Here is a 72,089-nt window from a genome sequence, read left to right on the forward strand (position 1 = left end):
GGTATCTTATTAGTGCTGATGGAGTACTAGTAGATCCGTCAAAGATAGAAGCGGTGTCGAAATGGAGCCCTCCAAGAAATCCCTCGGAAATCCGAAGCTTTTTAGGGCTTGCGGGATATTATCGGAGATTCATACAGGATTTCTCCAAAATTGCCTTACCCTTGACCAAATTAACTCGTAAGGAGGAAAAGTTCGTGTGGGGCATTAAGCAAGAGGAAGCTTTCCAAACACTCAAGGAAAAGTTGACCCACGCTCCGGTACTGACCTTACCGGAAGGGACTGAAGACATGGGGGTTTACTCGGACGCTTCTCAATTGGGGCTCGGATGCGTGTTAATGCAACGAGGCAAGGTCATCGCCTACGCCTCGAGGCAATTGAAGATTCATGAAAATAAATATCCGGTACACGACTTAGAATTGGCAGCGGTGGTGTTTGCCTTAAAGATATGGAGACATTACTTGTACGGAGTAAAGTTTACAATCTTTACCGACCATAAAAGCTTGAAATATTTCTTCGACCAGAAGGAATTAAACATGCGACAAAGGCGGTGGTTAGAAACCGTCAAGGACTTTGATTGCGAAATACATTACCACCCCGGTAAGGCCAATGTAGTTGCCGATGCGCTGAGTCGCAAAACAGATTATGCCCCGATACGGGTACGATCAATGCAACTGGTTGTGACTTCAAGTTTACTAGAACGAATTCGAGAAGCACAAGATGAAGCTGTAAAGGCGGAAAACTGGAAAACTGGAAAAAGGAAAGAATTATTGGTCAAGTTAAAGACCTTGAAGTGGACAGTCACGCCCTAAGAACTCGTTTTAATAGAATCTGGGTTCCTAACACATGTGGTGTTAAGAAGCTTCTACTTGATGAAGCTCATAAATCCCGTTATTCCATTCACCCGGGAGCGACCAAAATGTATCATGACTTGAAGCAAAACTATTGGTGGCCCGGAATGAAGCGAGACACTGTGAAATACGTGGAAAAATGCTTGACATGCCTACAAGTCAAGGCGGAACACCAAAAGCCGTATGGTAAACTCCAACCGTTAGAAATTCCGGTTTGGAAATGGGAGCAAATCACGATGGACCTATTGACTAAACTACCTAAAACAAGTCGTGGTTTTGATGCTATTTGGGTAGTCGTGGATAGGTTAACTAAAAGCGCCCACTTTATTCCGATTCGTGAAACTTATACATCTGAGAAAATGTCGGAGGTATACACCAATGAAATCATAGCAAGGCACGGGGTACCGATATCCATTGTATCAGACAGAGATACTCGGTTTACCTCGAAATTCTGGCGTGAATTCCAAGAACAGATGGGAACTAAATTGTTCCTTAGCACTGCTTATCATCCACAAACGGATGGGCAGAGCGAAAGAACAATACAAACATTGGGTGATATGCTACGGGCTTGCATTATTGACTTTGGGGGTAGTTGGGATGTCCATTTACCCTTGGTCGAATTCGCATATAACAGTAGCTATCACGCGAGCATTAAAATGGCCCCGTATGAGCTATTATATGGCAGAAAGTGTCGGACTCCGGTATGTTGGGGAGAGGTGGGCCCGCGAGGGCTAGCACTAACTGATATAATCCGAACTACAAATGCGAAAATCGACATAGTTCGGACGCACTTGAAGGCGGCTCAAGACCGGCAAAAGGCATACGCAGATAAAAGAAATAGGCCAATTGAGTTTCAGGTTGGCGATATGGTCATGCTAAAGGTTTCCCCATGGAAAGGTATTATCAGATTCAGAAAAAGGGGCAAGTTAAGCCCGAGATTCATTGGGCCATTTAGAATCATTGAACGAGTTGGTAAGGTAGCTTATCGACTTGAATTACCCGAAGAGTTGAGTGGGATTCATAACACATTCCACGTATCACATCTCCGGAAATGCTTGGCCGACGAGACCGCTCATGTCCACTACGATGACATCGAAGTGGATAACAGTCTCAACTATGCAGTAAAACCGATTGCGATTTTAGATCGTAAAGGGAAAAACTTGAGGAACAAAGTGATACATCAAGTCAAGGTCAAATGGGACCACAGAAAAGGGTCAGACACTACTTGGGAACCCGAAGAGGAGATGCGGCGTCTCTACCCTACATTATTTGGTACGTAATTCGGTTTCGGGGACGAAACCCTTTTTAAGGGGGGTGGACTTGTAACACCCCAAAAACGTAAACCCGTATATTATCAAGTTCAAAGAATAGATAAACAAGAGTTTACCAACTAGGAATTTAACCTAGTTAAATTCCAAGTCTTGAATTAATGCATGTTACGGTTAAAATAATTAAAACTAAAGAAAAATCATAGTAAAGGGGCTAAACTTGTCAAAAACCCAAAGATATGTCACTAGTAGTAACAAAACTGAACCAAACACACCAAATTGGTGGTCTGGTCGACAGAAGCAAGAGAAGGGGCGACCCCCATTGTTCCAAAACCCTAACATCACAATTTCTTGCAAATTGAAGGCTCAAATCCTAACCAAAACGAAATCCGAGCTTAGAATTGTGTTCCTCATCGCAAGAGGATTAAGAGGTATGTAAAATTTTGTGAGAATTCACTACTTGAAATTCTCATGAATCTAGCAAATCTGAAATTTTGTTGATGCATGATAGTAATTAGTTAGATTAAAGATGATGTAGTGTCTAGGATTAAAACCTAGACAACTATATATGAAATCATGCCCTAATTCAGGAAAATTCCATGAATCTATAGATGTTAAGTTATGGGTTTTGTGTGTTGATGATGAATATTAGGATTTTGAGTGTAATCCTAGTATAAATTTCATCATAAGAAGTAATTCCAGTGATATTGATACTAAATGTATGCAAAAATTGCTATTATAGTGATATTTGATGTCAAATCATAAAGTCATGAACTTGGTAACAATTGTAGGAAAATCTGACCCGCTAGGTGTTTGTTGAAATGCCTAAGTGAGGACTTAAATGTTAAAATTTGGATAAAAACGCAGATTTGATAATGGTCCATAATGATGTGATTATGGTCATGAAAAGAGTTCTAAACATGTTGTGAAAACTGAATTTTCTAGGCAAAGAGTCCGGTTCATCTAGCGGACAAGCCGAGGGGAATTCACGAGGAAAAGGCGCGCTCTAAAGGTACGAAATTTATTGTTTCGTTACATTATACCTTATTGTTCGTTTTATGTAGTAAATTTTGAAACATGACAACCAAGATTTACTAATACATCATGAATATGACTAGTGTCTCAAACAAGTAAATGGGTCAAAACAAGTGAAAATGCATGAAACCTTACATATCCATCGTGGTGTGTGAGTTTAACACCCAAACGGGTCAAACAAGTTCTGGAAATAAACACGAAGCATGGCTTATTATATTGTGCGAATATTATTTGAAGTGTAGGCCATGTTGCGAATACCATAGACAAACTCATAAACCTTGTTCTTATTATAGATGCTACGTTTTGGTTTGGATGCATGATCATAGTACGAAAGATCAATTAGAAATCTTGCAATTTAGCGTGAATGTTAACTCCCGTTACATGCCCAATTAAGTTATAATTGAGTAATGTGATAACCGAACTACAAATACGAAGAACTAGCCCAGTCGTTTAATGATTTATGCGAAAGTATGCTGTTTCGACTCATAAAGAACCAGCAAAATCCTGCATTTTTAACAAGGGAGTTATGTGCAGAGTCTACCGTAAATTACGGTGGTACCGTAATTTACGGTGACCTGCAATTTTGTTACGGTGGATTCCTACTGAGTTACGGTAGGCCCCCAAATGTCCAGAAGCCACCGTAATTTACGGTGGCACCGTAAATTACGGTGAAGCCCTGTTTGATGAAATTTATTTCTTGTCTTGAATAAGTTTTCGAATCTAATCAAATTTCGGGATCTACCATGGTTATTAATACTAATGCTTGTTAAACACGTTAGCTTTCAGGTACCCAAGTGATGGATGGTGATTAAGCATGACAATCCGAACCGAACACTCTAGCAATACGCTTCCGCATAAGATCTTTGTTCTAAAAACCATGTAAACTATTGTAGTTAATGTCTTGGTTATAATTTTGTAAGAATTGTACATGTTTGTGATGTCTAGTTTGGATTAAAATGATGAAAGTTTTTGTAATGTCAATATTTGACATTAAATGCAAGGTTTTTATGTATATAAATCTGGTTTTATAAGCTGGGTCTTACATGTGTGGGGTAATTCACCTCATGTGGCTTTAATTGTCGCGAAGCATAAGCGATAACTCTCCCTCTCTGCATTAGAACACAACCCAATCCCTGGTGTGAAGCGTCTGAATAGACCACCAGGTCTTCGGTTCCGTCTGGTAATGTTAAGATCGGGGGACTTGACAGTTTCTCTTTTAACATTTGAAAAGCCTCCTTCTGTTCTTTTTCCCATACAAACTTCTATTTCTTTCTTGTCAATTTTGTTAAGGGTAAGGCTATCTTGGAAAAATCCTGTATGAACCTTCGGTAGTATCCAGCAAGACCCAGAAAACTTCTTATCTCTGTTGGGTTTTTCGGAGGAACCCACTTCATTACAGCATCGATCTTTGAAGGATCGACCAAAACACCCTCCGAATTTATCACGTGCCCCAGAAACTGTACCTCCCTAAGCCAAAAGGCGCACTTTGAAAATTTTGCGTAGAGCTTCTCCTTACGGAGAGTTTCAAGTACTTCACGCAAATGTACAGCATGTTCGTCTTTGCTTCGTGAATAAACCAAAATGTCATCTATGAATACAATTACCGATCTATCCAACATGGGTCGGCATACACGGTTCATAAGGTCCATAAATGCCGCCGGCGCATTAGTTAACCCGAAAGACATTACTAAAAACTCATAATGTCCGTAACGGGTTCTAAATGCGGTCTTTGGAATGTCTTCTTCTCGTACTCTAACCTGATGGTACCCCGATCGCAGATCTATCTTGGAGAACCAACTCGCCCCTTGTAACTGATCAAAAAGGTCGTCAATTCTAGGTAAAGGGTAGCGGTTCTTTATGGTTAGCTTATTTAACTCCCTATAGTCGATGCACATGCGCATCGACCCGTCTTTCTTCTTAACAAATAAGACGGGCGCTCCCCAAGGCGACACACTTGGGCGTATAAAGCCCTTGTCTAGGAGGTCTTGTATTTGTGTCATTAATTCCCGCATTTCCGTGGGAGCTAATCTATAGGGAGCCTTCGCGACCGGTTTCGCACCCGGATTCAATTCGATATTGAATTCCACTTCTCGCTCGGGAGGGAGTCCCGGCAATTCCTCCGGGAATACATCCGGAAATTCGTTCACAACTTCAACATCTTCGAGCTTTGGGGAGCTTTGTTGAGTATTTATTACGTAAGCTAAGTATGCTCTACTCCCATTGAGCATGTACTTAGTAGCTTGAACGAGAGTACATAGCTTCGCTTCCATCTTTCTTTCGCCTTGTATATTTAATCGTCTCCCACTTGGAGTTTGGAGAAGTATGGATTTGGTTTCACATTTTATCTCCGCGTGGTTTTGAGACATCCAATCCATACCCACTATTACTTTGAATTCCCCCAAGATCATGGGTATAAGATCAATAGCAAACTCCTCACCCTCAACGGTCAATTTACAATTTTTACATATTTCGTGCAATAAATAACTTTTACTATCTGCTATCTCTACTTCTAAGGGCATCGACATTCGTTCAATCTTAAAGGATGGATGTTGAACAATTTCACTAGAGATAAACGACATAGTGGCTCCGGTGTCAAACAAAACGTAAACCGGTATAGAATTTATTAGAAAAATACCTGAGACCACATTTGGCTGGGACTTGGCTTCTTCAGATGTGATCTGAAACATTCTCCCCTTTGCCCTAGAACCCTCTTGCTTCTTATCTTCTTTCTTTGACTCTTGTTGAAGCTTTGGACATTCCGACTTGATATGCCCTTTTTCGAAACAATTGAAACAAGTCTTTGGGTTGTTTGGGCATTGATAAGACGAGTGCCCCTCCTTACCACATTTAAAGCACCCCTTCTTACCTAACAAACACTCTCCGGTATGGAGCTTTCCACACGTCTTGCATGGTGTAATTCCACCTTTCGACTTACCCTTTCTTCCTTGATCCTGGAACTTCCCCTTCTTGGATGGACTAAAGCTTGCACCTTTTTCACTCGGTCTCTTTTCACCTCGCTCCTCTTGCCTTTTAATTTCGATCTCTCTATCCCGCGCTAAGTTAATAAGCTCCTCGAGGGTTTCACATTTCGAGGGGGTGATGAACTCTCTAATTTCTGCCTTTAGCACGCCATAGAAACGATTTATCTTCATTCTTTCGGTTGTCACTAAATCCCCACAGAATTTCATCTTGTCCATCAAGGTGTTTGCTATTTCATTTACTGATTCGTTCTTCTGTCGGAGGCGTAAGAAATCCTCCTGGATCTTGTCAATAGCCGACTGAGGGCAATGATACTTCATGAAGGGCCCCTTAAACTCTTGCCAAGACATAACTTGCAGTCTGTCTTCGCCTACCTCCTTGCTGTGAGCATCCCACCAATCCTTCGCCTGATGGGTTAGTAACCCAGTAGCGAACATCACTTGATCCTCCTTATCGCATCGACTTCGTATAAAGACCGCCTCTATGTTTGAGATCCATCTTTGACATTCAACAGGATCTATTTTACCGTCATACGTCGTCGGATGGCATGCCATAAAATCTTTATAAGTGCACCTTCGTTCCTTACCTCTACCCTTGGATCCTTCGATCAATTCTTTCAATTCCTCGAACCTACTGGTCATCATAGCATCCACAACCCCCAGAACTCTACTTTCTACTTCTTGAGCCAATCGTGGAAGATTGGCTTGTATAACCCCTTCCGTTACCTCTGTAACTTTGTTCTCGAATGCTTCTTGTCTAGCCGCTTCATTGTTATCATCATTATCATCATTAACATTTCTTGCATCAGCCATCTACACAAAATCATGGTTACACTTATTACGAATCATAGACTTTAGCCTTTCATAATTCATCATTCCGTGTCACTTATACTTGTTCTTACATTTCGAATTTTATTTCATACATTCGCCGTTTATCTCATACCTTCACATACATTTCGTTCAACGTTTGATGGTTTTATACCCTTACCGTTATCTATCTATTTACTTACACGCTTATTCTGCCCCATATTGATCCGACAAGATTATGAATCCGGCTCCCGGGAAGTTCCGTTAAATAAAAATATAAAAATTCAAAGAAAATTGTGGGCTGGATCAGACAAGCCGTCGGCGACGGCTCACCAACCCGTCGGCGACGGGCCTTGCAAATGGCCGTCGGCCATTTTACCCCGTCGGCAGACGGTTAACGCGTCGGGAAAAGGGGTGGCGTCGGCGACGGGAGGGTACCCGTCGGCGACGGCCCTCCGTCTTGCAAAACGCTGCAGTTTAGTTTTTTGGCTGTTCCGACTGTTTTCCGGGTCTGTTTTCAGCTTCCCGGGTCCCGGTATTCCTCATTTAACCCATCTTAACATTTCTTAACATAATAAACCTCAATTCTTTAACCGTAGCGCATAATACATGATCATATTAAACAAACGTTTAAAAATTTTACCTCCTTGGCGATCTTGGAGCGAGCACATTTGCACGAGCCATCGGTTTGAGTTCGGACACTAAGACTCTTGCCGAATCTCTCAAACCTTGGCTCTGATACCAACTTGTTAGGACCGCTTTTTCTAAAATACTAGATTACATGCTAAGCAAGATCTTTCGGACATTGTAATACAATTTTGACACTTAATAGAAATTTTTACAAAATTTGGGCATGACCCGTTTGTAAAACGGGCATACCCCCTGTTTTGACATAACTTACAACGTTTACAATACGACCCATTTTACATAAAACCATCCCAACAAAAACGACAAGTTTTCAATTCTAAAACATTTCAACAAAGTTTAACAAGTAACAAACACGACCCAAAAGCATGCATATAAGTTGCGGAAGCGCTTGGTATCATAAGGCTTGAACATGTGCTCGTTCCATATCCCCAAATCGCCTATAGAGGTGCTTTACCTACAATAACATTCACAATTTAAAAAGGTTAGTTATCACCATAGAAAATCATGACCCTTCGTTTTAGCTTAATCCATACAAACGTTCTTACTCCTACGCATACAACAACCCAATAATTGGGTTAGGCATAACCACTCTCGTAGAGAGTTGACATACACATTCGACCCATGTAATTGGGTTTAGCATAAACACTCTCGTGGAGAGTTAAGCATACACATTCAACCCGTTTAATTGGGTTTATTGGCTTACACATCACTCTTTCTTCTATCCGTAAATCGGATTAAAGCTTTCATCTTTACTATAGCATTCATGCTATCCGTTAGGACGGATGGCGTTCATCTTCACTTGACTCGATTGGATTTCAACCGATCAAATTGCATAGCTTATCACTTCCTTCGTTAACTTACCCAAATCCACAAGGGATTTGTCGCTTACTTACTACAATGTCGCATTCGTTATACAAGGATAGCTTTTACACCGAAGTTTATGTAAATAGGAAGTATAATAAAGACTTGTATAAAACGAAACATACGTCGATCTTGTGCTCCTTCCGCTTGCTTAGTGCTTGTACCTTCTTCTTTTACGCCTACATTAGAACATTCATTCCTTCACTTAGTTTGTCAATACTTTCTACTATTTTCATGTACATTCATCTTTTATGCATTTCATCGAACACTTGGTAGGCGTCATATTTAAGGTACAAGGTACAAGTCTATTAAGCATGTTCCTACTAACTCATTACAACACAAGAATCATCTTCCCCTAATTTCACATAATTTCCATTCTAAAATTAGTTTACCTAGCATTCAAGCATCACAACAATTTCACATATCAACTAAAACATGATCATAATCCTTATGAATTTCCTATTAGTAACATAATCTTAACGAAGTGGGTTTTTCACTACATTTTTCATACAACCTAAAATCAAGCATAATTCTTGCCCTAGAAGGTAATTTACAACTCAGATTTCCCTATTTTAATTCAAGAAATCGAGATTGGGATTTATCCCCTCATTCTACAATTCAAGATTTTTCAGAAATTGAACTTACCACTTAAGAGATTAGGGTTAGCTAATCACAATTTAGGGAACATGCACCAGATTGGCTCATGAATTTGGACTGAATCACTTGATTCTTTGAACTAGGGTTTCCCCCTTCCTTTTGCCTTGTTTGATCGCAGAGAACTCCCACACACGTACTGTGTGTGGGTTTTTTCTTAATTGTTATTTTTAACTATCAAATTTTGATAGTTACAACCTTGACCCCTCTATTTTCATCTTAATTAAATTTAGGCATCATTTCTTTACTATTAGATTTAACTTATGTTTATTCAATATTTTTGGGGTGTTACACGCGGGGGGGAGAGACTCGTCGCTTACCATTACTCCGTTTACTCCTCTTGTACCCCGTGCAACTGCACCTGAAGTCACTGCACAAACTCCATCTCCACAATCAGAACCCATTATACCTCATAACGAAGGCACATCAAACGCTCAAAACCAAGACAACGCTGAACCCGATAATCAACTCAGGAGGTCATCTAGGCAAAGAAGGCCTACTAATTGGGATGATTATGTTACCTACCTGACTGAAATGGATGCTGGAAAGCTCAATGATCCTATCTCTTATAATGAAGCCATTAGCAGTGATCAGTCTTCTAAATGGAACAAAGCAATGATTGATGAGCTTGAATCCATGAAGAAAAATGACGTTTGGGATTTGGTAGAATTACCCAATGGTGTCAAACCTGTAGGTTGTAAATGGGTGTTCAAAACAAAACTGGATCCGAATGGGAACGTTGAACGCTACAAAGCGAGATTGGTTGCAAAGGGCTACACTCAGAAAGAGGGAATTGACTATCAAGAGACGTTTTCACCTGTCTCTCGTAAAGATTCATTAAGGATCGTTATGGCCCTAGTAGCTCATTTTGATTTGGAGCTGCATCAGATGGACGTCAAAACTGCTTTCCTTAACGGAGACTTAGACGAAGATGTTGACATGAAACAACCTGAAGGCTTTAAACCTGAAGGTCAGGAGCATCTAGTCTGTAAGTTGAATAAATCCATTTATGGGTTAAAACAAGCATCATGTCAATGGTACCTCAAGTTTGATGAAGTCATGAAGAGGCAAGGTTTTATGAAGAATCAAGTTGATCAATGCACCTACCTCAAGATGAGTGGGAGTAACTTTACTATACTTGTCCTTCACGTAGATGATATTCTATTGGCAAGTAATAGTTTAGACATGTTGCATGAGTCGAAGCGGTTACTCTCGCATAACTTCGACATGAAGGATCTCGGAGATGCTTCTTACGTCATTGGCATCGAAATTCACCGAGATAGACACAAAGGGATCTTTGGATTGTCTCAAAAGACTTACATAGATCGTGTCCTTACACGTTACAACATGCAGCAGTGCAAACCCTCCGTCGATCCAGTAGTTATGGGAGATGTTTTCGGTTCATTCCAGTGTCCGACAATAGAGGTTGAAAAGGAGCAAATGAGCCAGATACCTTACGCGTCAGTAGTCGGGAGCCTGATGTATGCTCAAGTCTGTACTCGCCCAGATATCGCTTATATTGCTGGAATGCTAGGCCGTTATCAGACTAATCCTGGCCTAGATCACTGGAAAGCAGCTAAGAAGGTCCTTAGATATCTGCAAGGGACGAAAGACTATAAACTGACTTATAGAAGAAGTGATCACTTAGAAGTGGTAGGTTATTCTAATTCTGACTTTGCCAAGTGCAAAGATGACAAGAAATCCACTTCGGGCTACATCTTTATGTTAGCAAGCGGACCTATCTCATGGAAGAGTCATAAACAACAGTTAACTACAACTTCCACAATGATGGCAGAATACATTGCTGTTTACAACGCAACCTGTCATGGAATGTTGCTTAGAAATCTGATCACTGGACTCAAAATCGTTAATTCCATTTCTAGACCATTGAAGCTTTACTGTGATAACTCAGCTGCCGTTAGTTTCTCGAACAGTAACAGTTCGACTGGAGCTGGTTTATATCTCGATACAAAATATTTGTTCGTACGTGAACGAGTTGAGGAAAATAATCTTTGTATTGAGTATATTAGTACTAAAGATATGCTTGCGGATCCGCTGACTAAAGGTCTCCCACCTAAAGTTTTCGAAGAACATGTATCGAATATGGGACTTACTAAAGACCTTATTTAATGGCATATTGTACTAGCTTATGTTTTAAATAATGAAATTTCCTCAGTTTGTTTTGTATGTCTCTAACATATGTTATGCCGGTGTAATGACATATAGACAAATATAAATACAAATCAAACGCTAAAGGGCTTATACATATTTTGATCGTAACTATTAGGTTTTAAATTGAGGCTATAGTATGATTAATGGGGGTCCTGAGTCGAATGATGATTCAACGGCTGTATTTCTCTGCTATAGTTCTTGGTTTAAGACTAAAATGAGTGTTAACTCCTGGCCAGGCTCATCTAATACTCATGATAAATGATTACTCGGCTAGGTGGGAGAATGTGAGATTAAATATATTATTAATATAATATTTAATCTTTTAGCCATTATAATCATTTATATTATATTAGATCAAAATATATTAATAACCTATTAATAATTAGTTGGTAATTGTTGATGGACCATATTACCCTTATTAACTAATTAGGTTTATTTTTGGGTGTATATATAAGGAGATCATTAGAGAGTTTAAGGGTTAGACAATTACACAATTCACACAACCCTCATAACATCAAATCGGCTCTCTCTCCCAACCGTAACCTCCCTTGTTTCGGTTCATCACCATCATAACTTTACATCCTAAGGAGGAACCAGATCATCCTGACAAGTATGTCGAACTCAATGGCTGCATCTCTGACTGGATTCTCTGCTGGCCTGTCTGCTGTAACAGGTATGTCATTCATGTTTTCCATAATGTTTAAACAGAACTGTTCCAAGACTAAAAACCATGCCAGTAAGATTATGGAAGAAATCTTCTATAAACAGAAGTTATATGGATCACATATCAAAGTCAAATATTTCAAATAAGAAGTGCCAACAAATTTATAAGAAAACAAGAGGTTTCATTGTTGTAAGAAAGAACACAACTATTTTCCTCAAGTCACTTTAGCCTAATTTTGTTGGTGCTTAACCTCCAAGACAAATAAAAAACTAAGTTACTAACCTATTACAACATATTAATTATCCGGACGGATAATGGTCATATTATTCACAAATTAAATGTAGCATCCGACAAATTTACATTAGATAACACTTTCTATGCTGGGGTATTTACATATCAGATATTCTAGCGGTTTTTTGGTCAAGCTTTGATAAACCTTTGGTAAAGTTTTTAGACTCTTTGTAGCAAAACAAAACAGTGACCTAATTGAAACAAAACAAGCCATTTGAATGTGTTGTTTCGTTTTGATTTTACAATTTGAGCTTATTAATCTAATTGGAAGAAAAGTTACTACAAAATGGTTGTATAAAGACTACGTGGATTATAATTAAAAGGGTTTTTTTTTTTTTTTTTTTTTTTTTTTTTTTTTTTTTTTTTTTTTTTTACATCTATGAAGTGAAAGAATCAATCGAATTCCTAATATATTTTCATTAGTAAAGAATCAATTCACAATTGAATTCGTAATATATTTTCATTGGTTTCATAGAACGACCATAAATTCATACAATGGACATTTGATTAATTTAATTAGTTTCACATACCAAATAAAACTCCATTTCATTAGTTTCATGGCACCACATTTATCATATGCGCATTTTAATTAGTTTAACGTACATATATTAATGCTATGTCAAAACCCAACTAATTGTAAAGGACACTTTTGTCGAGCCCAACCCCTAAGAAAAGGGCCTCATGGTCTAATTACAAATTTGAGTTTTTTTTTTCTTTTTTCGAAATTGCATACCAAACCATATTGGAATAGTTTATTTTAGGACATATATTGGATGACTTATACCCATGATCATCGGCTACACCATGGTCAACGATGATACTCAAAAAACCAAAACCGATGGTGAGGCCATCGATCCTACATCTCCCTACTATCTACACGCTTCCGAATATCCTATGGCAGATGCAAGTTATAATCCTATACTGGGGATTAGCGACGAAGAATATTAATCTTTTTTAAGATTGTTTGCTAGAAACGAAGAAGGTGTTAAAACACCTAATGTTGCTAATATTGCAGGAAGATTAAATGAGTATCGTGATTGGATCATGGACTCAGGTGCAACTACTCATATTACATAACAAGAAAACTTGCTTGAAAATGTAAATGTTAAAGCACTTGAGGAACCGGTCACGAAACCCAAGGGGAAACCATTCCCGTAAAAGGGAAATGTGGTCTTGTCCATACTTGAAGACAGTGACTTTCAAGGGTCACGCCCGAGCTTGTTCCCAATGGAACAAAACTTGAAACTTTACAAAGTGGATGAAGAAGACAAGATTGATACAAATCAATATAGGAGACTCGTTGGTTGTTTACTTTACTTACAAACCACGCGACCTGACATAGCCAACTCAGTGAGCGTGCTTAGTCAATTCATGTCGGATCCTAAATAGAATCATTTGAAGGTCGTTCATAGGGTTTTACGGTACTTGAAGACCTCCCCGGGACAGGGAATTCTATTGCCTAACAAAGGGGAATGCAACTCATCACATACTGCGATACAGATTGGCTTGGATGTCCTTTTAGCAGACGCTCAATAACCGAGTATTTACTCTTACTATGGGGAGCACGCATCTCTTGTAAGTCAAAGAAACAGTTTGCCATTTCCCGATCATTAGCTAAAGTAGAATATAGGGCTATGGAACGACAATTAGTGAAATATTATGGATTCGTTGGTTGCTTAAGGAGTTGGAAGTCCCACACGATACTCCAACCCAATTATTCTGTGATAATGAAGCCGCACGACACCTAGCAAACAATCCAGTGTTTCATGAACGAACGAAACACATTGAAATGAATTGCTATTTTGTTAAAAAACATGTCGAGTCAAAAGAGATTGTTCCCATGCATGTTGATTAAAAACTACAAATTGTGGACTTACTTACTACACCGCTTGGTTCTCATCAGTTGCAAACATTATTGGGCAAGTTGGGCATTCGCAACTTACACGCACCAACTTGGGGGGGGGGGATTGGGATAGTTTATTTTAGTGCATATATTGGGTGAGTTATACCCATGATCTTTTTTTTAGATTGTTATTTTATTTTTTCTTGTTTTATTCTGTATACAAATATCGATTGAATTAATTGAAGAAATCAACCTTTGGTACCAATTTCTTTAAACCATCCGCTGCGGTTTGATATATTATAAACAGCCAATCAATTATTAAAACCTTATAAATAAGTAACTACTTTAGGCTTAAGATGGTTGTATTCTTGATTTTGGGAGTTTAAAAAAAAATTGAATTTTTTATTTTCAACTCTAAAATTTTCATATTTGACAATTTAAGTCTAAAGTTTAATCTTTAGTCATTTAAACCTTTGATTAATTTGGTTTTTCACTTTTAGTTTATGTCTTTTGCAATTTAACCCCTTTGATTTTGTTGCTTTTAATCCAAAGCTTTTTATCTTTTGCAAATTTAACCCCAACACTTTTTTACTTTCAATTTTGATACCTTATACTTTTCATCTTTCGCAAACTTTTTGTTTAACGTTTCGTTCTAAATTTTCCGAGTTAACACGCCGCAACGTGCGTGTGAGGTTCAACGTTTTTTCATTTACTTTTCCCGTTTGACAGACCCATCGCAGCACATTTATTTTTCCCTGTTTGATAGGTCTGCTGCAACGCGCGGGTCAGAGATCGACTTGGTTATTATTTTATATGTTTTATACATAGGCTCGCGGTCATGTAAGAAACATTTGCATTTCATGTAATACGATATACAAGTAATGAATCCTCGCCGCATTGCGGCGGATGGTAGTTCTAGTTTTAACAAAAAAAGCTAATGTGAACTCAAATCGATGACCGATTTGGATGGTTTTACTATTTCAAACCAAACAACGAACATCTCTACCTCCATTTAAGTTCAATCTTTCCAAGACTTTAACATGTATCATACACTACAATCTCACAACATACTTAAATCATTCTTAACATCGATCGTGAGTCACTATACATCTTGTGCTAGTGTGGCGACTTTTTATAGCTTTATTACTTTCTTAACAAATATTCTCTTGAATTGTTGGAAAATCTAACGATAAGTTTTAGAAATGTTTTTTTTTCTAATACGCAATGCCCTGAAAACACAAAAAAGTGTTTTTTTTTTTTTAAAACGCAATGAACGAAAAACACATAAAAATGTGTTTTACCTAAAACGCAATGAACTAAAAACACTTCAAAATGTGTTTTTTTCTAAAACGCGTTGGACCAAAAAACACATAAAAATGTGTTTTCCTAAAATGCAATAGATAAAAACACAAAAAAATGTTTTTTTTTTCTAAAACGCAATAGACTAAAAACACATAAAATGTATTTGACCTAAAACGCAATGAACTAAAAACACAATAAAATGTGTTGTTTCTAAAACCCAATAAACTGAAAATACAAAAAACGGTGTTTTTTCATTACTTTGTATTAATGACTCAATTCAAAAACCTATATCGTAAAAATGCAATTCAAAAATTTCTTACATAGATCGAAGCCGATTTCTTCAACGATTGACGAAATTTGAATGTTAGAAACACTTATCAGCGATTGAATCGAACGAATCGAGTGATTCGCTTGAAAATCACGGGAAAAAAATGAGATATTGTATGAAATTAAACTGAGTTTCTTCAAAAAAGTTGAAGAACACGTTGATTGGGTGTTTGAATCATTGATTGGTGATGAAAATCGCATTATAGTGTAGGATGAGCAAAGGGTATAAAATACCGTCCCGATCCCGATCCTGAAATCCCGATCCCGATCCGTTTTCGGTACCGGAAACGGTATCCACTTTTGTGATTTTTCGGTATCGGTATGGTACGGTATCGGTAAAATACCAACTTTTACCCTTAAAATACTGATACCGTACCGATACCGTCCCGAACCGACGTATTTCGATACCGGTATCGGTACCAAGTTTACACAAAATTCAGGATCGGTATTGGTCGGGATCGGGACAGTATCGGTATTTGCTCTTCCCTACTATAGTGTAGTGATTATTGAGACGGAAAGTGAAAAAAAAGTTGAAAATTGTGGGTTTTGAAGTTACAGAGAGAAGAAGGGGGAATATTGGATGAAATTGACTAAAATACCCTTCCTCTTTATTTTAAATTTCGCCACATATCATAATTCTATTGCTTCCTATCATTTATAGTCAAAATAAACTTACTATTTGATCCTCACCCTCTATGTGATATGATAATATTTCAAATTTTATCTCCACTTAAGAAACTAATGATTTACTCACAACCTTTTATTGTTATATAACTTATTTTTATCCATAATGGTAACTAGCGTTGACAATGGTTGTTAGAGAAGGCGGCGTGGGGACCTCACCATCTTTGGCGTTCCTCCCCCATTTTCTGGGGGGGGGGGAAGGGGAGTGTATAGGCAATTTCGTTAACTCTTTGGCGAGCGTTCTAGGGATGGTGATGGGGGCCCACCTTTATTTAACCAATCAAATTCATTTTCTTTGTAATTTCTTTTAATTTTATACCTTTTTATATATAAAGGGCTTTAAAGAGGGTGTTATTTAGGGATTGAGCATTTGGTACCGGGTATCGGTACCGTACTGGTACCGAATCGTACCAGGTATATTCGGTACCGGTTCCCATTTTCCTCTTTTTTCGGTATCGATATTTACGGGTAAAACACCGGTAAGTACCGGTACTGAACCGGTGTATTCGGTACCGGCACCACTTTTCCTCGTTTTTCAGTACCGAACGGGTACTGTGCTCATCTCTAGTGTTACTCCACACATGCAAATTAATAATAAAGCCCATTACCTATGTGGTGCTCATGTAACATAAATAAACTCATAAGAGCTTTATATCAAACTACACAATCTTATGTTACAACTTACAAGACACATTTACATTTACATTTACAACCTAATGAATTTCAAAACATAACCTTAAGAAAAGCAAAAGGAACATACATACATACATAGATACGTGTAACCTACCCCGAAATAAATTGGTCCTCCACCGCCAAAATACGTTTCTCCGTTATCTTCAAACCCGGACTTGAAAAGTGGAACAAACTCTAATTTATGGGTGTCATTCAGTTACATCAAACACCCACCCGTCACCATAACCCCCAATTCCATTTTCATTTATTTTCTCTCTCTCTCTCTCTCTCTCTCTCTCTCTGAGCTTATCAACTTATCTCTCTCTCTCTCTCTCTCTCTTGACATTTTCTAGACGCATAGAAACTTCAGGTTAAAGTTTACCTTCTTCTCCCTCCATGCGCCGTTTCACCAATTTCAAACCCTAATTTCCACCACTCTTTAATGCCTTCACAATTTTCAATTTAATTCGTTTCTTGCCCTAACGTGGATGCGCTTTTGGATTTTTTCAATTCATTCTGTTTTCAGCGATTAATCGGTTGATTGATCGGTTTTTTTTCACTGATTGATGCCGCCGGAACCGTTGCCAATCGACCGCAAGGACTTTTTGAAGGACCGGAAACCGTCCGCATCGGAACCGGTGGAAGTTCTTCCCGCACGATGGAGAGACTCGCCTACAACTCCCTCGTCTCACTATCACACCCGTGGATCTCCGTCCCCCTGTCGTTGGGCCGGTGGTGGTGATTTTCGCCGGCCGTTTTCCGGTTAGTTTATGACTTACTTTTACTTTTAGGTTTAGGTTTTTTTTTTTGTTTGGCTTTTTTAGGGTTTGGAAATTGGAAATCTGGTTGCTTTTTGATTAAGTGTAGCGAATAGATCTTAGTTTTTTAGGTTATTGTTTAGGTTATAAGGTATTTTTTTGTTGATTTTTGGATTCTTTTCCCTATATTTGTTCTAACGCGTGCACACGCGTTACAGGCGTATAGAATTAGGCCCAGATCTGAGAGGATAAGTTTTTTCACCGGTATGTACTTCATTTATATCTTTCAAAAGGTTAAACCACAGGGGCACATGGGTAGTAATTGTATAGATCTGATGCTTTTTCTTGTTTTTTGACTGGATGAGATCTGGATTTGGGAGGGAGCTTGCTTGTTTTCAAGATATTATAAACATGACATAGGGTTTTTTTTTTTTTTAATTTTAATTTTATTTGTTTTTGCACTGATTGATTTGGTAAAAGTTTTTTTCTTTTATGGATTTGTTTGCAGGTCATGGTAGATCAGTTGGTGGCTGGCACACTACATCGGTTGAATCAGGGTTACCGGTATCTGTGGAATCCGGTAACCCGAAAGATCCAAAAAGAGGAAACTCTAGGGAGGCAAGTGCGTCGCCGAACGGTAATTCTCATCCCCAAACAGACTTTGTAAACCCTTGTGATCAACTTCAGTTGAATGACCAACATGGTAAGAGCAGTGGTGATGGAGTCGGTACGGCAGGCGACCAGAGGCTTGAGAAAGCAGTTTCGTTGGGATCTTCACTTGATTGGAAACCGCTTAAGTGGATACGTTCTGGGAGCTTGACTTCAAGAGGTTCTGGTTTTAGTCATTTAAGTAGTTGTAAGGTTATTGGGGTGGACCCGCTTGATACCAAGATGGAGGTTCAACCGGGTGCTGTCACTCTTCTTCAGTCGCCTTCTGGGGATGCTTCCACTTGTGCGACACCTAATACTCCAGACGAAGCTAACTCGCGCAAAAAACCCCGTCTTGGATGGGGCGAGGGCCTGGCTAAGTATGAGAAGAAGAAGGTTGACCCTGATGATATCGTTGATAAAGAGAATGGATCTAGAAATGAAATGGTTAATGGTGTCAGCAGCTCAGAATCTTTGCTTCCTACATCTTCTAGTTTTCCTGGTAAAAGCCCGAGCCTTACTGGTAACTCAGAAAGTGCATCTCCTGTCACGTCTTGCTCGTTTGCTTGCAGTTTGTCTCCGGGTAATTTATATGCCCTTTTTACAATTTTCAGATGTTTTTTTGTCCTAACATCGTATGTCGTTAACTCACTGCTTACGTTAGTTTCCAAGGTTTTTGGCAAATGGCTGCTTTTAATTTTTCGTGTTTGTTAAAGACTTTTAATTTCTCGTGTTTGCTAAAGACTCTTTGTGCACACTATTTAAAAAAACGGAACAAAACAAAAGCAAGTTTCTTTAGGCTACACAATGATCTCAATTTCGCTTTTCTTAATCATCAATGTTGCTATTTGTGGCTGATAGAAATGTTGTTTGCTTAATTGGCACACAACACGGGGAGTTGTACTTTGATCACCAATAACAATGCTTATTCATATTTTTGGCCAAGGCTTTTATATCAAACCAATTGGGTTTGGATGACAATGAAGTAACGGACTTGCAATTTGTTACTTTAAACATATAGTTTATTTGTTCTAGCTATCTTAAGGTACGTAATAAATATAGCAAAGTACGTAATAAGTGTATTATAGAAATCATTGTTGGATAGTCCTAGAGACATCTAGAAGGTTTAGTATATAATAAACTACATAGCAAGTGTATTGCTTTAAGATCGAAGTTTGTTCTTACAAATAAAGAGTTTAATCTAGCCATATAATGCAGTGGAGACAAGAAAGTAAGGATTAGAGAAAATATGTTATTAAAGTCAAATTAGTGGAGAATCCTAGGGACGTCTATAAGGTTTAGGATCGTAAAATATGTAAAAGTGTGTTGAATCAAGATCACAGTTTGTTCTTACGAAAAAAGAGTTTATTTTTTCCATATAATGCAGTAGAGACAAGAAAGTAATGATCAAAAGTTTTAAGAATATTTGTTTTGTTTGTCGTCGTCAATTGAACTGTTCTCATTAAAGCTGTAATTTTATCCTATTATGGTTAAATTCTCGATATTTATATAATATATCTGATACAAAATTATTAAATATGTTAAAAAGACCAACTGCGCTTACAGTCTTGTCTTTGTTCAACTATTGATGTTTAAACATAGCTCTTCATGTTTTTCCTTCTAATTTTCATTGTACGTAAGGTTGATTTAAAACCCTGTTTGCTACTTCGGCATGGCAGGTCTAGAAGAGAAGACAGAGAAGGCATCTATTGTGGAAACTACAGTGGATAATGATACTTGTAATCCCGGTGTTGCTTTGTCTCAGAATCTCACACATGGATTAACATTCAATCTGGAAAATTTCGATCTTGCTGAAGACTTTAACTTGAGCTCTTCACTCGATCAACTCCTGCAGACCGATGCCATAACTCCAGGGTCCGGTTTTGCTATGGAGAAGTTGCAGGTATGGAAAGCAGATATTTCAAGAACAATTGAAATCGCAGAATCTGAAATTGATTCCCTTGAGCATGAATTGAAGTCGTTGATATCTGATGAAGGTTCATGTTTTGTTCCGGTTATAAAACGGTGCAACAATAGTAATACTGTGGATTTAAGAAACAAATCTTCAGTAGATATTCCGAAAGCTGAACACTTTAAAGATCACAATTGCAGGGATGGTAGTCAGGTCTCAACAGGCAGTATTTGTACAGTTTCGGTTGGTAGTGCTGTATATTTAGGTAGAGATGGTAAGTTATATGATTCGATATTGGCCACAAACAAAGTTATAGCAAGTAGAACATCCGATGAGCTTAGTAAGTTATTACCAAAAACAAATTCGTGTACTGATATAGTGAGATCTACGTCTACCGATGATTCACTGATTAAGAAAAGAATCTCTATGAGGAAGCGTTTCTTAAAGTTCAAAGAACGGGCCATCACTCTTAAGTTTAAAGCATTTCAGTATTCCTGGAAGGAATCTCTCCGCTTGCTCTCCGTAAGATCCGGTGCAAAGTCGCAGAAGAAGTTTGAATCGAGCTCTCGCTTGGGATATATCGATTCTCAAAAGCACCGTATATCTAACCATTCTCGTTCGTCTACTCCTGGTAAGAAATGATTTGATATACTCATACGGATATACCAACTTCAGGTTATTATAATATTAAGTTTTGCAAGTTCTAAAATTTTACTTTCTATGTAGGTGGATGTTTGCGTCTGGTTCCAACGAAAGAGGTAGTTGAGTATGTGAACAAGCTGCTTTTAGATTCACGTGTCAAGACCTACAGGAACGTACAGAAGATGCCGACGTTTATATTAAACAAGAGGGAACGAATGGGCTCTAGGTTTATTTCGGACAATGGATTAGTGGAGGACCCTATTGATGTTGAAAAGCAAAGGGCCGTTGTCAATCTATGGACCGAAGAAGATAAACAAATGTTCTTAGATAATTATGCTTTGTTTGGCAAAAACTTCAAAAAGATTGCTTCTTTTTTTCAACACAAAACAGTTGCTGACTGTGTTGAGTTCTATTACAAGAATCACAAGTCTGAGAGTTTCCAAAAAACAAAGAAGAATTCAAAATTTGCGAAAGGGAAGTCGTGTGATATTAATACTAACAGTACGTATTTGGTGACTCATGGGAAAAGACCAAATCGGGAAACGGGGGCCACTTCTCTCGACATGCTCGGTGCTGCTTCAGCAATGGTTGCTAATGTGAATGAACGGTCGAATGATTTTACTATCTATTGTAACGAGCAGGAAACCGTTGCAGCCGATGTGTTGGCTGGGATTTGCGGGTCGATATCATCAGAAGCTTTGGGTTCTTGCATTACCAGTTCAGTTGACCACCCGAAATTGGGTCGTTCTTCGCTAAACGATGTTGATGAGGAGACTTGTTCGGATGACAGTTGTGGGGAAGATACGAATATGAATTCTTCTATTTGGACAGACGAAGAGAGGTCTAGTTTCATAAAAGCAGTGAAATCTTACGGTAAGGATTTTTCAATGATCTCACGATGCCTGGGAACAAGATCAAGTGACCAGTGCAAAGCGTTTTTTAGCAAGGTTAAGAAACGTTTTGGGTTGGATGCGATGAATCGCGGGGTTGGCGGTGAAGGTACAACAGGACCCGATCTAGGTGGTGGTGATCAAGATGATACTTTGATGGTGGACAGTGGGTCCGGTATCTCTAATGATAAGTCGTCAATGGAATGTAAGATGGATGCTGAAGACCTGCACTCGTCTGATCTCAGAGAAGAACATGCTGAATCTGACCGAAATGCAGCCCCTGGCTGCACGGAATCCGAGCTTGTGATCGAGGATAAGGTTGAAGGTAATTTGGAAGGAGCCGCTGACAGCGAAGCTGCCAACTTGGAGGAATCCGTACAAAATACGTGTTCCGATTCCGCATCAGGTGCCAAGGTTGAAGAACATGAAACAGTTGCCAAGACTTGTCCATCTGAGGACCTCAATTCTGTTTCGTTTTACTCGAGAGGTAGTAGTTTGAATTTAACGATTGATCACGGAAGCACGTTGGACTTAAACACAGCTTCAGAAAACGTCACTTGTCAGGAAACAGGTAACGGCTTTGTCATGTCAAACCTGTTTCCGCAAGATCCTATTCCGCAGAGGAAGACTGTTAGCTGCCAGGATGACGTATCATCTAGACTCACTTTCCGGAGAAGTGGTCAAAGATCTTCGAGTATAGACGGTTATCAATTGAATCTTCACAAACGCTCTCTAAGTTCTAACGAACCACAAAGCAACCTCAAGTTGGACGAGAGTCTTTTACTGCCGATAGATGGCTGTATACAAATGGGCACTGATTTGACACCTGTGTCTCAACAACAGAGACGAAGTTCGTCTTTAGAAATTGAAAAGACGAATAAAAGTGGTGATGTGAAACTGTTCGGTCAGATTATTACTAATCACTCGTTGCCGAAGTCAAACGGTAGTGCGCAAGAGAACAAAAAACCAGATGCTGGAAAGTCGTATAACTTGAAATTTGATCAGAGTAATACCAAAGAGTATTCAAACGATCTTCAGTTGAAAAGAAATTATGGGTTTTGGGAGGGGAACAGAATACAAACAGGGTACTCTTCTTTGCCGGGCTCCGCTATGTTGCTGGCGAAATATCCTGCTGCGTTTAGTAACGTTTCTACGTTACCCAAGTTAGATCAGCATCAGCATAATCGAGGTCCCGGTTACCATGCGTACAGTCAGCCTTTTACAGTAGATAAGTTGTTACCTGAGATGCCAAGAAGGAAAGAGTTTGAAGCTTTATCTACCAGTGTAGGGGGGATGAACGTGGTCGGTGGGGCTTGTAATGGAGTTTCGGATCCGGTTGCAGCCATTAGAATGCACTATGCGAAAACCGAACAGTACAAGAACGGTGGAGCGGAGTCATGGAGAAGCAATGTTAGTGATATCGGAAGCAGATGAGATAGACGACGACTTGAATGATGGTAACTTTGACCTTTTCTTTTTATCACCTCTGTGTAATATATGTTATTTGTAAGGAGTTGAGCAGCAGTAGGACATGATGGCTCTCGTATACTATCGCCGTCTGTTTTGGTTAAGGTTAATTTAGGTTGTTTTGTAATATTTGGAGTTTTTTTTTCTTCTTTCTTTTTTTGTTGTTTTTGTCAAATGCACAAAATAATTATGTTAAGTTAGGAAGCCAGGCCAGATGTTTATTTTTGTTTATCTTTCTTTCTAAATCAATAGCTTAAAGCATTGTATTTGATTAATGATTGTTGTGATTTGAGCAATGAAAGTGATGGTTGTTTGATATTGAAGCTAAGGTAAAAATCTTTAAGGTGTCATATATGTTTTGTATTCAAGTGTATTATTATATTATTAAACTGAAATCAATACTTGATCATAAAATCATGCATCTGATATTATGGGTAGAAAGGTGTCGATATGTTTTGACATGACCTGACCATACAAATTATAATAAAAAATGTCGAGTTAATTATTATTTTCGTCCATGTGGTTTGTCAAAAATCACTATTACAGTCCATTAGTTTAAAAATTGCGATTTCAGTCCCTATGGTTTCACTTTCGTAACCATTTCAGTTCACCTCGTAACCATTTCAGTTCACCTCGTAACCATTTCAGTTCCTGTACTTACAGAATAAATGGACTGAAATGGTTATGAAAGTGAAGCTATAGGGACTGAAATCGTAATTTTTAAACTAATGGACTGAAATAGTGATTTTTGACAAACCACAGGGACGAAAACAGTAATTAACTCAAAAATGGCACTTTCGAGGTTTTTAATATAGTTGGATAATAAGTGACAAGTGGGGGTGTCACCATCTGTTATGTGGTGGTGGTTTATGATAAGTGGAGTCAAAAGCAATAATGGTTGCTGGTAGGTAAGATTTCCACATCATGACAGCTTCTTGACGCTTTCCATCCTTCACTAGTATTAAAAAGAATATGCTTATGAGTTGAGATATTTTCTAATCATGCCTGCAGTTACTTTTGACTTATCAAGTCAAATATTAAATCCAACAAATTCATTCACAAAACCAACAAAGATGCAGGCCAGCATAGATATTAGTTTTGTCAGTTGAGGAACTTGCTTTAAATTCAACACAAAACAATGATTTCAAATGAGTTCCATCATGATTAACAGTTTGCATCAAGATTCATTACTAAGCAAAAAATGTTTTGGCTCACTCATCTTGCCAGTTTCTGATCCCACTACATATTCAAATACCAGAAGCAGAAAGCTTGACTAGATTGGCAAAGCGAAACCTCACATGTAAGTTTAGCAGTGTCGGAATGTTGTGGGGTTTAAACAGGGACTGAATCAGTGTTTTGACTACTTGAATTCTGCTTCCTCTCTGCTTGAAGTGATCTGCATAACGATTCGAGTTTTTCTTTTTGATTCTTGGTTTTCTCCAGTTGCTTTTTCATGTGTTCGCGCTGCTCACAACCAATAATTTTGTATATGTAAAGTTTCTCATAAATAATGACTAATAATTTATTTATTGAAAAAGACCGGCGAAAGTTCAATTTATTTAATTTGCCTCATGATATAGACGCCCAAAAGCAATTGTAACAAAGGTAAAAATGAACATTCACCTCCTCCACTAGTTTCACGAGAGTGAAGTCCGACTTTTCGGTTTTGCCCTTTAGAAAGGAGTTTTCCTTTTTGAGTTCCTTTATTGATTTCGTCATCTGCAACCACGCATATATTGCTCATAATAAATATGAAAGAAGTTATAAATATAACGAGTATACCTTTTCAATTTCTTGCTTAAACGTTTCAAAAACCTCATTGCTCTTCACTAATGCATCCTGCAAAAAAAAAAAAAAAAAAAAAAAAAAAAAAAAAAAAAAACTTGTTTAGCCATAGTTCAGTATTAATTATATAAAAGATGGCAGAGTGGATATGGCTGCATAGGGTTAACCTGGAATTGCTGGAACTTTTCACCGTCAGCAGTTAACTGTAACCGTAAATTCTTTTCTGTTGCCAACAACTGTGACACTTGTTCTGCATACATCTTCATCTGTGACTGTTCCTTAGCTAAATTTTCTTCATGTTGCTGGATCTTCAGATCTGCAATTTGGAGTTCTAGAGTTTTCTGCTTCAACTGCACGTTATATTTTCTTAACGATAAAAACACATAATTTCCACACAAGTTCACATCACCAGTCTGAATATACAATTGAGTTACCTGGTGAGCATGCTGTTGCTCAGTAAGCGCGATTTGAGCTTCCTTTTGCTTTAATTGGTTTCTTAACCTGTAAACGATTTTGTAAGTTAATATTCAATACCAACCAAATAGAACAGATTATTTCTATATGTTAAGAAGATTGAGACTGAAATATTAAATATTTAATATTCACATTTCATTCTCCTTCAGTTGAGTCAAACTGTCGTCCCTTTGCTCTTCCAGCTTACTGGTAACATCCTAAAACACAGGAAGAAAAAAAAAAAACTCGTTAGAAGCAACATGATGCATATAACCATGCCATAAAAAGATACTATTAGGAGTGTGGTGTCCCACAAATGCTATTTTTCCTGCATATACATATGTTTTATATATATATATATATATATATATAGAGAGAGAGAGACCTTTATTGCTTTCTGAAACTTGTTGGATAGCTCTAGTCTTAAGTTTTGACTTTCTGATGATACTCTTTTGCACTCATCCTGCCAAAGTGCCAAACAACAATAAACTTGTATATATTTTCATCAAAGGCATGCTTAAAAATTAACATATTCGATGAACTTTGCTGTTCAATCATAAATGGAAAGCACATAATATGAGAATAAGTGAGATTAATGCTTACGTATAATTGAAACATACCATTAACATCTTGTTTTGATGTTGTAGCTCCCTACACAATGACTCAAGTTTATCTCTCATTGAAATTGCTGAAAAAAGAGAGTAACCATACTAACGTAAAAACATAATAGATCTACTATTCATTATAAACAGATGCATGCAAGACTATATAAACTCAAACACGGATAGAGAAAGAATATCTAACATCAATACATCCATGTGATCCCTGAATCACATGTCATCGACATAAATAACAGTATAACACACCTGCATCTCTTTCGGAAAGAACTTTCTGATAACACAAAGTGAACTCGAAAAATTCCTTTTCTGTCTTGAATGTACGCTTTGCACTTTTACGTTTTATTTCAGATGTTCCTTGTACACGGGCAGCTTGCGTTGCCACTCCTTGCTCAGTTGCTGAAACATAGATGTAGTTAAAGTTATTGTAATCAAAGCGAAGTCATTGTAATATAAATTCATATTACAAGAAAAAGGAATATTACGTTTTTCCGCATGCTTTTTTCCATCAGTTGAAGGAGCCATTTTAGGTTCTGATTTCCGTACCACATTTTCTAAAACAGAATCTGGTGATCCCGAATGACTCACATCTTTACAAACCTCTACAGGCGTTTTTAACAACTTCGGTGCATCACAACTAGCATCTTCGATTAGTTCTACAGGGAATGTTCTTGTTCGGTCAGCATTTCCATTGTCACCTTCACATGACTGAAAGTCATCCACTATCAAATTGGGCCTTGAATCAACTTCGATTAGTTTTTCCTCTTTATAATCAGCGACTTCACTTTCTTGATTTGGTGTTGCGGGCGAAGAGGTCAGCGGTTCTGCGGAGCTATCAACAAATCCATCAGGCAATGAATCTGCTTCTGGCAGTTGATTTGCTACAGGGTTCTCCATTTCACCTAAAGTCAAAGTTACAACCTTACTTATTCACCAAATGCCTCATAACACCCATCAACGACAGACACTTAAAATAGGCAGTAAAATCAAACCAATCAATTTCACCAAACAACCCTGCATCACAGCTTATACATCCAGATTCATTCATTCCACCTCATGACACCAAAAAATCAATTAAAATCAACTCAATATTCTGAATAAGTTCCTTAAAAAACAACTACAATAACAGTTAAAACCTATGTTGTCAAAAGCCCTTCGAGTATGCGCCTAGGCCTTCAGACGAGACGCAAAGAAGACGCCTTGTTGACATCCAGGCGCTCTGGCGATATTCAGGCATGATTTCGGCCAGATTCTGGTCAGATTCCAGCCAAATCCTGAAAATTTCGGTAACATTCTACAAATTCCGGGCAAACTGTCTGCAAAAATGTGTCCTGGAACCAGCCAAAACTAGCCTCAAACAAGCCCAAAACATGCCTAAAACCCCAAAAATTGGTATGTAAGTAGTTAATGCGGTAAAATATCGGATATCGGTCAAGGACCGATATTTGAGATATCGGTTATCACAGTGGTAATTTTAATATCATGCTAAATTTATATATATATAGCAATTTAACACTAACAATTCAGTATACTCTCCTACCATTAACAAATTAACCTTTTGCAACTTGCAAAACACTAACGATTGTAGCAAGTAGGAACTGACTAAAACTTAAAACACTAACACTTAACAAACAACTAACAATTAAGACTAAAAAGACTAATAGCAGCAATAAGAAGAAAGACGAATGGTAGAAATAAGAAGAAAGGTACTGATATCGGGAAAATCGGTGATATATTGGTCAAATATCGGTCCAATATCCCCGATATTATCGGTACCAAGACTCTGACCGACATTTTGCACCATTATCTCATTAAGGGACCGATAACCGACATATCACTAATATATCAGTGAGATATCGGGATATTAACTACAACTATGCTTATGCCATGCCCCTTTCTTATCTCGGGTTCTTGCCTTTTAAGCACCACACACCTAGGCCCAAGGCTCACCCTTTGTGCTTTGAGTGCGCCTTGCACCTTTGACAACAATGGTTTAAACATATGTTGTCAAAAGCCCTTCGGGAGCCTAGGCCCCTCAGGTGAGGTGAACCACAAGGAAAGCACCTCGCGGCCAAGTTTCGTGAACTCTGACAAAAAGCTACACATTCCGGGCAAACTAGTATGAAACATCTTAAAATGGCCTAGAACAGCCTAAACTAACTTCTAAAGAACCTAGAAAATGTAAAATCCCTAAAACGGTATGTATACGTTATGCGCCTTGCTTATCTAAGGCCCTCGCTTTTTAAGCTCACCTACTGCGCCTTGTGCTTTCGACAACAACTATGGTTTAAATTAAAAATCACACATTTAAGAAATAACTAACATATATACTACACTCATGAACATAATCAGAATCCTTGTACTGTCAAATAGGTCATACCTAAAATCCTCAAAACAACACTAAAAAAAACCTAATTTGCAAAGCAAAGAGGAATCTTAGGGTTGTAAGTTGAACATAAAATGACGTTAAAAACTAGTTAGTTAATCATGTAAACAATCGGACGTGAAAATGAGGTATAAACTAGTTAGTTAAAACAAGCAATGAATGAAAAAACGATAAACCTAATCGTAATTTGTGCATTCGAAAGGGTTTTATCGTACCGGAAAGCGAATAACCGGATGAGGTCTGTTAACGAACTCAAGGTTTGCAGATCGACGAGTATGTGTGTGCAGGTGTAAGAGAATAAGAAATGAGACCTAACCGTAGTTTCAACGATAGTCGACGGTGAAGCAGGTTTGCTAACTTTTCCTTTTTGGCTAAATTACACTTTTCGTCCTTTTATCTTTCTATCGAATTTCAATAGGTAGCTTTTAACTTTAATAATTACCGTCACAATCCTTTAGTCCTAACCTAGTTAAAATTTTAAGTTAATTTAATGTGCATTGCACAGAAGGGTAAATTCGTCTTTTTTCTATTTTAAGGACTATTTGTGTAATAAATATGTTTTGCCACACACCACCATCACACCACACCGCCGCGTCCATCCAGATCCGCCACACCACACCGCTTCCGCCTCAACCCTCTGTATCTCTCTCTAACAAAAAAACCCCTAACAATGTTCAAATCACCCCCTTCAATCACAGGAAACACTCAAAATTCCCCAAATCACTCTTAACAGCTCTAGGGTTCTTCATCTTCAAAACATAATCGACCTCTTTAACAATTATAGGTTGAAAAAAACCCTAAATTTTTATCCTACCCACCATTGGCTCCCAAGTAGCCCCCGCTGCCATTTGCCTCGGCTGGAAAATCAAAGATCGAAAAACATAACCTACCTCCGTCGCCATCATTGGCCGTCTATTTGGAGAACCACTGAATTCTGAAACAGCCGCTGCAATTTCTGGAACTAAGGCCTGTAGATCTGTGAATGGAGGACCACATCGTTCAACCCCCACTACCTCCTACCCGCTGCCGGAATCGCCTCCCTCCCCACTCCCCCACCACCGACGACGACGACAACTTCGGGTTATCCGACTCTGACGCGTCGTCGTCGTCAGCGCGTGTGGACTCCGAATGCGGTTCTTCTGGAGTCTTCTCGTATAATCACAACCGAATTGAGTCTTCTTCGGATGAGATTGATCTGGAGAGTGGTGAGTTGGAGATGAAGGTGCATTCTTTAGGAAAAAATGAGAAGCTGTGTTGGATTTGTCACCTGAATTTTGAGATTTGCGGTGGTGATATGGTGAGAATCTTAGTTACAGGGGTTTTAGAGACAGAGAGTGAGAGTGATAGTTGAAAGTGTGTGAATGTGACTGTTTGGTTTATAAACATATTTTATTGTTTTTCCCTTTTCTATTTAATATATTTTTTAAGTAAAAAGGTAAAATTACAAAACTACCCTCATGTCAATAAACTTAACTTAAAATTTTAACTAGGTTAAGGCTAAAGGACGTAAGGTGTAATGAGTTTTGCAAATAAAGGATTGTGACTGTAATTATTGAAGTTAAAGGCTATTCATTGCAATTCGATACAAACATAAAGGACGAAAAATGTAATTTACCCTTTCCTTTTTTTACATTTTTGTTTTCATATTTAGAGGGTGTTTAAGATTACGTTTTGAAGTGATTATTTGATTATTGTGTTTGTAAAACATAAATAATCTAAAAAAGTGCTTGGATGAAAATGTGATTATCTGCCTCCAAAATGCAGTTTTGGAGAATCATGTACCTACATGCTTTTTCAAAACTTAGTTTTGAAAACGCAAAATCTATTTTGAAAACGCAACACCAAACACCCCTTAATATGTGCTCATTTGGATCAATAACAGATCACTGGAGTATTATTGTGTCACCAACGAAACCACTTTTGACATGTTTGGATAAACTTTTCTATTTCTTCTTATTGACATTTTAACCTCCTTATCCCTTTTTTAAAAAGTCACAACCAAGTGACTTTTTCATTTATCCTTTTCAATGACTAAAAAGCTCATTTTCACTTTATTACCTAAACACTATTTCACAAAAACTCTTTTTTTTTTTTTTTTTTTTTTTTTTTTTTTAAGTCAATAAGTCATAAGAAAATAAAATAAGCTCATCCAAATAAGGCCTTTGTACACTAAAAAAATGATTTCTAAGTCTTATCCCAGCATTATTCCTAAGCCCTAAGGGCATCCATTTTCAAATTTATTATATCTCTTTTCCTTTAAGTTAGGTATTTTATGGATAAATATGAAAACTCATATGTTAGGCTATGAGTTATGGCCTCAAACGGTGTGTCATGCGCATCAAATTTTTTCGGATTCATCTAAATGTACTCCTCCCCTAACTAATTATACCCTCTTGTGAGAGAAAAAGTACCGGTCCCACACGGACCCCACCCATAAGTAGGGGTGTGCAATAACCGAACCGTTAACCGAAACCAAATCGAAAACCGACAAAACCGAACCGAAATTAACCGAAAGTCGGTTAATAGATATTTTTTTTACCATCGGTTAACCGAACCGAACCGAATCATTTATTTTTTTAATATATTTCTAGCTTTTATACCTCTATTTCATGTATTTTATGTTTTATACTTTCATTTCATGTAATAATACCTCTATTTCATTTATTTGTGTCTTCATTTCATTTACTTATACCTTCATTTTATTTATTTATACCTCCATTTTATGTATTTAAACATCTATTCATGCATTTATACCTTCATTTCATTTATTTATACATCCATTTGATGTATTTATATATCTATTTCATGTATTTATACCTCCATTACATGTATTTCTAAGCAAAAAAATTAGCTCTTGTTTGAATTGGTTATTAACCGAAAATTAACCGAACCGAACCGAAAACCGACAAATTAACCGAATTAACTGAACCGATTAACTGATGACTTCGATTAGGTTACGGATAATGCTAATAACTGAACCTAACTGAACCGAACCGTGCACACCCCCACCCATAAGCATGTAAGAGGAAGGGGTCTATTTAGTAGAATCCATTTTTTTTCCAAATAAACCCCTAAAGTCCCATACATAAAGTTGATGGGAGAATAGAGTATTGCAATGTTTTAAATTTAAAGTGAGTTATCAAGTCAATTGCTCTATTAGTTTACATGGATTGTGAAATTGTGGTTCTCATAGAAAAACATATGTATACTGAAGAGATATGGACTCGAATCCGAATAAAGTTGGACTGTGTATCGTATCTCCTTTAATTAGATTCGAAAGGTCTAACCCATGCTGATGTAGAACATCACTTATAGCCTGGAATATTAACCACCAATGGGGAAAATGGTGATGTCACCAGTTAGTTACAAGCTGAGAGACCACCTACTTTGTGAAAGGGATAACTGACAATATTTATTTAGTATCAAAATTGAGTTGAGGTCATTTGTCGAAAGGTAACTTGTTGTTCTCTACTGTACTCTCTCCCTATATACTTGTTCTTTTCCGATCAATCGGTATATATTCTCACACCAGAGGGCGATGACAAGGCTAACAGTGTTTTTTGTTTTGCAGATCATAATTCGTGAGTGTTGCTTCCTGATAGTCGTTCCCCGTACAAGCATTGGAACTTAACCAGGCGTTCAGGTCTTGTTTCTTCATATACTAAATACATGTAATAGCTATTGATTATGGACATGAATGAAGTAGATCTTGTTCCCACTCATTCCTATTAACATCTTTCTTAATGTGAAGATATTCTTTATGCGAGTTCACTTTATTAGTTTGATTGCTACTCACTTGCCTTTAGCTTAATCAACTATGCCTTTATCTATTTAGTGCTTTTCAACAATTCCACAAATCAATAATATATTAACATGTATGAGCACTCTTCTCCCATTAAAGGGTCACAATTATAGCATATTCATACTAAAATAACCAAATAAACAAAATAAATTGATAGAGTTCCACTAAAGGTGTATTCTAGAAAAAGAAATAGAATCACAACTGCTAATTTGGAGGAAACAAAATAAATTGATAGAGTTCCACTAAAGGTGTATTCTAGAAAAAGAAATAGAATCACAACTGCTAATTTGGAGGAATTTAACTCTATTTTCGAAAGTTGGCTCAATCCCTTCTGTCAAAGCAATCCCAGGAATTAAGGAGCTGATTTGCAGATTTCTATTCTTAATAATAGGAATAAGACATTATATATATGAGCCTTTTATTTATCATTGGAATATCTAAGTTGTTTTATTCATCCCTTTCTTTGTAAACGGAGACCTTGCCCCTCTCGAATCGGGTCACTATCATTCTGTTCTTAATAATATTCAGCATCATTCCATCACCCTCAATTTTGTTTCTATCATTTGGTTCCATTGCCGAGAAATCAAAATGGTGCAAACCCGGAATAGCTCGAGTGAAGGTAATAATCCCCCCGATCCCGTTGCTGTTCAATTGGCTGCCATAGCTGTGACAACTGGCACAAAACCGGTAATTTCCGTACAGTCTAATTATTAGTTATTACCTACAATTATGTGCTTAAATTTCAACATTGTCTGATTTCATGCTATACATGTGAATTCATGCAGGTTTTGTACTTCAAATATTGCTTAATGCATTACTTTAGCGTTGCGTCAGAAAGACTAGTAAACTCACTGGTAAGACACACTGTGTCAGCAGTTTTGCAGAAAACAATCAGACAATAGAATTGGGGCCTAGGAGTAGGTCCAACGTCTAAAATACAATAAAACCCAAGTGTGGATACAATGGTTAACATATAAACTTTCCGGAAGCTAAACTATGCACTAAAAAGCACCCGAAATGCACTCTAAATGCAGAATTCATCATAATTCAGCAACAATTCAGCTATAATAAGCTTTTAAGCACATTAATATCATGTAGAATTTATGTTTTATTGTCCAAAACAACTTACAAAGTGTCGAGAATTAAAACTGCCACAAAAAGTGCTTTATACCTAGTGAAATTGCGTAATTCAGCACTTTAACGAACCGTAACGAACCGAACAACCGGACAATAAATGTGACATCAAAATTTAACTAGAAGTAATGTTTTTATGATATTAAACTAGTATTGATGCTAGAACACCTTAAAAATCATAAAAATCCCTAAACACACTTAAACATACTTAAACCTTCTAGTTTACACTTTAAACCTTCAATTTCCAAAATATTACACTTTACCCCCCCCCTTTCACCAAATCCGGCCCCAATGGGTCCCACACATGGATTTTATTTGATTTCATTAGATTTTATTAGATTTTATGTGGGGAATATTCTAGTAATATACCATAAAGAAGTTTTGGAAGATCTTTATGAATCCTAAAATACTCACCCTTCCATCATTCACCTTCTTCTTCCCTCCTCCCTCTGTTGCCCTCAGCTCAAACCCACACACATACACCCACCATTTTCAAGCTTCAATCATTCAATCCAAGGTGATCTAGTGGTGTATGGAGGCCATTTAGGAAGGTGTATGGTGCTAGAACTTGAAGGACCACCTTGTGGAGCTTTTAACCTCTTGATTTCTTCCTTGTTCATCATCTCCATTTTTGTGCCACTTCCCTAGCCATTAGAGCTAGTAGTAAGCTTCTTGATCACTAATTTAAGTCATGTTTATGTTATGTACAAGTTTCACCATCTAAACAACTTAACTTCTAATGTTAAAAATGAAAAGATCTAACATATTCATGAAGAAAATAAGTGATTACATGAATTTTTAGTGTATGTAATGAAGTTGTTTATGTTATATCTTGAATTTATGATTAGATCAAGTATGTTAAAGCTTATATCTACCAAGTTTAAGCATGGATCTTGAAGGATCCATGGTTAGACTTGAAGATGAACATGTGAATCATAATGTGAACATGAAATAGGAATTTTTACACATAAACTTGTAATCTTGAAGTAATAAAGTGTGTGTTAAACTAATTTTTGAAACTAAAACTCATGGAAAGTTTGTTAAAAATATAACATAAAGCTTGTTTTTGAAAGATCTAAAAATATTAAGCATGGATCTTGAAAGATCCATGGTTAAACATGATATTAAAAATAATGATCCTTCTAATAAACATAAAAGTGTTTTTAGAACATCATTTACAAACTTTAAAGACCATTAAACTCACGGATGAGTTGGTTAATAAAATAAAGTTTCACATAAGTTTGTTTAAAATATTCAAGAACACTTATTTTTGAAAAGATCATAACATGTTAAGTGTAGATCTAAAAGACTACACGTTTTTAACAAGAATCAAGTTCACCATGATGTTTCGTATGGAAGAATTAGTGTTTGTTGTTGATGATTATTGTTGGAATTTTTTTTTGAAGTTGAAAAGAAAATAAAAACATGTTTTGAAAACATGGGAAACCTCCATTTTTAGGGGAAACCATGTCAAAATTTTTATAAAATTTTGACACTTAGAAAAATATAAGTTTTGGTGAAATTTATTGATGTAGAGTGTGAAATATGGATGTTCAAGTGATTATCTGGCATGGTTTAGCTTGTTTTAGATGATTATATGCCTGGAATTAGCTTATTGCGAGTGATTGTATGTTTGCAGGCAAAACGAGTAAATTCGGTGAAGTTACGAGGTTTAGAGATGAAACGGAAGCATGCGGGAATGTTTCGGATCGAATAACTACTTGGAACTGAAAGAAATATGAAGAATGGAAGTTCAGGGACCTTTCGGTCATTATCGGAAGTGAAACATAGTGTGATGTTTGAGCTTTATGAAGAATACTAAAGTTGAGGGGCCATTATGTAATGATGTGGAAGTTGCTTTGTGAGTGGAAAAGGAAGATGAAATCATGATGGGGCTTACGGTGTGAAAGCCGTAGCTTACGGTTTATACGTGTGGAAACCAAAAAGTAACAGTAGCTTTGAACCGTCATCTACGGTCTTATACAGTGCACAAGGGAATTGCCAAACAACCCATGTTGGGAAATCATCATTCATCACATGCGCAGACTTGGAAGAGCACCAATTAAAAAGGAGGCCATTGTTTGTTTTAAGAAAAGCATTAAATCACAACATCATCATCATCGATTATTTAGCCCATTATTATTTTGGGAGTTAAAACTCATCATTAAAACATCATCATTATCATCTACAAAAATTTGGCAGTGAGATATCACACTTTTGGGCTCAAAAATCAGCCCAACTTCATCATCATTACAATCGATTATTGGCAGCCAACATGAATTTTTTTGGGCTCTCAAAAATCACTTTCATCATCTCGACAAAAGTAGCAGCCATTTACAACAATTTTGGGCTTCTTGGATCTTGATTATTGGAGCCCATTATATGATTTATTGGCAGCCATATTACTAACGAAAAAAAAAAAGATAGAAAAAAACTTTTAGCAGCCGTACACGAGACTTTTTGGTCGCCAATCATCATCCTCATCATCACCAAGATCCGAATCATGAAGTCATCATTCTCTCAAGCTTTTGTAGATCGTACGAGTATCATGAGCGGCTAAATCTCTCATGGACACTTCGGGTGAATGATTCTTGTGAGATACTTTTAGTTCTAGTTTCTGTTTTGTATTGAGATTTGGATTTGTAGTCGGGTGACAGCCGACTATTTGCGTGATTATATAATTTGTGTGATAGACAAATCCTGAGTGACAGTCAGAGTTATAATCATGTTTTGAATCTAATTATGCTTTTGTTGATTGAATGATTCCTATGAATGTTTGTTTTAATATTTCTCTGATCAGTTAATATTAAGATTTTGAACTGCATAGGTAATTGGTAGATGTGACAGATTTACTATTCAATCAATAGCATCCAATAAAATCAGAAGTAGGTTATTAGTAATTACAGAATCTGAATCCCGGAGTGACCACGTTTTCTCATCGTTGTTTATTACAACTCAATCTTTTTCTTATTTGCAACTTGTTTCATGTGTTTTTAATTCCATATCAGTTTTATAATCGGCAGTTAGTTTAGTAAAATTTACAAACAAAACGTGTAACACTAACCACATGCTCCTCGTGGATTCGACACCCGACTTACCCTGTCTATAGGTAAAGTTAGCTTTTTTTTTTTTTTTTTTTTTTTTTTTTTTTTTTTTTTTTTTTGAGTGGCCCACGACAGCCTCATCACTTATTCTCTAAAAATTCACCTAAAAATATTACCAAGGTTTCCCTAATTTTTTGTGTAAATTTCAAGTCAAGAAATGGTGATTTCTTCAAGTTAAAATCAATATTAAGAATGTATATTTCACCAAATTTTGTGCTAAGTGTATATTGTGTGTATTATATGTAATAGTGTATTAAGGACTTGAAAATACACTAAATACTCCCAAGGAGTATGAATACAAAAATACACATACAACTACATGAGAATACATAAGTATACAAGTATACAAAAATCAGGTGAATAACGAGAATGATTATATATATTTTATAGCATGACAAAATATATATATTTCTTACAAGTATTGATTTTTGGTGAAAAATACAAAATACACAAGTATTTACATAAAATACAAGTATACTTTCCTAAGAATACTTGTACCAAAATAATATTGAGGATATTATTTTACGAAATACTTATATTTATTTTTGGGAAAATAATATAAGTAACATACATGAAAAGTTAAAAATATAAATTATTTTTAACATCTATTACCTTAAAAAGGGACTACATGAATGAATATATATTTGAGAAGTAAAATATATATATTTACAAAAATACATTACATACATAAAGTGCAAAAGAATGACAAACGGGCGAGACCCGACAAACAAGGGCACGACTCTCACAAAGATTGAACATACAAAGAACATATACATAAACAAAAGATGGTGACTTGTACTTGTGTGATACAAGTCTAGTGACTAACATACGTAGAATACGTATAGGTCACGACGTTACAAAACCAACCGGTGAAGTTTACGGCGCAGGATATGCAAAGTTGTGAGTTCATGTCCCCACTTTTAAACTTTTACCTGTTTTCTAAACTTGGGGAAAGTACATGTGCTATGGTATGTTGAATACAAAAACTAAGGAATGATACTTTAGATCATGTCAAGAATAGGGTTCCATAAGCACCATTGATCAATTACATACCAAGACCGCGGAACAAAAGGTTAGATCTAATGGGTTTCAGGCAACCACACTCTTGGCCACTCTTTTACCAAGCCGTGCTTTTGTGTCTCTAGTCGTGAATCGACAGTCGTGGAATCGACAACTAAAAATGCCTATGGTTTGGATGCTTCCTATGTCGTGTCACATGTTAATGGCCTTGCAAACCATTAGCGATCTCGATTTCCTTACATTTACAGAAGTACATATTTCAGTACAATTACATACCATGTTTTCTACAACGAATGCTTAAATGTTTATACAAAAATTGCATGAACTCACACCAACATTATGTTGACGATTTTCCAAAACTTACATGTATTTCAGGAAACAAGTTGGATCTTGGGCGCTGGTGTTATTTTCAAGACGTAAATTTCAAGTTTAGATGTCATCCACTTTTGTTTGTATCATAACTTGAGGGTTTTGGTTGAAACTTAAATGACTTGTGTTGTAATATTTCAAACCTTTGAATGGATGAACATCATTTTGATCATATAGTTATTTATTATAATCGAATGCAATGAGAACCGATTAAGTCACACGTATACGCTTCCGCAAAAGTCAGGGTGTGACAATAGCCGCAAAGTTGGAGTCAATTGAAACGATGAAGGAGGATATAACAGCCCTGAAAGCAGGAGACCGTTCCCGAGGAAAACATAGTGATGAAGGGGAAAGCTCCTGGAGAGGTCGCCAGCCATATAGGCCTTATAACAAAATTGATTTCCCCACATTTAGTGGAGGAGATCCTCGTGGGTGGCTGCGAAAAGCCGGCAAATATTTCAGGTATTATCAAATACCTGATGAAGACAAGGTTGAGATAGCTTCAATGCATTTAGAAGGTGACGCCCTAGACCTCTATTCTTGGATCTCTGGCGACCAACCAGTTACGTTTTGGGAAGAATTGGTCAAAGTTTTTACCAAGAACTTTGGTCCCGCAGAGTTCCAAAACCCGGATGAGTTCCTTTGTAGTATTAAACAAACTGGGTCGGTACAAGAATATCGACAAGAATTCGCTATAAGATCCTCTCGGGTCTCAAATTGGCCCGATCATTTCCTTTTAGGGGTGTTCCTAAACGGTCTAAAAGATGAGCTAAAATCCAATGTTAGAATTCACAAACCACGTACGGTCTATAATGCTATGAGTCTGGCTCTAGAGTTTGAATCTAAACTCACTACCCACCGACTCGGAAAAAGTGCTTCTTGGACCTCAAGTTCGAAACCCCTACAACCGGATTCCAAACCAATAACTGCCACACCTGCCTAATCATTAGCCCACCCAAAAAATATCCTTCGAATTTCCGAGGTAGAGAGACAAAACCGAATCTTAAAAGGGGAATGTTTTAAATGTGGCGATAAATACGGGCCGAGTCATCGGTGCAAAACCGATACCTTCAAGGTTTTAGAAGCTGATGAGGAAGTTGAAGAATCACCTGTGGCAGATCTGACCAGCCCTGATTCTGACCAAGAAGAAACCGCCGAAATCAGTTTACATGCTATTCTAGGGAAACCACACCCTACCACGATGAAGGTCCAAGGTATGCTTCAATCAACTGAGGTTTTAATTTTAGTTGATGGTGGTCCTACACACAATTTCATATATGATGTCTTGGTGAATGAGCTTAAGCTGACGTCTCAACCAGTAGCACCTTTTGGTGTTCAAATCGGTAATGGGGATGTAATCCGGTGTGGCACTATTTGCAAAAATCTGTTGGTACAGGTTAATGACCTCAAAATTACTCAAGATTTCCATCCTTTTTCTCTTGGGGGTGCTGATTTAGTCTTGGGAACTCAGTGGTTAGCCACCTTAACTACGGTTCAAGCTAACTGGAAGGAGATGTTCATGGTTTTTACAATAGGAGGGAAGCGGTATAAATTACAAGGTGTGTTATCCGGTCCTCAAAAATCATCTAGTTTTCAACACCTTGCCATTGAACCTGAAATAACACCCGGTATTCCAGCTCTACTGAAGCCTATTGTTAACCAATATACCGTTGTTTTTGAGGAACCACAACACTTGCCCCTAGTTATATCACAAACCCATTCCATTCCTCTTGTACCCAACTCCACTCCACCCAATATACGACCCTATCGTTACCCACATTCCCAGAAAACAGAGATTGAGAAGCAGGTAGAGCAATTGTTGACCTCCGGTTTTATACAACCAAGCACTAGCCCCTTTTCGAGTCCTGTGCTACTTGTGAGAAAAAAGGACAATTCATGGAGAATGCGTGTCGATTACAGGGCCCTTAACAAGATAACTATAGCCGATAAATACCCAATCCCTAATATTGATGAGTTACTTGATGAACTATATGGGGCTACGGTGTTTTCAAAACTCGATTTGCGGTCAGGTTACTACCAGATCAGAATGGCAGCCCAAGATATCGAAAAGACAGCTTTTCGCACTCATTCGGGTCATTATGAATTCAAGGTCATGCCGTTTGTCCTGACTAATGCTCCTTCCACATTTCAGGCTGTCATGAATGACCTATTTCGTCCTTATTTACGACGTTTTATACTCGTATTCTTTGACGATATTTTAATTTACAACCCAACCCTGGAACAACATAAGTTTCACCTGGAACAGACCCTAAAGTTACTCCATGACAATCGATACTTGGCAAAATTGTCGAAATGCTGTTTTGGACAAGAACAAGTTGTGTTTCTTGGTCATTTGATTAACGCGAAGGGAGTTAGTGTGGAGGAAGAAAAAATAACAGCGGTTAAATCCTGGCCCGTACCATCAACCGTAAAGGAGGTGAGAGGGTTCCTAGGGTTAACCGGTTATTATAGGCGTTTTGTGCGTAACTATGGCCTCATAGCCCGACCTCTCACCGATTTGACCAAGAAAGATGGGTTTATTTGGTCAGAATCGACCCTCACAGCCTTTAATAATCTGAAACAAGCTCTGCTTTCCGCTCCTGTTCTAAGGTTACCCGACTTTTCAAAACCCTTTGTTATAGAGTGTGACGCCTCGTCGGATGGCGTGGGCGCAATTTTGTCACAAGAAGATCATCCGGTGGCTTATTTCAGCAAGGGATTCTCCCCATCTAACCGATTTAAATCCGCATACGATAGGGAGTTGTTGGCTTTAGTTATGGCTGTGCAAAAATGGAATCACTACTTGCTCGGTCGACATTTCCTCATTTGAACCGACCATTATACTCTGAAATTCTTACTTGAGCAGCGTATTACCACGGCAGACTAGCAAAGGTTGCTACTTAAGCTCATGCCTTATGATTTTTCGATTGTTCATAAGGCTGGAAAAGAGAACCGGGGTGCAGATGCTTTGTCTCGCCGACCTCATTCAGGAGAATTATTGGCTCTCATAATCCCCTACTGTGTCGACATATCGGATATCAAAACAGGGCTAGAATCCAACCCGTTTACAAGCAATCTGATCAGCAAACTGCAAGAGGACCCGTTGTCAGTCACTGATTTTTCTCTTGTGGATCAGATGTTGTGTTATCAGGGGCGACTAGTGATACCAGAGGGGTCTTCTATCAGACTAAAGCTATTACAAGAAGCCCACGATACCCCGATTGGTGGTCATGGGGTTTTTTTAAAAACATATAAACGACTCTGTTCTCGATACTATTGGAAAAATGTAACAGGACGTCAGAATTTTTGTCCAGCAATGCGTGATATGTCAACAACAGAAATACCAAACTCTGTCCCCTGCGGGCATGCTTCTACCGTTACCCATTCCCAACCAAATTTGGGGGGATATCTCTATGGATTTCATCACTGGGTTACCTCCATCTAGTCGTTTTGACACTATATTGTTAGTCGTGGATCGTTTAAGCAAGTATGCGCACTTTCTTTATTTATCTCATCCATTCACAGCCAAAGGGGTAGCTTCAGTTTTCTATAAGGAAATAATCAGATTACATGGGTTCCCTCGCTCGATTGTTTCTGATCGAGATGTCGTCTTCCTTAGCAACCTTTGGCAAGAATTGTTTCGATTGAATCAAACTAAGCTAAAACTTAGCACGAGTTACCACCCTCAAACGGATGGACAAACCGAAGTTCTAAATCGTTGCCTAGAGGCTTACTTGCGCTGCTTTGCAAGTGAACAACCAACCAAATGGAGTACTTATTTACCATGGGCTGAATATTCTTATAATACTAGTTACCACACGTCTACTGGCACAACTCCATTTGCTATTGTCTATGGCAGGGAACCACCTACTTTACTACCTTACATGACAGGGGAGACTAAGAATGCAGAGCTGGAACAACAATTAATTGATCGTGATGGTATGTTGAAACTCCTTCGTCAAAACCTCCAAAAAGCCCAAGACCGAATGAGAAATCAAGCAAACACGAAGCGAAGGGAACTCACGTTTCAGGTGGGAGATTATGTTTTTCTGAAGATTCAACCTTATTGTCAAAAAAGTTTGGCCAAACGATGATATGAGAAGCTGTCACCAAGATTTTTTGGGCCCTATCGTGTTAAAAGGACAGTTGGACCAGTAGCTTATGAGTTGGAATTACCACCTGAAGCTAAAATTCACCTGGTTTTCCACATATCAATGCTTAAACCTGCACATGGTCCTTTTTCTGCGATTCCGGCTGCCCCACTCCCCATCACCAAAGATTGGGAAATTGACTTGCAACCACATTCTGTCATCACTCATCGCTGGGTCTATGAAGCGGGTCAACCCGTCCAATAATTGTTGGTGTCATGGTGCAATCGCCCAGTCGAAGAAGCCACGTGGGAAACTTATGATCTAGTGGCTGAGCAATTCCCAGATTTCCGCCTTGAGGACAAGGCGTCTTAACGGGAGGTAAGTAATGATAGAGTTCCACTAAAGGTGTGTTCTAGAAAAAGAAATAGAATCACAGCTGCTAATTTGGAGGAATTTAACTCTATTTTCGGAAGTTGGCTCAATCCCTTCTGTCAACGCAATCCCAGGAATTAAGGAGCTGATTTGCAGATTTCTATTCTTAATAATAGGAATAAGACATTATATATATGAGCCTTTTATTTATCATTGGAATATCTAAGTTGTTTTATTCATCATTTTCTTTGTAAACGGAGACCTTGCCCCTCTCGAATCGGGCCACTTTCATTCTGTTCTTAATAATATTCAGCATCATTCCATCACCCTCAATTTTGTTTCTATCATAAATTCTCCTTTCCTGATCATTATATAACCTAAACACCTAATAAAACTACGAATCACGTATAACTATGTAAGCGAAATATTTATCTGTTGAAACTTCTAGTAACTTACTAAATCATTATATAAATAACTTTAGTAAGACAAATTTTGGACTTTAAACTAGGAATTGTATATCATGTACTCGCACCTTAAGTTCGGGTTAACTTATTTTTAAAATGGGTTGTGCTAAGTTTGACCATTTAATAACCGGCTTATATTAGCCAAATCAAAAAATGGTCCGCACCTTGGCCCTATGCAATGGCAAGAAGTGAAGAATAAAAATAAGGAAACACACACTTATTAGTTATTTCTATAAACTTGTAAGTTTTAACTTTTCATGTCATACTAAGTAAAAAGTTAATAATGGATGCGGTTGTGGAGAGTTTTGATAAAAGGTTGGCAATTTGGAAGTCTAGTATGTTATCGGTAGGAGGAAGGCTTACGATTCTCAAATCCGTGTTAGAGATGCTTCCGACTTATTATTTTTCGTCGTATAAGGGGCCTTAAAAAGTTATTGATCAACTAGAAGCGAAACGGAGGAATTTCTTTTGGGACAGAAATGAAGATAAAAAGAGTATTTGTTGGGTGAGTTGGGATAAAATAACGAGGCAGAGGTCGGTTAGGGACTCGAACGTGGCTCTCCCCACGAAGTGGTGGTGGCGTGTAACACCCCGAAAATATAAAATTATATATATGTATATATATTGAAATTACGAAGCGTTAAATAAACGAGAACATACTAACTAGGATTAGATAACCCAGTTAGATACGAGTCTTGTTATATCAAATAAATGGATGGAAACTCTTAGATTATAAATAAAACCATACTTGAGGGACTTAAGTTGTAAAATGGGGAAACTTGAGAAATTAAAACAAAATAAACTCCACTAAACACACACTTAGGTGTGTTTGGTCGACCAAAAAACGCAGGGAGCGAGCAGGAGCTCCTCACAAACCCTAGCTCTCACTAGAATTGATCAATTGAAGGCTCTAATCTGGTCTAAATCGAATTTCAAGCACAAATTGGTGATCACCTTGTTGAGGGGATCATAAGGTATGTAAAATCTTGATGTTTTGATTCACCTTAAATTCTAGGTTAATTGTGAAAAACTGAAATCTAGCTTGATTATGTCTTGTGTGGATGAAATTAGAAGTGATATGATGTCTAGGGATAAACCCTAGATGATTTCTTGTCAAAATCTTGCATGAGGCTTGTAGGGTTTATAATTACCAATGTAGGTGATTAATAAGTTTGTAGAAACTTGATAAACACTAGGATTATGATTCTTGTTCTAGTGTAATCTGAGTTTTTTAGAGGTATTTCTGAAATATAGAAGTTAAAACATGTGTAAATGTGCCAATTGAAGTTGGTTTAAGATGAAAATTTCAAGTCATGAACTTGGTTTTGATTATGTAAAAATCAAACCCGCTAGGTGTTTGTTAAAATGCCAAAGTGAGGATTTAAAATGTAAAAAATTGGGTGAAAACGCAGATTTGATTATTATAGAGAAATATGCGTTAAGGCTTATGAAAGAGTTCTAAACTTATTGTGAATTGAACTCTTTAGGCAAAGAATCCGGATCGTCAAGCGGACAAGCCGGAGGGGATACGCCTTTGAAGGGTGTGCTCTAAAGGTACGTGACCTTAGTCCCGTTACATTATGCATAAATGTTTGGTTTTAGTGTATAAATGGTGTAGTAGTGTAACATACGCGTTTTATGTGTCCTTGAAGTGACGAAGCTCACTCGACATATCAAACGGGTCAAAATAATGGTTGGAAATGGTTTTGGAAAAGGTTTGGCTTATCATCAAGTGATGGTTTTCACGCGACAAACAAATGGGTCAAAATGATGCTTTTAAAAGAATCATATGCGTAGAGACTTGAAGGTCTCACATTTCATTAAGTGTTGGATAGCACTACGCCAATGCTTTGGTCATATTAATTTAAGTTTACGAATCCGAGATATCGGGTCAAACATTAGAAATAAATTGTAAGTGTAACTTGAAGCGGAATGCTTGAATTTTGAGGAAACAAGCATTAAGTTCTAATGTGAGCGTAAAGCCATGAAATGGTGCGAATACGCCAAGGTTTATAAGCCCGGGGATTTGGGTGTTTATGTCCAAAAAGTCTTAGAACTGAAAAATGGTATTTTGCACTTATTGCTAATGGGTTGGATAATTGAAACAGGGATTTCATGAATCATTTGTTCGTAATTCGGTTTTCGTGATGTGAAATTTACATGGTTGGCTCCGTAATTTTATTACGGACTCATAGGAAAAAGAATGGACTAAAATGGACAACCGAGTAAAAAGGTATGATTGTTTAAAGTTAAGATTTTTTTTGTAAATTTTCAGAGCTGGGCAAAATGCAAGTCCAGAAACTGGACCTGCTGGAAAACGCACTCCCCCGTGCCACGTGACGGGGGCATAAGGAACTGGCGCGACACGCGGGGCCGCCCGCGGCACGCGAAGGGTTGGACTAAGTCTGGCGCGTGGCGCGACAGACTAAAAACCAGAATTTTTCGATTTTCGTTATGTTTATGTATTTGGGACTTGTCTAGGCTCGATTAACATTGTCAAAACTAATTATTTATGTGGTTTTGACCTCAGGTGATGCTCGTTAGCTTCGGATGCCGATCAAGCGTGAAATCAAGAACCGAACACCATTTTTGAAGCTTCCGCACTAATCTAAACCTGTCTAGACAATGTTGTTTTGTAAACATTATTAGTTGTGAATATTTGAACTAGAAGGTTCTTATGTTAACTCGCTAAACAATGTACATCTTAACTTTTATCTATGTTTTGCTAAATATGCATTTGTTTTAAAAAGGCCCATATTTTATGATTAAAATAATAGAAATTTGAGACGAGTGTTACAAGTTGGTATCAGAGCTCAAGGTTGTTAACAAAGTGTGTTCGGTTCAAGCTTGATCAAGCATCCGGTAAGAGCTAATTGTTCTAAGTAGATTTATTAAGTATAGAAGGGAAACATGAATTGACGTGCATGGGAAGAGTGTGTTAACACACTCAAACCCGGAAAGTGCATTAAATAAGAACGGTTAAAACAAGTTATGAACTTGACTAAACCGAAGTAAATAAACCGTATGCTATAGATGAAATGTTTAACGCTTGATGTAAACATTTCAGTTTTAAAGATGACGGATAAAGGTAATGATGATGCGGTGCCGAGAATCACCAAGCAAATGAGAGAAGTGATTGCCGAGGAGGTAGGAAAGACAATCGAAAATAGCTTATCCGGTTTTATTGATAAGATCCAAAATACGGTGCTATCGGTTGTTGATGAGAGAATCAAGAAATTGGAAGATAGTGCCAACGTAGCTAAGGAGAAATCTGGAGAGCGCAAGGGCTGCTCGTACAAAGAATTTATGGCATGTAAACCGCCACTCTACAACGGAGAGGTGGATCTGATAGTATGCCAAAGATGGTTGAGTGATATCGAAGGGGTTTTTGAGAGAACCCACTGTCCCACGAATGACTTCGTGGCTTATGGCACTGGTCAGCTGAGAGGTCAAGCAAAAGACTGGTGGGATAATAAGAAAAAGGAGATAGGAAGTGAAGCGGCGAAAGCAATGACATGGGACGAGTTTATGTCACACCCCGATTTCCACGTGTCTCACCGGTGGGCCCGGTGGGGGATTACCGTGACGATGTTGGCAACAATATAGTCAAACCACACAATTATATAATGCACAGCGGAAGCTTAAGATAAATATATAAATTTCAACCTCTGGTTGTAATATCAAATGTATTACAGAAGTTGAATATATCCACAGCGGATCAAAAATAATAAAATATTGTTCATTCAGATGCAGCACCGAGTTTGCGAGACTATGTACGATGCTTAGGAAGCTAATACCAGCCCATTACGTATAGTACCTGCATTTAATCTTTTTTTGGGGAAAATACGTCAGTTTACACTGGTAAATACATTCAACTGACACATTTGAAAATGTTTATTAAAATTGATTTGAATGCACAAGGCACAAACTCTTTTATAACTTGGGAAAATTATAATAAAATCTTGTGAACGTTTTACATGTTCTTTTATGCGTTCAGTAGCCCGGGTCGTGCCGGGTTAAAGATTTATAGACACACCACATTGCGTAAAACCGTAGTATAAAAACCAACGGCTACGTCTTTTAATTTAATGTCGACACTTTATACCGGGTGTACGCCTACACCGGGATGTCGATGGTCGTGGCCATTTCGTAAAATGATGCCAAGGATATCCGGGACAACGGTCATTAAACCCCCCAAAGGCTTATAAGAAACAAAACTGTTTAAATGAGCCGATCATATTATTTAATTAACCACCTAAGCGATGGAAGAATACAATGCTCAATCAAGCGGTATTAATATACCGTAACCCAAGCCCATATAGGGGAAATAAGTTAAAGTATTTACCTTTGCAAGTATATTTCCTTAATTTGGATTAAATCACCGATAGCTTTTACTGGGGCTCCTAATCTGGAACGAAGGTTTTAATTAACCTCTTAGAATCCTAACGAGTCTTTATAATGGCCGTAGCCTAGACCGGTTGGTTCCGATATATATAGATATGGTTTAATCGCGTGAAAAGGCGAAAACCGAGAATGGAGTGCGATTCTGACCCAACAAGTTTAGAGACTTGTTTTATATGGGTTTATGGTTCACACTCTGGATTTTAGGGTCCAAATAATATAATTTGACCCGTATCGGCTAATTTATGAAAACTAGTTTCATAAGCCGAACCGTGCGCGCAAATAGGCGAAACGGTTAACCATGAGAGTCGTACGCTTATTTCCTAAGTCAATATGCCTTAAATGGGTTGTGGTATCAGTAGGATACCTCCCGTGACGCCCGTAACGAGTTTAAGTTAATATTATGCCCCGTAGGGGCTTTTCGGTCATTTTAAAGACTTTTAAAGAGCTTTTCGAGTTCTACAGGAAATCTGAGTTTCCCGAACAGTTTATAAAGTCTAAAATACTTTATTTATTATTTAAAATCAGTAGCAACTGGAATCGGGTCAAAAGACCTTGTAGAACTCATGTTTTGGCCGAAAAGGGCATATTCGGTATTTACCGAACCGTAGCCATAACCGCAGGATATGAGCGAAGTAAAAATTATTAAAAATCTTCAAAATTTCCAAAATATTATTTTAATACAGTGGGTAAAAGTTTTGGTGACGAAATCTTGGTTTAGATAGGTGTTATGCTAATTGCGCCGTTTATTACAAAAGTTTATTTAATTTGCGCTAATTAGCATATCTCCCATTCTAGACCTCGGATTGACGTGAAACTTTACGGACATGCTTATAATTTACTAAGCAAGGTTCTGGTCCGTTCACGTGTCTGAAATACTCGTTTTATTTTCAAAAGGCCGTTACGGTCAACTTTTAGGCGAATGACGGAAATGTGCAAAAGACTCGGATAACTCATGAACCGATCACAAAGGTTGATACCATCATGTAACCTGGTCCTAAGAGAGTCCTAAGGTATATCTATACCTCACTAAAACGGGTCAGAACTGAAGTCAAAGCAAAAGTCAAACTTTTGCGACATTCGGCTCCGAACCGGGTCAATATAGCAAATGATCGATTCAAACGAGCGCAAACAAGTTTATATGCTTAATATCATGTTTTATAAGTGTCAAAACAGGTTTCATAACATATACATTACAGATTATGCATAAATCGCTAAAATAGCTTTCTGTTGACTTTTTAACCGCACGTTTGACTCGATATTTGACATAGTTAGAGTGGTGATCAGGGGGAACCCTTTTAGAGGTTTATTACCCACATAAATACCAACTCATAACCACTTTTGATCCGTCATAAGACTGAACCATTTGTAAGTTATTGTAATGACAACCGTTAGTTACGACGGTTGTGTTTATGAGCTATAACTATGGAAATGTATGACCAAAATGGTTATGAACGACTTACAGAAGTGTGTTCTTGCTTATAGAGCAGAGATGGATGCTAGAGAGCTCTTAGAATGATCAGATAGAAGTGTTTGTGTTGTGGTGAATGTTATGAACCAATGTGGCTATTTATAGTGTTCAAAAACCTCCAAGATCATTACAACACATGCTACACTTGATCATGGATCATGGGCAGGTGTCCCTAAGTGGTATGGGTCGAGTAGGGGGCACCCATGCTCCATTAATTGGTTGTTTGATCGTTCAAAAGCTCCAAGAGGCAAGAAGTTACAACTTTCTGCATCTGGGCACTTTACGCGACCCGCATGGGAGTTCCCATGCACTTTAACGCGGGTCGCCTGAGTTTAAGAAATCAGACGCGTAATTGAGGTGGCTCGCGGCCCGCCTCAACTTAACCCATAACACAACGCGGGTCGCGAGAGGTCAGATTTCCAGAAATTCTAAATCTTTTGTAATGATTATCAGAATCCGGTAATTAATAACGAAATCATTCGTAATGATTTACCTGACCTTTCGGGTTTGAAGGGGTAACTTTGCGGTTTGGCCCTCGGTTATTTACCGATAGGGGCCTCGTGTTATTTACCCGCATTATAAAGTCCCCGCTTACTTTATTAATTATTTGGAAAGCCTTAACTTTCACTGTTGACGCTTTTAACCCTTCTCATACGAATTTGAGTATAACTCTCTCGTTTTAAGACGGAACTTCGCAGAATTTATACAGTATATTCTAGTGAGCGTATAATACTGTTACGAAGCCTTGGGAACGTTAAAGGGTCACTCAGAGGTATAATTAAACATGTTGACACAGTTAACCCCTGTAGTTCGTAATCTCTCACTTTCTTCCGCGTTTCGCTTCCGTACGATTTATGATTTATTCGTTTGAAGGTACAAGCATTTATTCAGGGTTATTATACAGTATATTTACCCTTGTTGACATTTATAACCCTCGAATTTATATACTTTCAAGGTTTTGTCAAAATTAGTCCTTTATTTATTATGGATGCCACGTGTAATCAAGTGACACGTGTTAACACATCATTGGACACAAAAATTCGAGGTGTTACATCCTCACCCCCTTAAAATAAATCTCGACCCGAGATTTACTCAAATAAATAGGGGTACTTTTCTTTCATTGTTTCTTCGACTTCCCACGTATATTCAGGACCTCTACGAGCATCCCATTTGACCTTTACAATCGGTACGTGCTTTCTGCGAAGCTTCTTTACCTGTCGATCCTCAATCGACAAAGGTTTTTCTATGAACTTTAAGCTCTCATCTATATGCACATCTGTGTGTGGAATCACCAATGATTCATCGGCGAAGCACTTTTTGAGATTGCAGATGTGGAACACATTGTGAATTCCATTGAGCTCTTCAGGCAAGTTCAACTTATAGGCGACTGACCCGACCCGTTCGATGACCTCAAAAGGTCCTATGTATCTCGGACTCAGTTTGCCTTTCTTGCCGAAACGCATCACCCCCTTCCAGGGTGATACCTTAAGCAACACTTTTTCACCTACTTCGAAGTGAAGATCCTTACGTTTTGGATCAGCGTAGCTTTTCTGCCTATCACGGGCAGCCTTGAGACGTTCCCGGATCTGGACAATCTTGTCCGTCGTCTGGAAAACAATCTCTGGTCCTGTTAATTGGACCTCTCCTACTTCCGCCCAACAAACAGGCGATCTACATTTCCTACCGTATAATGCCTCGAAAGGCGCAGCCTTTATGCTGGTGTGGTAGCTATTATTGTAGGAGAATTCGATCAGGGGTAGGTTCTTATCCCAGTTACCACCTAAATCGATCGCACATGCACGAAGCATGTCTTCAAGCGTTTGGATAGTACGCTCACTTTGACCGTCCGTCTGTGGGTGGTAAGCCGTACTAAAGTTTAAACGCGTGCCCAAAGATTGCTGGAAGCTTTTCCAGAAATGAGACGTGTATCTAGTATCCCTGTCGGAGATAATAGACACAGGTATGCCGTGTAAGGCTACAATCTTATCAACATAAAGTTGGGCTAACATATCGGAGCTATACGTCTCCTTGATGGGTAGAAAATGAGCCGATTTAGTCAGCCTATCGACTATGACCCATATTGCATCGTTTCCTTTCCTGGTTTTGGGTAACTTGGTTATGAAGTCCATAGTTACGCATTCCCACTTCCACTCGGGAAGTTCAGGCTGTTGTAGCAAGCCAGACGGCTTTTGGTGCTCGGCTTTGACTTGAGCACAAGTCAAGCACTTTGCTACGTGGGCGGCTACAGACTTTTTCAAGCCTATCCACCAATAATTTGCCTTTAAGTCTTGGTACATTTTGTCAGCACCAGGATGGACTGAATATCTGGAACTATGGGCTTCCTGGAGGATAACATCTCGTAGTCCTCCATAAATCGGAACCCATATACGTCCGTTCAATCTAAGGATTCCATCCTTGCTAAGAGTCAACTGCTCCTCAGTTACTCCCAGTTTTTCATTAGGATAATTAGCTTCCAACACAGCCTCTCGCTGTGCAGCTAATATCCTTTCAATCAAATTGTTCTTGACCTCAATGCTCTTGGCATTGATTCGAATAGGTTTTACCCTTTCTTTCCTGCTCAAGGCATCAGCGACTACATTCGCTTTGCCGGGATGGTACCTGATCTCGCAATCATAGTCATTCAAGGTTTCCATCCAACGACGTTGCCTCATGTTTAACTCTTTCTGATTGAACAGGTGCTGGAGGCTTTTGTGATCAGAATAAATCACGAACTTAATACCATAAAGGTAATGCCTCCATAATTTCAGTGCAAATACAACGGCACCCAACTCCAAATCATGGGTGGTGTAATTCTTTTCGTGCACCTTTAATTGCCTTGAAGCATAGGCAATCACCTTGCCCTTCTGCATAAGCACACACCCCATGCCTGTGTGTGATGCATCGCAGTAAACTACGAATTCATCTGTACCTTCAGGTAGTGTCAACACAGGTGCGTTGCTTAGCTTTTGCTTCAGTATTTCGAAGGACTCTTGCTGCTTTGGGCCCCAAATGTACTTTTCTTTCTTCTTGGTCAAGGAAGTCAAGGGCGCAGCAATCCTCGAAAAATTTTCAATAAACCTCCTGTAGTATCCTGCTAACCCCAGGAAACTACGGATTTCGGTAGGCGTCTTTGGCTCTTGCCAGTTTATGACTGCCTCTACCTTTGCGGGATCCACTTGGATACCACGCTCGCTCACAACGTGCCCTAAAAACTGAACCTCTCGTAGCCAGAATTCACATTTCGAGAATTTGGCGTAGAGTTTCTCACGCTGTAGTAATTCGAGAATGCAACGGAGGTGCTTCTCGTGGTCTGCTTGGTTCTTGGAGTATATAAGGATATCGTCGATGAAGACTATGACAAATTTGTCCAAATACGGCTTGCAGACGCGATTCATGAGATCCATGAACGCAACCGGTGCATTTGTGAGCCCAAAAGGCGTCACTAGGAACTCGTAATGACCATAGCGAGTCCTAAATGCTGTCTTGTGTACATCTTCATCTCTGACCCTTAGCTGATGATAACCCGACCTCAAGTCGATCTTTGAGAAATAGCTTGCTCCTTGCAGTTGGTCGAACAAATCATCGATCCTCGGCAAAGGATATCTGTTCTTTATGGTAACTTTATTTAGCTCTCGGTAGTCGATGCACAACCGCATCGATCCGTCCTTCTTCTTTACAAATAGGACTGGTGCTCCCCAGGGAGATGAACTAGGTCTGATAAAACCTTTCGCCAGCAGTTCATCCAACTGGGTCCTCAGTTCTTTCATTTCCATTGGAGCTAGCCTGTAAGGTGCTCTTGCTATTGGAGCTGCTCCAGGAATGATGTCTATTCTGAACTCCACTTGTCTATCTGGTGGCAAACCAGGTAGTTCTTCAGGAAAAACCTCGGGGTATTCAGAAATGACGGGGAGATCCTCGATCTTCGGCTTTGGTTCTTCAATTATCACCTGAGCCATGTAAATTACGCAGCCTCTGTTCAAACACCTTGAAGCTTTGAGCATAGATACGTCTTCGGGTAACCCGTACTGCGTATCTCCTCGAATGGTAAGCGATTCACCACTCGGAGTCTTTAAAACTATCTGCCTCTTGCCGCAAATGATTTGGGCCTGGTTATGGGATAACCAGTCCATGCCTAGCACAATGTCAAAACCCGCTAATTTGAAGGGAAGTAGAGATAAAGGAAAAGAATGGTTCCTAATGGACATTTCACATCCTTCTAGAACAGTTGAGACGGTTTCTATCGTGCCGTCTGCTAACTCTACTTCGTATTTCACATCAAGGGTTTTGATAGGCATATTTAGTAGTTGGCAAAATTTCTGGTCTACAAAGGATTTATCGGCGCCAGAATCGAATAGTACTCTTGCAAATATATTATTTACGAGAAAAGTACCTGTAAGCACGTTGTCGTTCTGGACCGCTTCCTTTGCATCCATGCGAAAAACTCTCGCATTTGACTTCTTTGTCTCTTCCGCCTTCTTGGCATACTTTGGGCAGTTACTCTTGATATGCCCTTTTTCATTACAACCGTAGCAGGTTGCATCCTTGATCTTTTTGCACTCCACAGTCTTATGATCCTTGGACTTGCATAGTCCACAGGAAGGAGTCTTTGATTGCGACTGTGAGTTTGATGCAAATCTGCATTTCCCAGAGTGGGGTTTCTTGCAGATCTTGCAGTTGGGCCTTTCACCAGCTTGCCCATCCTTCTTTGCCTCCGACCCTCTTTTGCCTTCACCGCTTCCACGGTGCTTCTTCCCTGATCTTCGTGAGGTATCATCCTCACGTTTTCTCTTTTCAGCCTCCTTGTTCCTTAGTGTCCTCAGACGGACAGCGTCTAAGGTGAGAGACAAGGAGAGGTCAGTAACTGACCTGAAGGTCGTCGGCCGAGAGGCCTTTACACTCGCCTTTATTGCGGGCTCCAAGCCCCCAATAAAACGGGCGATTCTTCGAGGTTCTGGTGTCACAAGGTATGGGACCAGACGAGACATGGTATTGAAACTCGTCAAATACGCCTGGCAGTCCAGGTTCGTCATCACCAGTGACACAAAGTCAGCCTCGATCTTCTCAACCTCATGCTGAGGGCAGTAGTTTTCCTTAATGAGAGCAATAAATTCCTCCCATGTCATTTTGTACAAAGCAGACTTACCAGATGCCTGCACCAACGCCCTCCACCATGCCAGGGCCTCGCCCTTGAATGATTGGGACACATACTTCACCACATCCCTCGCTGCACACCCGCTGATGTCCACGATAGTGTCCATCTCATCTAGCCAGGTGATACAATCAACAGCACCTTTCTCCCCTGTAAATTCCCGGGGCTTACATGATACAAAGTATTTGTAAGTGCAACCCTTAGCATTTGATGCATCAGTATATTCTCTATCGCGATGAACGCTGTTCTCAGTGGACGAGTGTTTGTCGTCATCTTTCTTGGGTTCAGAGGGTGGTTTGGAGTGTGTCTTTGGTTTAGAGGGTGGTTTTGACACGGTTCTGCCTTGGGACTCAGTATATTGACGATCAAGAGCTGTCTGAACAGCATTGTCAATCAGAGCCTTCAGTTGTGCGCCTGTCAAATGCACTGGCGTATTGTTGTAGTCATCATCATTAGTATGGCTATTCTCTCCGTTGGGATCCGCCATTGTAACTTGAATCTGTTACAGAAGATAACAAAATTTTATTCAGGAGATTATTATATAATCGTCTTTTATGACAATTTGTCAACCATGGTACAGAGACCATATTTGGTTAACTTATTATTTCATTACATATTAGGATTTGAATATATCCTATTTCAGCTATATACATAGTATTGGCGGCATAAAGCCTAATCATGATGATGTTTTATAATATTAGCCGAGATTTCAGAGAATCAAAGGCATAGAGATTTGAACCGTGGTTCTTTTATCTCTTTCTGACAGAGAGTCGTAGACTACCACTGTCTTTTGTCGTTATAAGACAATTATTACGGCCCATAGGCACTACACCTCTAATGGATGTTTTAATATGGTTGGCCCGTAGGCACTACATCACTAATGGATGGTTTAATAAGGTTGGCCCGTAGGCATGTCACACCCCGAAATATCAGAGCTTGGCGTGACTGGACCGGTATCTTCATTGCACAGCGGAAGTATTTGAGCTAAGACTTCTAAACAGTGAACGGCCGCTAAGTACTCGAATTCCCATGGGTTCTTCTATTCCAACCGTTCCATAGTTTTGAAAATGCAACCTGAGAAAGAACATGCGAAAAAGTCAACACAAAGTTGAGCGAGTTCATGGTTTGTTTTGAAAAGATTTAAAACAAATCTTTTTGATAACCGGTTTAAAAGTTGTTGAGAAAATATAGTAAAATCATTTTCTCGACATGATATATGAAAGTTGTGAGTCTAGCCCACGAGAGTCTTTGTAAGCAGGGCCAACTCGTCCTCTTACTTGTACATAAGTTGAAAACATTATCAAAGTTTGTAAATACATGTATTATGAGTTGCGTCAAATGAATATGAAAAACATATGAAAGTTATAGTGCTGTAAGTTGGTATGTAAAGCGTCTATGTTGCGTCAAATGAATATGAAAAACATATGAAAGTTATAGTGCTGTAAGTTGGTATGTAAAGCGTCTATGAACATGTTGATCATTAATGTTTTGCAAGGACATTAATATATGTGACGACATAGGAGGTACTCAACCCGCGTAGGCAATTTAAGTGTCGAACTCTCGACGCTGGACACAACAGCACTCTAAGTGGTCACCCATGGACCGTGAGTGGGGCTCGCCCGTACCCATTAGATCTAACCTTTGTTCCTTGGTCCTCAAAAGGATTAATGGCACCTCAGTTACAGCCTATGCTCACATGATCTAAGAGTTCATTCCATAACTTAATCATACCTAAGTTTGACATGTATTTTCCCCCGAAAGTTGTAAACCGAAACATTGAAAGAAAAGGGGGACATGATCTCACTGAGTTGTCTCGTTTTTTTCGTACGCAGGCCAACCCAGTCCCGTTGTTGTAACTAGGACATTCTCGTCACTAGTCATGAAAATCATGCACGTTTGCGAAAATACGTGTTTGTTATGTAAAACCGGTATGTTTAGTATAAACCTTTCGTAAACCTTTCAAGTTCGTTGAAATTCATTTGCAATATGGTTTATAAATATGAGTTATCGTTCATTAAAATAGTGTTTGCTTTTGCAAAAATTTGCATGTCTTTCCACCCCCGAAAACATTTATAAAAACGTAAAACCGTAATGAGTGGGGGTTATGAACTCACCTGGATATTCCTGTGCAAAGCTAGCTTAACGTGATTCCGAAGTGTTGTTCCAAGAACGTGAAGTAGCTAGCGTGCAACTACGACATTCCTACGAAGAAATACTTATAAGTTTTCTAATGTAAACGTAGATAAACTACGTGTCCGAGCTCTACCGAATCGTAATCTAAACGATTCTAGAAAGGTGTTATTATTTTGATTTGAAATAACAAATTGTGGTTATTTGATCCCATTTATAATTGGGATAAACGCTAAGTCTCGGAAATAACCTAGTTTCCGAGTGATGTAGGATATACATATATATATATATATATATAAATATCCTTATGTATAACTTAACCAAAAAGAAATTTACCTAAATATTCTTGTAGTATTTGTGTATTAAAAACTATGCGTACGTGTATATATATAACTTCATACTTAGATTTGTTTAAATCATACTCTAAAAAGGTTCCCATCTCTAAAAACATATATATCATGTTTGGTCAATTGAAAATATACACGTATGACAACCAAGTTATTTTGGATTTTTTTTTTTTTTTAAAATAACAATGATAAAACCCTACTCATATTTTACTTGCATAGTCTTGATAGTTATCTTTGTATTCTTTAAAATACTAGCAGGTATATAATTGTGCACTCATACACATTTGTTTTAAATGGTTTTAAAATAACTTCAGGTTTTAAAATAACTTCTTACTAAATGTAATATGTCGTAAATAACTTTGTATATATTTAAAGGAAAAACATAAATAACAACTTATATATAATATACTTTAACTATAACCCTATACATGATATAGGTTGGTGATAGAGTTTGATCCAAAGATTTGATTAATTCCATCTGTTGGAGAGTATATATAGATAAAAAAAAAATGATCTTGCAAGTAAGATTTGAAACCGCTTTCATATAAGTGTCATAATAATATTAAATTTGAAAGTGATGCTTCAAAATATTCATGAGCGTTTATACCAAAATTTTCCAGATGGGTTAGCAAACTCATGTAGTTATGGTATCATGGGTTTAGATTTTAGAAATAGGAATATCATACACTGGTTATGTTAGGTGACAAGGGTTGAACCTTAGTGTAAGATATATTAAATTGCATAAAAGCAACAAAGGTTGGAGGTTTTTAACGAGGATCGGGCAGAGTTTGCCCTGTATTTAGAATAGCCCGGCAACTAAATGTCGATATATTTTTTTTCAAAATTCAATCAACACTTCAATAATATAAGAAATCTATATAAAATTTTGTCTGAGTATAATAAATATAAACTAGTACCAAATCGAAACGGGTCGAGCTCGGTCGCGCAAACTACTAAAATTTTAAATTCTATATCAACCTAATCTAACTTTCGTGTTGTAAAACTTTACCAGGTCTGAGTTGACCGGGTCTTGCGTTGACCAGCCTTTGACTAAGTTTGACTGAGTTTGACCAGAACCGATGACTTGTTGACTGCCTTTGACCGAGACCCGAAACTGACCGGAGTGAATCCGAGCCTTTCCACGAAACCTGAACCAAGCTAGAACCATAACCAAACCGAGACTAGATTGGACCAAATCAACCCGAAGCTGAGTTCACTTAAGCCGACCGTGTCGTGAACTGATCCGAGCACCCGAACCCAAAACTGAACCCTCGTGAACCCGAGACAAAGCAAACCCAAACCAAAACCCGACCCGTACCTGAATCGAGCACCAGAACACCACCGTCATTGCCGCCACTACCGGTCGTCCCTAACACCGCCTGCGGCGGCCCTGTTCCACCACCATCAACTTCGTCACTCATTGTCATCATCATCAACATAACCTCTCCTGGAACATCGACACATGCCGGAGCAGAAAAAAAAAATGTGGATCTTTCTTTTAAAATATCTTGAAGACACAAAGATTAAAAGAGAAGAGATGGGGAGACCGAATTCTTACCGGTACGTCACTCGCTGCCGCCTGATTCCCTATTCTGCTCAAAACAACCCGACGCCACCCACCTCGCCACCACCGTCGGAAACACACGTCGCCAGAAATACCGCCGTGAACGAACCCGCCACCGGTCGCCGATCGGAGAATCTCCGATGACCGGATTTAAGAGAAAACGAGTGGGAGGGGGAGTTGTGTCATGGAGTGAGGGTTTTGTTTTAGAGAGGAGCACAGAGTTGGTGTTTTTTGAAAATACCAGTGACTTGAGTTTTGATGTTCAAAATAGGCTTTAGATATGTTTTTATTATTATTATTATTATCATGGATACAGCTGACCATCATGACCATTCCTCATAATTGCTTAGGAAATCCAACAAGGAAAGAAAACATGATTTTGGGAACCAAGCCACGTGATGTTTACATGCCAAAAGTATTTGGTGATTTTTGATATATCTTTCTACTTTCATTTATATTAGCTAATTCACCTACATCTCAAAATTTTTTTTTTTTTATTGAATATGAATGTAGAGAAGTTAAGTGTATATACGCACTAATGTAAGTGTATATGTATAGGCTACAGGTTTATTTATATGCACGCATTTAAGATGTATATTGCAATGTTTAGGGTTTTTTATGTAGGAGCTATACATGATAAATAAATTTTGGGGTCTCGCGAATAAATGTGTAAACTAGTTGGGTGTTGATATGTGCGGGTGTATACCTTGTATGCAAGTTGTCTGGTGTCGCCCACCTAAATAACAATAATTTGAGTATATGAAAAAAAATAGGGCAATAACAAATTTATTATTTTCACGCTTTAAAGATTTATTTAGTTTAAGTTGTTCGCGTAACGTGAATCAAATAGACGCTCCTAGGCTTTCCAAGGGCCTAGTTAAGTTAACTCGTGTTTTAAAACTATTTGTTATCACCTTAAACGTTTGTCAATCACGTAATTAGAAGCCGTTAATTACCGGTTGTCACAAGGCACTACTTCACTAATGGATGTTTTTATAATACTGGCCCGTAGGCACTACATCACTAATGGATGTTTTAATAAGGTTGGCCCGTAGGCACTACATCACTAATGGATGTTTTTATAATACTGGCCCGTAGGCACTACATCACTAATGGATGTTTTAATAAGGTTGGCCCGTAGGCACTACATCACTAATGGATGTTTTTATAATACTGGCCCGTAGGCACTACATCACTGATGGATGTTTTAATAAGGTTGGCCCGTAGGCACTACATCACTAATGGATGTTTTTATAATACTGGCCCGTAGGCACTACATCACTAATGGATGTTTTAATAAGGTTGGCCCGTAGGCACTACATCACTAATGGATGTTTTTATAATACTGGCCCGTAGGCACTACATCACTAATGGATGTTTTTAAATAATATTGATCACCTTCATTGGTGATTTAACCCACGATTTATAGATCATTTAGTTGGGTTTTGAAATCCTTAAAGGATTATTGTATATGAATGACGTGCGTGATTTTAACGAATCACATCTGCCATGATTGTTAACATGCGTACAGAGGTTAACAGGGAATCAGAATCTTTTCAATTAGGTCGTACCATCTTGACTGGATCTTAAAAGACACCAAGCTAGGTTTCACCTTTTAAGATTCTTTATTTAGGCAGATCAATATAAAAGGAATGGTTTTGATTTATTTTATATATATTAAAACAAAACTCATAACATACATTCCAAAATCTCAAATACAATTACATATTGCCCTAAACGGGTCTTTCAAATAGTACATACCTCCGTAGAGGTTTAAAAATAAGTGACAAGTCCACGCAGGGACTAATACAAGATAAATGTCCATACAAGGACTAAAGATAAGTCCACGTAGGGACTGAAATACGATAAGTTGTCCACACAGGGACTTATTTCAAAGTAGAAATTACATTCGTACAACTATTAAGGGCTAATGGTCACGTTTCTTCTTTTTGCCCTTTAGTAGGTTTGCCAAGCCTTTGAGAAATCCTCGGTGGCTTTTCTTCTCTTCCTCGAACTCTCTCTCCACACGATCTAGTCGATGGAGTATTTCTTCCTGTTCAGGAGGAGAAAATCGTGGTTGTGGCGCTTGTTGCGGAACTGGAGGTCTGGGAGGGATTGGATACCCATGAGCTGAGTAGTCCGGTGGTCCCATGTTTCCATGTGCTCCGTCAGGGTAGCGCGCATTATATCTTGCCGACACCACATATGGGTCGCGCTCATAGCCGTAGTTGTATTGTGCCTGTGACGGTTCGAACGGGTTATAAGCCGTTGGACCCGTGTAAGCAGGTATGGGTTGGTCATACCCAAATGGTGGCGAATTTTGTGCAGCTGGTGCGGAGTTCGCCTCCTGTATAGGACTTGAAGGTCCTTCTTCTCGTAGTGGCGGATAGTGGCTACTACTAGAATGTCGAGGAGTGCTGAAGTGGATACCCCCTCCTCCTCGTGTAGACATACGAGCATTTGTCCTCCTACGCCTTGGCGGATCAGGTATTACTGGTTGTGCCGGTGGCGGAGGTGGTGGCGTAACTGCCTCAAAGCGTGAATCCTCAGAGGGATCCTGTGGATGTCGCGGTTGTTGTGATGTCTGTTGAGGTGGCGTGTAGTACCACTCATGTCGGTCAAACAACGCTTGGAAACTGTCTGGTCCCTGATAGGGTGTGCCATGGAAGGATGACCCATTAGAGACTTCTACCGGATGCGTGGGCGTACCACGAGCTGGTTCAGTAGGATCCTCATCTTCCTCCATGGGATCTTCAGAAAAGTGGTCTTGTGGCCCTAGTGGAACAAAACCTGATGGTTCTTGTATGTAGTCAGCCGGATTAAACTGACCTATGTAGTATGGAGTAGGGTCGTCATAATTCCGGGTCGATACCGAGCGTTGTAGAGGTATGAAGGAAGGTTGTGGGTTGTTGGGATCATTCTCTGAGTTTGGTCCAAAGGAGTGCCGATAAGATGGCGTCGAGCTGTGTGAGGTGGAATGCCTCGCGGGTTCGTAGAGATCTCTTCGTCGTTGTGGCTCTTCGCTCCGTGTCATCGAAGGATGTCTTGTACCAGATGGTCCAGCTTCGTTATCGTGATGTGTCACGACTTCTCCTCTGCCTCTTCTTCCCCTTCCTCTTCCTCGGAATATAACAGGTGGCATTTTCCTGCTTTATAAAACTTTAAATTCCAATAGTAATAAAAGAAAAGACAAAATTTTGTTATTCCTCTTCGAATTGTTATTCCAATTTTGTCCTAAGTTCTTGTCTAGACTCAAGTATGTGCAATTGTGTCATTGAGATTAAACACAATAGGGTAGTGTTTAATTCACTCAACGTTGGCTCTGATACCAACCTGTCACACCCCGATTTCCACGTGTCTCACCGGTGGGCCCGGTGGGGGATTACCGTGACGATGTTGGCAACAATATAGTCAAACCACACAATTATATAATGCACAGCGGAAGCTTAAGATAAATATATAAACTTCAACCTCTGGTTGTAATATCAAATGTATTACAGAAGTTGAATATATCCACAGCGGATCAAAAATAATAAAATATTGTTCATTCAGATGCAGCACCGAGTTTGCGAGACTATGTACGATGCTTAGGAAGCTAATACCAGCCCATTACGTATAGTACCTGCATTTAATCTTTTTTTGGGGAAAATACGTCAGTTTACACTGGTAAATACATTCAACTGACACATTTGAAAATGTTTATTAAAATTGATTTGAATGCACAAGGCACAAACTCTTTTATAACTTGGGAAAATTATAATAAAATCTTGTGAACGTTTTACATGTTCTTTTATGCGTTCAGTAGCCCGGGTCGTGCCGGGTTAAAGATTTATAGACACACCACATTGCGTAAAACCGTAGTATAAAAACCAACGGCTACGTCTTTTAATTTAATGTCGACACTTTATACCGGGTGTACGCCTACACCGGGATGTCGATGGTCGTGGCCATTTCGTAAAATGATGCCAAGGATATCCGGGACAACGGTCATTAAACCCCCCAAAGGCTTATAAGAAACAAAACTGTTTAAATGAGCCGATCATATTATTTAATTAACCACCTAAGCGATGGAAGAATACAATGCTCAATCAAGCGGTATTAATATACCGTAACACAATCCCATATAGGGGAAATAAGTTAAAGTATTTACCTTTGCAAGTATATTTCCTTAATTTGGATTAAATCACCGATAGCTTTTACTGGGGCTCCTAATCTGGAACGAAGGTTTTAATTAACCTCTTAGAATCCTAACGAGTCTTTATAATGGCCGTAGCCTAGACCGGTTGGTTCCGATATATATAGATATGGTTTAATCGCGCGAAAAGGCGAAAACCGAGAATGGAGTGCGATTCTGACCCAACAAGTTCAGAGACTTGTTTTATATGGGTTTATGGTTCACACTCTGGATTTTAGGGTCCAAATAATATAATTTGACCCGTATCGGCTAATTTATGAAAACTAGTTTCATAAGCCGAACCGTGCGCGCAAATAGGCGAAACGGTTAACCATGAGAGTCGTACGCTTATTTCCTAAGTCAATATGCCTTAAATGGGTTGTGGTATCAGTAGGATACCTCCCGTGACGCCCGTAACGAGTTTAAGTTAATATTATGCCCCGTAGGGGCTTTTCGGTCATTTTAAAGACTTTTAAAGAGCTTTTCGAGTTCTACAGGAAATCTGAGTTTCCCAAACAGTTTATAAAGTCTAAAATACTTTATTTATTATTTAAAATCAGTAGCAACTGGAATCGGGTCAAAAGACCTTGTAGAACTCATGTTTTGGCCGAAAAGGGCATATTCGGTATTTACCGAACCGTAGCCATAACCGCAGGTTATGAGCGAAGTAAAAATTATTAAAAATCTTCAAAATTCCCAAAATATTATTTTAATACAGTGGGTAAAAGTTTTGGTGACGAAATCTTGGTTTAGATAGGTGTTATGCTAATTGCGCCGTTTATTACAAAAGTTTATTTAATTTGCGCTAATTAGCATATCTCCCATTCTAGACCTCGGATTGACGTGAAACTTTACGGACATGCTTATAATTTACTAAACAAGGTTCTGGTCCGTTCACGTGTCTGAAATACTCGTTTTATTTTCAAAAGGCCGTTACGGTCAACTTTTAGGCGAATGACGGAAATGTGCAAAAGACTCGGATAACTCATGAACCGATCACAGAGGTTGATACCATCATGTAACCTGGTCCTAAGAGAGTCCTAAGGTATATCTATACCTCACTAAAACGGGTCAGAACTGAAGTCAAAGCAAAAGTCAAACTTTTGCGACATTCGGCTCCGAACCGGGTCAATATAGCAAATGCTCGATTCAAACGAGCGCAAACAAGTTTATATGCTTAATATCATGTTTTATAAGTGTCAAAATAGGTTTCATAACATATACATTACAGATTATGCATAAATCGCTAAAATAGCTTTCTGTTGACTTTTTAACCGCACGTTTGACTCGATATTTGACATAGTTAGAGTGGTGATCAGGGGGAACCCTTTTAGAGGTTTATTACCCACATAAATACCAACTCATAACCACTTTTGATCCGTCATAAGACTGAACCATTTGTAAGTTATTGTAATGACAACCGTTAGTTACGACGGTTGTGTTTATGAGCTATAACTATGGAAATGTATGACCAAAATGGTTATGAACGACTTACAGAAGTGTGTTCTTGCTTATAGAGCAGAGATGGATGCTAGAGAGCTCTTAGAATGATCAGATAGAAGTGTTTGTGTTGTGGTGAATGTTATGAACCAATGTGGCTATTTATAGTGTTCAAAAACCTCCAAGATCATTACAACACATGCTACACTTGATCATGGATCATGGGCAGGTGTCCCTAAGTGGTATGGGTCGAGTAGGGGGCACCCATGCTCCATTAATTGGTTGTTTGATCGTTCAAAAGCTCCAAGAGGCAAGAAGTTACAACTTTCTGCATCTGGGCACTTTACGCGACCCGCATGGGAGTTCCCATGCACTTTAACGCGGGTCGCCTGAGTTTAAGAAATCAGACGCGTAATTGAGGTGGCTCGCGGCCCGCCTCAACTTAACCCATAACACAACGCGGGTCGCGAGAGGTCAGATTTCCAGAAATTCTAAATCTTTTGTAATGATTATCAGAATCCGGTAATTAATAACGAAATCTTTCGTAATGATTTACCTGACCTTTCGGGTTTGAAGGGGTAACTTTGCGATTTGGCCCTCGGTTATTTACCGATAGGGGCCTCGTGTTATTTACCCGCATTATAAAGTCCCCGGTTAGTTTATTAATTATTTGGAAAGCCTTAACTTTCACTGTTGACGCTTTTAACCCTTCTCATACGAATTTGAGTATAACTCTCTCGTTTTAAGACGGAACTTCGCAGAATTTATACAGTATATTCTAGTGAGCGTATAATACTGTTACGAAGCCTTGGGAACGTTAAAGGGTCACTCAGAGGTATAATTAAACATGTTGACACAGTTAACCCCTGTAGTTCGTAATCTCTCACTTTCTTCCGCGTTTCGCTTCCGTACGATTTATGATTTATTCGTTTGAAGGTACAAGCATTTATTCAGGGTTATTATACAGTATATTTACCCTTGTTGACATTTATAACCCTCGAATTTATATACTTTCAAGGTTTTGTCAAAATTAGTCCTTTATTTATTATGGATGCCACGTGTAATCAAGTGACACGTGTTAACACATCATTGGACACAAAAATTCGAGGTGTTACAGTTTAAGGTACCATTCCTTAAACACCACAGTCCCAAAGCGGTTATCAATCGAATCAAAGAAGAATTCATTCAGCTTAGGCAGAAAGGCGAATCTATTGATAAGATCACGGGGATCTTTCTCGACAAACTGAGGTTTTGTGATGAGTTGGTGACATCCGAAGAACAGAAGGTGTATTATTATTATAATATGCTAAGCGCAGAGTATCGGGAGTTCATGACTCCCTCAAAATACGAGACTCTCACCGAAATCATTAACACTGCTCGAGAGAGGGAGATAGAGCTAAAGAAACAGATTGAAAAGGGTGAAAGAAGGGCACAAGTGGTTAACCCAAGCCCTACAAAAAAAGGCACGCACGACTGAGTCGTCGAAGAAACAAGAGGGAAAAAGCTGGTCGCCAAGCTGCAAGGTATGCGGGAAAGGGCACAAAGGTGAATGCCGGTTTAAAGATAAGCCATGTCCCATATGTGGGAAGACAGGGCACACAGCTGCATTATGCCCCGGGAAGGTATCGGTGTGTTACAAATGCTATCAACCGGGTCACAAGAAATCAGAGTGCCCGGAGCTAGTCGGGAGAAAGGATGGCAAGGATTCACATACGGAGACTCCAAAAGCAAAAGCCAGATCCTTCCAGTTAACGGCAGCCGAGGCGAAGGTGGAACCCGATGTGGTCTCAGGTATATTCGCCGTAAATTCAATTCCCGCACATGTGTTATTTGATACGGGTGCGAATAAATCCTTTATTTCACATGGATTTATTCGACATCCTTTATTCGAACTGACAAAATTACCTATGCCATAAGAAGTAGAAATAGGTGGCAACAAAAGTTTCATTGTATGTGATGTGTGTCAAAATTGTAAAATGAGTATCGACAGTGAAGAATACTCAATAGATTTGATTCCAATGTCGATGGGAGAATTCCAAGTAGTAGTCGGGATGGATTGGCTATCCTGACATCACGCGAAGGTCGTGTGTTTCCAGAAGGAGATTAAGTTAACATCTCCAAGTGGAAAACACGTTACCATCTATGGCGAAAAAGGGGGTAGCCCCGTTATGTGCTCGATGCTAAAGGCTCATAAACTCATGAGGCGTGGATGTAAAGCGTTCATGATATACGCGAATGAACCAGACAAAGGACCACCAAGGATTGAAGACGTACCGGTAGTATGTGAATAGGCCGATGTATTTTCGGAAGATTTACCGGGAATACCGCCAGAACGGGAAGTAGAGTTCGGAATCGAATTGGTTCCGGGCGCGAAACCTGTGGCCAAGACGCCGTATCGGCTCGCGCCATCAGAGCTACAAGAGTTGATGTCACAAATCCAAGACCTGCTCGATAAGGGGTTTATTCGGCCGAGTGTGTCCCCGTGGAGCGCACCGGTGCTATTTGTGAAGAAGAAGGATGGAAGCATGCGCATGTGCATCGCTTACCAGGAGTTGAACAAACTCACGGTGAAGAATCGGTATCCGTTTCCAAGAATTGATGATCTATTTGACCAATTACAAGGTGCAAGTTGGTTCTCCAAGATTGACCTTAGATCAGGGTACCATCAGTTGAAAGTCAAAGAGGAGGATGTACCGAAGACGGCCTTCCGTACACGGTACGGGCATTACGAGTTCCTCGTGATGTCCTTCGGATTAACTAATGCGCCCGCGGCTTTCCTGGACCTCATGAACCGGGTTTGCAAGCCAATGCTGGATAAGTCAGTGATAGTATTTATCGATGACATCTTGGTATACTCAAAGAATGAAGCAGAACACGCAAGTCATTTACATGAAGTGTTGGAGACACTCAGAAGAGAGAAGTTGTATGCAAAATTCTCAAAATGTGCTTTCTGGTTGCGAGAGGTACAATTTCTTGGGCACATCATTAGTGTAAACAGGGTGTTAGTAGACCCGTAAAAAATAGAAGCAGTGGCGAGATGGAATCCTCCAAAAAACCCTTCGGAAATAAGAAGCTTTTTGGGGCTGGCGGGATATTATAGGAGATTCATACAAGACTTCTCCAAGATTGCTACACCGCTGACCAAACTAACCCGTAAAGACGAAAAGTTTATTTGGGGCGAAGAACAAGAAAAAGCTTTCCAAACGCTTAAAGAAAAATTGACCCACGCTCCGGTATTGTCATTGCCGGATGGAGTGGACGACATGGTAGTTTACCCGGATGTGTCACATTCGGGTCTGGGGTGCGTATTGATGCAACGAGGCAAGGTTATAGCCTACGCCTCGAGACAACTAAAGACTCATGAAAAGAATTACCCGACTCACGACCTCGAGTTGGCGGCGGTGGTATTTGCCTTGAAAATATGGAAGCATTACTTGTATGGGGTAAAATGCACCATCTTTACCGACAATAAAAGTTTAAAATATTTCTTCAATCAGAAGGAATTAAACATGAGGCAGAGACGGTGGTTGGAAACTGTCAAAGATTTCGATTGCGAAATACATTATCACCCGGGGAAAGCCAATGTAGTGGCAGATGCATTAAGCTGAAAGGTAGATTATACGCCCATTCGAGTGCGATCAATGCAACTAATCGTAATATCGGGTTTACTTGAACAAATCCGAAAATCTCCAATCGAAGCATTGAAGGAAGAAAATGTGAAGAAGGAAAGAATAGTTGGCCAATTGGAAGAATTGGCGGATGGTAACCAAGGGTTAAATACTCGTTTTGGGAGGATATGGGTTCCAAATTCGTGTGGAGCCAAGGCGCTCCTACTTGACGAAGCCCATAAATCCCGTTATTCAATTCATCCGGGGGCAACCAAGATGTATAATGATTTAAAGCAAAATTACTGGTGGCCCGGAAGGAAGATGGATGTTGTGAAATATGTGGAGAAGTGTTTAACATGTTTGCAAGTCAAAGTAGAACACCAAAAGCCGTATGGTAAACTGAAACCGTTGGATATCCCAGTGTGGAAATGGGAACAAATCACGATGGACTTGCTGACTAAACTGCCCAAAACCAACCGCGGTTTTGATACTATATGGGTAGTTGTGGATAGATTGACAAAAAGTGCTCACTTTATTCTGATTCGTGAGACTTATACATCCGGAAAGATGTAAGAGGTGTATACAAATGAAATAGTGGCACGTCACGGAGTACCGATGTCTATTGTGTCCGATAGAGATACTCGGATTACTTCGAATTTTTGGCGCGAATTCCAAGAATAGATGGGAACTAAATTCTTCATTAGCACCGCGTACCATCCACAAACGGATGGACAAAGTGAAAGAACAATACAGACGTTGGAGGATATGTTACAGGCATGCATTATCGATTTTGGGGGTAGTTGGGATGTCTATCTACCACTGGTCGAATTTTCATATAATAACAGTTACCACGCAAGCATCGGCATGGCTCCATACGAAATGCTTTATGGTAGAAAGTGTCGGACCCCGGTGTGTTGGGGTGAGGTTGGTCTGAGAGAAATTGCTCATAAAGATGTAGTTCGAATCACGAATGAGAAAATTGACATGGTTCGAGCTCACTTGAAAACGGCTCAGGATCGACAAAAATCGTATGCAGACAAAAGAAGAAGACCAATTGAGTTTCAAGTCGGTGACAAGGTTATGTTAAAGGTATCGCCGTGGAAGGGGATTATCCGGTTCAGAAAAAGGGGGAAATTAAGCCCAAGGTTTATTGGGCCATTTAGAATCATCGAACGAGTTGGTAGAGTCGCATACCGCCTCGAATTACCCGAAGAATTGAGTGGGGTACATAACACGTTTCATGTATCACATCTCCGGAAATGTCTAGCCGACGAAACAGCTTACATTCACTATGATGACATTGAAGTGGATAACAGTCTTAACTACGCGGTGAAGCCGATCGCGATTCTAGATCGTAAAGAGAAAAGCTTAAGGAATAAGGTGATTAATCAGGTGAAGGTTAAATAGGAACACAGAAAGTGTTCGGATACCACATGGGAATCCGAGGAAGAGATGCAACGACTATACCCTACTTTATTTGGTATGTACTATGGTTTCGGGGACGAAACCCTCTTTAAGGGGGGTGGACTTGTAACACCCCGAAAATATAAAATTATATATATGTATATATATTGAAATTACGAAGCGTTAAATAAACGAGAACAGACTAACTAGGATTAGATAACCCAGTTAGATACGAGTCTTGTGATATCAAATAAATGGATGGAAACTCTCAGATTATAAATAAAACCATAATTGAGGGACTTAAGTTGTAAAGTGAGGAAACTTGAGAGATTAAAACAAAATAAACTCCACCAAACACACACTTAGTTGTGTTTGGTCGACCAAAAAACACAGGGAGCAAGCAGGAGCTCCTCACAAACCCTAGCTCTCACTAAAATTGATCAATTGAAGGCTCTAATCTGGTCTAAATCGAATTTCAAGCACAAATTAGTGATCACCTTGTTGAGGGGATCATAAGGTATGTAAAATCTTGATGTTTTGATTCACCTTAAATTCTAGGTTAATTGTGAAAAACTGAAATCTAGCTTGATTATGTCTTGCATGGATGAAATTAGAAGTGATATGATGTCTAGAGATAAACCCTAGATGATTTCTTGTCAAAATCATGCATGAGGCTTGTAGGGTTTATAATCACCAATGTAGGTGATTAATAAGTTTGTAGAAACTTGATAAACACTAGGATTATGATTCTTGTTCTAGTGTAATCTGAGTTTTTTAGAGGTAATTTCTGAAATATAGAAGTTAAAACATGTGTAAATGTGCCAATTGAAGTTGGTTTAAGATGAAAATTTCAAGACATGAGCTTGGTTTTGATTATGTAAAAATCAAACCCGCTAGGTGTTTGTTAAAACGCCTAAGTGAGGATTTAAAATGTTAAAAATTGGGTGGAAACGCAGATTTGATTATTATAGAGAAATATGCGTTAAGGCTTATGAAAGAGTTCTAAACTTATTGTGAATTGAACTCTTTAGGCAAAGAATCCGGATCGTCAAGCGGACAAGCCGGAGGGGATACACTTTTGAAGGGTGTGCTCTAAAAGTATGTGACCTTAGTCCCGTTACATTATGCATAAATGTTTGGTTTTAGTGTATAAATGGTGTAGTAGTGTAACATACGCGTTTGGTGTGTCCTTGAAGTGACGAAGCTCACTCGACATATCAAATGGGTCAAAATAATGGTTGGAAATGGTTTTGGAAAAGGTTTGGCTTGTCATCAAGTGATGGTTTTCACGCGACAACCAAACGGGTCAAAATGATGCTTTTAAAAGAATCATATGTGTAGAGACTTGAAGGTCTCATATTGCATTAAGTGTTGGATAGCACTACGCCAATGCTTTGGTCATATTAATTTAAGTTTACGAATCCGAGATATCGGGTCAAACATTAGAAATAAATTGTAAGTGTCGCTTGAAGCGGAATGCTTGAATTTTGAGGAAACAAGCATTAAGTTCTAATGTGAGCGTAAAGCCATGAAATGGTGCGAATACGCCAAGGTTTATAAGCCCGGGGATTTGGGTATTTATGTCCAAAAAGTCTTAGAACTGAAAAATGGTATTTTGCACTTATTGCTAATGGGTTGGATAATTAAAACAAGGATTTCATGAATCATTTGTTCGTAATTCGGTTTCCGTGATGTGAAATTTACATGGTTGGCTCCGTAATTTTATTACGGACTCATAGGGAAAAGAATGGACTAAAACGGACAACCGAGAAAAAGTTATGATTGTTTAAAGTTAGATTTTTTTTGTAAATTTTCGGAGCTTGGAAAATGCAGGTCCAGAAACTGGACTTGCTGGAAAACGCACTCCCCTGCGCCACGTGACGGGGGAATAAGGAACTGGCGCGACACGCGGGGCCGCCCGCGGCACGCGAAGGGTTGGACTAAGTCTGGTGCGTGGCGCGACAGACTAAAAACCAGAATTTTTCGATTTTCGTTATGTTTATGTATTTGGGACTTGTCTAGGCTCGATTAACATTGTCAAACCTAATTATTTATGTGGTTTTGACCTCAGGTGATGCTCGTTAGCTTCGGATGCCGATCAAGCGTGAAATCAAGAACCAAACACCATTTTTGAAGCTTCCGCACTAATCTAAACCTGTCTAGACAATGCTGTTTTGTAAACATTATTAGTTGTGAATATTTGAACTAGAAGGTTCTTATGTTAACTTGCTAAACAGTGTACATCTTAACTTTTATCTATGTTTTGCTAAATATGCATTTGTTTTAAAAAGGCCCGTATTTTATGATTAAAATAATAGAAATTTAAGACGAGTGTTACATGGCGTTTCAAAAACGAACCGGAAGCCTTATGGAATAAATTTATCTCGGTTCTTCACTTTTCAAAGAAAGCTTAGCCGCTTCCAGATGTTAAAAGTCTCAAAGGTACGTGGAGCAATATTGCGAGCTGTCGGCCTAGGCTTCCAATCACGAACATACAAACCCATACGCAATCATACACGAACGATTTAGAGAATAACTCGTCTCATACTCTTTGTATTATTAAACTTAACTCGACAAATAAAACTGAATACATAACCCTATATTTATACTAACATAAACTAATCTTAACCCAACTCAAACTCTATTTAAATAATGAAAAAACTAACAACTAAAAACAACCAAATAATTCCAGCTAATTAAATAAATAAACCAACCAATATTTATTTCCAGCTAACTTGAATTATGTTTAACCCAAATTAACGTTCTGGGTAATCTTTTAAATCAGAATTATCACTTCACGAGCATGGAGAATCGGTTGGCGAAATCCAATCTCAATAAATTGCGAATCTTATTAAAGGGGAGATCGGTTCGGGGATGAGATCCGGTTTGGCTGGACTTGTGGGTTATGAATGAACCGCTCAAAGATGTCTTTCCAAATGTCTTTATGTTGGCAAAACAAAAATCTTGTGTAGTGAAGGACGAAGAAAGGGGGCAACATGTCTTTTGGAAATGGAGATGGAGGTCAAGCATTTTTAGTCTAGAGGAGATAAATGAATTTGATGGTTGTTTAAACCTTCTCTAGAATGTTGATTTAAAGACCCAAGCGGATAGGTGGAGATGGACCGAAGACCCAGATGGTTGTTTTTCGGTAGCTTCCATGAAAATGAACTTACTTAAAGCTGATGTCTCGGAGCAGGGGTTCATTATGGAATGGAACTCTTGGGTTCCAAGAAAATTAAATGTTTTTGTTTGGAAGGCTTAACATGACTGACTCCTGACCTTGGTTGCTTTAAGAAAGAGAAACATTCAGGTGCGCTCGTTGATGTGTAGGATGTGCGGTTCATCTCCACACCTCCCTGACTACATTGCGATGGTTATATGATAGTTTTTATCCTCTTGGTGCGGCATTCCCCCGGTTTTCGCTTTCTTAGTG

The 72,089-nt window shown here is 38.7% G+C and overlaps 2 protein-coding genes and 2 long non-coding RNA genes across 6 annotated transcripts; 2 read left to right on the top strand and 2 right to left on the bottom strand.

The window, feature by feature from the left end:
* Positions 1-17,663: 17,663 nt before the first annotated feature.
* Positions 17,664-23,687, top strand: LOC110904686 (the record flags this gene model as incomplete). The annotated part of the gene is made up of 5 exons (XM_022150529.2): positions 17,664-17,816; positions 18,031-18,076; positions 18,321-19,043; positions 20,140-21,003; positions 21,099-23,687. Coding segments are annotated over 5 exons (4,026 nt in total), but the record flags the coding sequence as incomplete, so codon positions are not given.
* Positions 23,688-24,426: 739 nt separating this feature from the next.
* LOC110904687 (beta-taxilin) lies at positions 24,427-29,016 on the bottom strand. 2 transcript variants are annotated; one of them, XM_022150531.1, is made up of 11 exons: positions 28,929-29,016; positions 26,712-27,128; positions 26,476-26,625; positions 26,230-26,297; positions 25,995-26,072; positions 25,763-25,827; positions 25,591-25,657; positions 25,324-25,506; positions 25,154-25,210; positions 24,995-25,090; positions 24,427-24,835 (listed from the first exon to the last, which is right to left on the bottom strand). In XM_022150531.1, the coding sequence occupies exons 2-11, from the start codon at positions 27,121-27,123 to the stop codon at positions 24,704-24,706; spliced, it is 1,308 nt and encodes a 435-aa protein (XP_022006223.1). In that variant the 5' UTR covers positions 27,124-27,128; positions 28,929-29,016; the 3' UTR covers positions 24,427-24,703. The 2 variants fall into 2 exon arrangements, with proteins under 2 accessions (XP_022006223.1, XP_022006222.1); XM_022150530.2 differs by having other exon boundaries at positions 28,828-28,972.
* Positions 29,017-33,862: 4,846 nt separating this feature from the next.
* LOC118486756 lies at positions 33,863-35,672 on the top strand. The gene is made up of 2 exons (XR_004879768.1): positions 33,863-34,211; positions 35,188-35,672. It is a non-coding gene; the product is annotated as an uncharacterized LOC118486756 (long non-coding RNA).
* A 19,335-nt stretch (positions 35,673-55,007) lies between these two features.
* On the bottom strand, positions 55,008-58,331 carry LOC110906191. Of its 2 annotated transcripts, XR_004879769.1 has the most exons (4): positions 58,025-58,331; positions 57,476-57,913; positions 56,104-56,191; positions 55,008-55,063 (listed from the first exon to the last, which is right to left on the bottom strand). It is a non-coding gene; the product is annotated as an uncharacterized LOC110906191 (long non-coding RNA). The 2 variants fall into 2 exon arrangements; XR_002573733.2 differs by lacking the exons at positions 55,008-55,063; positions 56,104-56,191 and having other exon boundaries at positions 57,323-57,913; positions 58,025-58,326.
* Positions 58,332-72,089: the final 13,758 nt, after the last annotated feature.

The sequence above is a fragment of the Helianthus annuus genome, chromosome 14 (assembly GCF_002127325.2).
Source record: "Helianthus annuus cultivar XRQ/B chromosome 14, HanXRQr2.0-SUNRISE, whole genome shotgun sequence".
NCBI classification, from domain to species: domain Eukaryota; kingdom Viridiplantae; phylum Streptophyta; class Magnoliopsida; order Asterales; family Asteraceae; genus Helianthus; species Helianthus annuus.

Excerpts from the sequence above, each read along its gene's own strand:
- LOC110904687 (XM_022150531.1), bottom strand. The coding sequence starts at position 27,123 with ATGGAGAACCCTGTAGCAAATCAACTGCCAGAAGCAGATTCATTGCCT. Across the intron at positions 26,073-26,229 it reads ATCAAAACAAGATGTTAATG|GATGAGTGCAAAAGAGTATC; the intron begins GTATGTTTCAAT and ends GCACTTTGGCAG. Across the intron at positions 25,658-25,762 it reads CAACTGAAGGAGAATGAAAT|GTTAAGAAACCAATTAAAGC; the intron begins GTGAATATTAAA and ends AATCGTTTACAG.